Below are 67,621 nucleotides of genomic sequence, written 5' to 3'. Positions count from 1 at the left end.
ATATATATATATATATATATATATATATATATATAAACTATTAAATTAATTAGTTACTGCTTACCCACACATATTTACTTCTCGAGCTGCCCATTATAATCCCATAAAAATACATATACATATATATTATTAAATTAATTATACTTGTTTCTTTCAGTACCCTCAAATAATTCTGACGAAACATTCAAATATGTTTTTCTTTTTGGAAAATTTATATTTAACAATTTTTGTTGACAATCTTTTTATAATCTCTTATGATAATTAATGATTGATCCGTTTTAAATATAAGAATGAATAAAATAGTGACTCAGTAAAAAAAAAAATTGTTAAAATATTATGATTCTTTCTTTTTTTTAATATTTTTCTTTTTCCTTTTAACAAGATTCTTCTTCTTTAACGAATTTCGTTTTTCATCTTCCTTTTCGTTTAAGCTTACAATTATGTATTTATTTTCTTTTTCTTTACTTATATTATTTTTTTTATCTTAAACGTTCGTAATTATTTATAACTTTGTGAAATCCGATTTGAAGAATGAAAAATAGTAAATATCAGATTTTGAAATCTAATATACGAGTGTCCCAGATTCCGAATATAGGCGTATGAGTGTCTCGAATTTAGAAATTCAGCTTAGGAATTTTTAAAATTTTTAAATTTGGTTTAGTAGTGTCTTAATTTTGGAATTTGATTTAAAAGTTTATCAGATTTTGAAATCTAATTTAGGAGTGAACTGAATTACAATATTCAATTATATTAACATGGTCTTTCCACGACATGGATTACCTGATTAATATAGCTTATCAGAAATGTCGTATAGAACAATATTCTCATGTTCTTGTTCAACAATATCCTTGTGTTGCTCATCCATCTTAGGATCAACTAAATCTTCAACTTTTCCATGAGAACCTCTCCTACAAGAAGATATCGTAGGAGAGCTCTCAATGTGAAGCATTTCGTGTTCTTGTATTTTTGTAACAAATAAATTACAACAATTATTATAAACAACACACAACCAACCAGTATTAGGTTTTCTTTATTTCCATGTACACAATACAATAAAAATATTAATTAATAATATTAAAACACAAAATCATAAATAATTAAATTAAATTATGTGAATTTGTGAGCCAACCTGACTCACCAGAAGTTCAACCGAGTGAACCAGATTTTAAGTAAGTCAAATTAAAAATTGATTCGTATAAAAAAAAAATTATTTTTTTCGAACCTAATTCCTAATCCCATCAGAAACCGTATCAAGCCAAGTTGACCCACAAATTGTAATCGATTTTGACGGCACTAAAATATATCATACCATTGTCCATATTTTAACTACGAGTTCCACAGGAAGAAGCTTAAGGAGAGAATGATTGAGCAAAAGGAAAAATGAATTTTGGAAAAGATGTATGAAATTATTCAGCATTGCTTTATTGAGTGGATGAGTAGAGATGACGAAAATATATATAGTTAGCGAATGAATAATGGTTGGTTAGCACTCTTTAAGCACACGGTACATTTCATTCGCAGTGCAGAATGAAAATCTTTTGGGACGTGCATGCGTGGTAAGGTAAGACATAGAGGACAGGGGGTTGGTTGTTACATTAAAAAAACAAGACACTCAAATGTAAAAGGCAAATCCATTATTGTATATTCTCATTCAAAAAACACCAAAATTAATAACAAATTCAATATTTTTCCATATCTTCAAAATCAAACTTTCCTGCTGCTTCCAATAGCCTTTATTAGTATCCTCTTCCATGTCAAACACTCAATAAACACTCTTTGCTATATTTATATATATAGAATAATATTATCTTCACTCGTTTTTTCGCAATCTTTTTCCAATCAACAATCGAAAGCGAGGTTGGAAAAAAAAAATGAAAAGAAGAAAAGCAATCTCTGAATAAGTTTGAGGCTGGTTAGAAGGGGCATGAGAAAAAGAGCAGTGGGGACAGTCATAAAGATGAAGGAAAAGGTGAAAGTGTATTGGTTCCAATATTTGACGTGTTTGGTGCTAGTTCTTCCCCCCCAAGCTGTCTTTCAACGCTGTCCCAGAAAAGAAAACTGGGACAGTGTTGTTGATTCTCCACCCACTCATTCAACTCTTGTCTCCGCAAACACTCCAGTGCCATTTCTCCTTCCTCCTCTATACTACAACCCTGCACTTCCATGTTTGGCACCATGTTTTCCACATTCTCTATCAATGGTGGCAGATAATTCGTAGTATCAATCACTGTAGCCGCTGTAAAAGTTGCTGCTGCCGGTGCTGCTTGAGGAGGAATACCATGATGGACTTGGTGCTGGCTCAAGTTCCACGTTTCACTGCTCAAACCCAATGAATCTTGGAACAGTTTGGTGGTGTCTACTGTTGTTGTCCCATGGTCTAATGAACTAGTGTCAAACATAAATAGGGGGCACGTCGAGGAAAATATGGTTTCTTGCACCGCTGCTTTTGTTGTTACATTGTCTTGGTTGCCAAAGTGATCTAGTTGGTTGGAATTATAATTGAACTGAGGGTGATGATCCACACTTTGTGTAGTGGTGATTGATGAATTCACCGAAGGCTTTCTAATTTTCTTTTTGATCCAAGAATTCCAATAGTTCTTTATTTCATTGTCAGTTCTACCTGGTAAGTGGCTTGCAATGTGCGCCCATCTGCATTTCCCAAGCAAAAGAAAAAGAACATGTATAATTAATTAGTCGATTTTGTATAATGTTTTTACATTATTAAAAACAGTATCTTCTCAGTTAAGATGTCTCGCGGAGAATCGTAATTTGGAAGCAAATGTGTTGAGAAAAACGTGGTAAGAAATGGATAATAAAATAACAATTTAGTTGCTTCAAGAAATATAGTATTAGAAGAATGAATGTCGACACGAGAGGCTGTGAGTGCACACACACTGAAAACAGACAACTAAATTTCAACTGACAAAATTGCCTGCTTAACTTCTCCAAATCTGTAGCTCCGGGGATGATCCTTCAGATTTAATTAGGACTAATTCCTATTTCTAATTGCTCGTTCTATGGAAAATTAACTGCATCATAATACTATCTGTGATTGATCGTGTTCCAATTAATTTGAACCATTACCATAGTAATATCGTCATACTAATCAATATGAAAATTTTAGGGTTGGTGTTTGATAGAAAGAAGAAAGAAATGGCAAGAGCAAACTGGAAAATACAGTGATCATGATTAAAAATGGTTGATAGAGAGTTAGCCAGTGTCTACAATGGAGTGTGGTTCAAACCTGTTGCCAACAACCCCGTGAAGACTTATAATTAACTTCTCCTCTTCAGGTGTAAACCTTCCTCTTCTAATATCAGGCCTCAAATAATTAATCCATCTCAGGCGACAACTCTTGCCACACCTTTGAAGCCCTGAAAGCCAAGCCAAAGAATTGAATGAACATCAATCATAAATAAATAAAAGAAAAGGGTTGATTAGGGCAAATCCATACAGGAGGAAGGAAAGAAGAGATATTTTTGATAATAAAAATAGATAAATAGATAAAAAGAGAGAGACCAGCTTTCTCTGGAACTTCACTCCAGCAACCATAGCCGTGAGTGGTAATGTATCTGATGAGCTTCTCATCTTCCTCGGGAGACCAAAGGCCTCTCTTAACCTTCTGTTGGTTACAGCAAGAATGGTGACCCATCTTAATTTCTTAACTTCTTTTGTAGCTAACTATGTAGTCTTCTTCTATTCCTGTCTTTTAGTCTTAATTGTTTCCTCAGTGCCCTTTTATTGCCTCGATCAAATGCGGGGATTAATTTCTATGCAATCTCTTTCTCTCTCTCTCTCTCTCTCTCTCTCTGCACTCCTTTAAAAGAGAGAGGAGAAGCAGACAATGCAAGAGCCGACATTTACAACCTGATGGGGTCCACGAGTGGGACCCACATCTCCATCTAACCCTAAAACGACGTTTCATCAACCTTGTGCTTGTAATAGTGTCACCATTTCTACGTACATGTGTGTAGTATTACGTACCCAAACTTTCTTCACACACTTAACTCTTTCCCACTTCCATAAAACTCCCAAAATTAATAACAACCCAAAGGAGAAGAAGCTATGTACCTTGTTGCTAGCGGAAGATGAAAACGAGAGAAAGAATATTGCCGGTTGTTTCATGCGCTTCCCTGTCTCAAACTATTCAGCAACGTCATTTCATCAATAGCAACAATCACTCACTGAGAGTGATCGTTCTTCATAATACATTATTTTAAACTAAAAAACCTAATAAGATCAGTAATTATTTACATCAAATAAATCATATCAAACACTTACTAATAATTCATTTTTACTAATGATAGGCTAAAACTGATGATCATTCAATGCTTGCTTAAAATAACAAAATCATTTTTAAGCTTTATTACATCAAGATTGTCTTTATTCAACGAAGATGATGATTTACATTTTTAATGGAATAATATAGGCCAATTTCAGAATACATATATATAGTTAATTAACTACCCTACAATTTGAACAAAGTTGTTTTAGTTTTTAAGCAATGTTTATTCTAATGCCACAGTCATGCAAAATTGATTTTGTTTTGAAGTCTGCATTATTCTGATGTATTTATAGAGATCATAATCTCTTGCTCTATATAGTTTTTAAAATAGATATCATATTCTTATTCCTGAGACACTGAAAGAAACAGTAACCATGTTCCTATCATAACCTCATGGAGGAAAGTTGGTTCTACAGTGGTGGCATTGAGTTCTACAACTGTCATCACAGGGTAACGGGCTCAAAAATATGTCAACATTATTATGGTATGCTATGGGAAACAAATAATTTTGTCTTTTAATAATATTTGATGAGTTCAGTTTCAAATCTGTCGTGTATATATATAGTTTATAACCTCAATATGATAGGCTATAAGGTTCACTTTCATTACCTATACGAACATCGGGATGAGAAATTGAATAATTTTTTTAGACGATGAAGAATCTCGTAGTAAAAATAATGTTAAATAAATATAAAAGATTTGTGTGTATCAAAGTAACATTTATTCAAAAAAGAAACATTAAAATTTTCTTTTGTGGGCATGCGATGTTAATTATATATTTATATTTTAACATGTAAATTATGTCTTGATTTAATTTTGATTGAATAGTATTATCATAGTATTTACTAAATGGATTGGTGACAGTGGGAGGTGGGATAGCGTAAATTTCATATATTCGGAAAGAAATTGACATTTAAAAAATATTTGTTTCTTCCAACAGAATCTTCAAAAGCAATATAATGTATAGAACAAGTGTGAGAGAGACTGAAAAATGAGTTGTTGTTTTATGATTTAAGCAAGCCCAGGCTACTAATTATTTTGACTTGATTGTCTTTTCATTTAATTAAGAAGGAATAATAATTTCATTAGTGGTGTTGGAAAAACGTGTATAAGTGACATGATTGACATCAATTAAAGTTAATAGCCTAAATGGGACTTCTAAATCTCAGGTTTTAGATTTCACCAGCTCCAACTTTTACAACATAAAACCTATAATCATTGCTCATCATCCATACCATACCACCACATAAGCCTCAAACCGGAATTATCAACTACATTAAGATTTATTATTTCCATATAATAATAATAATAATAATAACAGTATGAGATTTTTTCTCTCTATCGTTTTGAATGAAACAAAAAATATGTATATGAAAAAAAGATGTTTTAGAGAGAGAAAAAAAGAACATAAGAAGATATGGAAAGATAAGAGGATGATCTGGGAAGTGGGAAGAGGTGACCCACAGCAGTAGTACATTGAGGAAAGATAGAGTGTCGGCTTAGCCTAAAGTTGGCTATTATCGTGTTTCAATGATACCTCCATCGAAAAGCCCCATTAGTTATGCAGCTGAGATCATGTTCCTATTACACAATGACATTGCCTCTTAAAGTAACCATGCACTCAACTTCACTAATCTCCTCAATCTTCATTTCGTCATCAAGATTTTCCAACACATTCCAATATCATTTCTCTCTCTTCATAATCACTCCATTAAGACTCCCTCTTCCAGCTTCTATGCCCAATCACTTCCATTTTTCTTAAACACTTCCTACAATTATATTGTTTTCCACCCTTTTCAAGACACCAATGTATAAATTCATGACTTGGTATTTTTAAAAATTTAGTAATCATAGTGCATGTAGAATGCAATGGTGAGATGAAGAAAATGAGTTTGTTTGTTTCTTTGAACAGGAATGAAATTCCTTATTGTGTAGATGGAAAGATGGAAAAATATGTTTGTAAAAGATTTTCTGACGCTTAAGTCAATAAGAATGTTTGAATCTTTTATGAATATAGTATTGAGTATGAGTAATTATTAACTGAATATTCTTTAGAAAATATTAGTTGTATTTATAGGATCAATATGGATGGTAGATTTATGTTATCATTGAAATATATAATAACAGAGTAGTTAATAATAACATAATGACATTTCATCATAAATAATACTTATAATATCAAACAGTTAAAATTAGTTATGATATGTGGGTATGGTTCTAATAGACGTAGGTTTGGACTCTTCCAGAATAAATAAACTTAATAGATTTTATTGAATGATGTTTTTAGTATGTGTATTGGATTGGATAGTGTACGTAGAATGAAATGGTGAGATGTTGAGATGAAGAAAATGAGTATGTTTTGGGTGTTGATTAGTTAGAGGAAAAAAAAGGTATTAATATGGCATTTAAAAGGTTTGTATGAATACGTATATGGAAAATAGATAGTTAGCGAAAGGGAAGGGAGGGAAGGGTTGATTGATGCGAATGAACCACCAAGTTGATGCGGAAGGGAGAGGAAAGTGATATTTGCTTGTATGAATCGCAAGCTAAAGCTTTGAAAGTAATATACAAATGATTTTAAAAATAGACCTTTGGGAGGAAATGAAAATGAAAAGGAAAATCATTGTACTTAGCTTTAAGGAGGAGCAATAATATTGGAGGGATTCATGTGGGTCAGCCCCAGTTGGATTTTTAAGCAGTGATTAGTGAGGAAAAACACACACACATACTATTAAGAACATTGCCTTTATAAGCATGGTTGGTTAAGTTATTAAGTCATGGATGAAATGTCTCCACCATTGCCTCTTTCTTTACATCTTCATCAATCAAACTACATTATCCATACAAATTATCTACTGCTGCTACTACTACAGTACTGTATGGTGGTGGAGGCATTCATATGGACCCCTCCTTCTTCTCCTGTTTCTAATCGAACCCTCAAAAGTCACAAAAGCTAAAACAGCAATCATAATTATGCATGAATAATGGGCTGCCATATCACATTAAATCAATCAATATATTAAGAAGTTTAAGTAAAAAAATAAATTTTAAATTTAATTCAATCTCAAAAAATTAACTTAAAATTGGGATTTTGACTACTCTTCTTCTTGATTGCTGATGGAAGATTGTATCAGAATCTTTCTTGCAGTCTTTGAAGATTAAAGAGGTTATATTAGAAAGTTTCATATATCAAATAGAGATAAGGTTAATTCATAAGTTGAATTAGATTTAAAATACATTTCTAACAGAAAATGAGAAGAAAGATTAGAGTTTAATAAGTACTATTTTTATAGTTCACGCAAACATAATAAAAATAGATTATTTTAACTATATACAACATAAGTTATCAATAACAAACAAAATGGGAGTTTTAATCTAAAATGGTAAAATAAAATGTGTAAGTAAATATAGTGTCTATAAATATATAATACATTTTTTTCATACATACTTACAAATATGTCTACAAATGTTCAAGCTATCGTAAGGTAGATTGTTAAATGTTTAAATTAACTTGGGCTAGACCAATTGCAGGATGTAAACCGAACGAGTGGGTTAGCCCATTAATACGCGTGAATTGGTACATAAATAATACATTTCAATTTATATGCGTGAATTTAAAAGTAAGAATGGACAGAGATCATTCTTAGTAGAGGAGATTAGTACATAAATAATACATTTCATTAAATACTTTTATTTAATCTTAAATTTTTATCTATTTAATATATTTTTTATAATAAAGTAAAATATTCATTATTGACAATAAAAACTTCTCTTTTACGTTTCATACTTTTTAATTTAAAACACGTAACTAAATTAATAATAACTTGTTATTATTACTAGAAAAAAAAAATTCGAAATCATCTAATAACTCAATTTTTTATATGTTTGATATATTTTGTTTGTGTTTGGATGTTTCTGATGGTTTGGTTTTTGTCTAAGTTTATAATATGGGTAGAAAGAAAAACAAAAAAAAAATTAAAAAATGTGATAGATGAGTTATGGCAAAAGCAAAGCATATGTAATAAAGAATAAGCTTTAGTTTTTTAAGAAACCGAAGTATATAGTCAAATAATTTCCTGTTGTTTTCATAATCGAAATCTTTTCTTCACTTGAAGATTTATTTTTTTATTTTCAATCTTTTTTAATTGTTTTTAGCTTCTCGAAACCTATTATAAATATATAAACTTCAATTAACAACCGAAACTAAAAATCTCATTTCTTTCATCACTTAGATATGCTTTAATTAAAAAACCGAAATATAATATAAAGAAAATCGATGTCAAAAATTTTCACTGTATTATATATCTTTATTTTTATTTTTTAAAATTTTACTTAAACATAGGTAACTTGCTAATTTCCTTATATGCTTTGCATTTCATCAATTAATTTATTAGATTTATAAAAGTAAATAAACATAATTTTTTATTTGTATTTTATCGTTTATCATCCCATAAAAATATGAACCAATTTTAGTTAACATTACGAACTAGCTATATGTTACCATCTAATTATCATCTCAAGGGAAATTACATTACGAGGAAAAATAAAAATAAAGACATTTATTAATACTTGACATTACAATCTGCATAACATAACAGATACATAAATCTTCCAAACCAAAGTAAAGTAAAAGTAAAAACCATACAAATTTAACCTGTATGATATAAAAAACTAGTTTCAGCATCAATTCCATTTCTTGCAAGTTAAGAGAGACGAAGACCATGGAGTTATTATATATATATCCATGAAACAGTGCGTAATGTCATTGGTTAGAGCAAGAATCAATCTTAGGATCATCAAGTGGAGGCTTTAACTAGAGGTGACTGAGGAAAAGGTGAGTGAGGTGACACCAAAAAATCATCCAACCTTCTGGATGAGAAGCTTAGACTCAACTTTCTGTAGCTGCAAGATTTCTTCTTTGTTTCTGTGTTCTGACGAACAAAGGTGCGCATTCTCGCCAGAGAAACCTCCACGGCTCTATCATCCATGTTGGCATAGCAGACCCTGAACCAACCTGGCTCAGAGCAGTGAAAGGAAGAGCCAGGGGAAATATTTATCTTAACTTGCTGAATGATCACTCTCCACAGTTCCATTTCCGCCTCAAACGTCGCCTTCTTCAAAAGACCACGCAAATCCATCCACACAAATAGTCCGCCATTGCTCGCCAAGCACTTTATGCCAACCTGCTCAAGACCCCTACAAAGAACCCCATACCTTTGCGCAAGCCTCTTTGCACTCTCTTCCACAAACCCTTTCACGAACTCATCATCAGAAAGCATTGATGCTATAAGATACTGCGTCTGCGTGGACACCAACCCAAAGCTAGACATTTTCCGAGCGCAACTGACCACTGCGTCGTTGTAAGAGTATATGATGCCAACCCTGAAACCGGGGAACCCCATATCCTTGGAAAGACTATAAACAATGTGGATAAGGTCACGGTCACATTCGATGTCTTTGTCTTCCTCTACTACCTCCGCGATGCTCGTGAATCCAGGGTAGCAAAAAACCGTACCCGCGTATATTTCGTCGCTTACTAGGTGGATCTGTTTTTCGTTGATAAAACCCAGCACTGTTCTTAGAGTTTCTCGGTTCATCACAGTTCCCAGTGGGTTTGATGGGTTGGTAATCAGTAACCCCTTTATTCTGATGTTGTCCTCTTTGGCTTTCTCGTACGCCTCGTCCAATGCTTTCCTCGTCAACTTGAAATCGTTAGAGCTTTTGCAGATAACTGGAACAAGCTGAACCCCCGTTCTCCACCTTAAATCCCTGTCGAAACTGCAATAGGAAAACCAATTCAATTATTATTACAGCTTATTTAGAATCTGATGAGTCAACCGAATTCTGTCGTGTTATAGAGATGAATAGCACACAACCAAAAAAAAAAAAATACAACATGCAGAAGTTGTCAATTCTCATGGCATGAAATATCATACTGCTCAAATAATATTTAAAATCTCACTTTAGTACGAAGTTTTTTGAATAAAAAGTGACAATTTAATATGACATTTATCCAAGTTAAGCATTATGCATGAAGAAATGGTTTAGAACAGAAGGTGATTTTCAATAGAATCTTAATATAGTTTTGTGAAAAAACACGATCTTTCGTGTGAATTTGGAGTCATGTTTAGTCTTTGGTCGTGAGGGGTGACAACAAAGATCAGAAAGAGACAGTGGATAATTAAATCACGGTGTATTATTATTGACCCAGGAGGGTTGATTGATGAACAACAACTGCTTGCTGCTCAACTAATTGTGATTTAGTTCAGCTTTTGACCGGGTCTTGGTCATCACTTAGTTAAATGGACCACATTTAACTTAGCATCTAATCTCGAAACATTACGTGTTCCTCCTACGCTGGAATGTTAAAAAAACGCAAATTGATAACAAAGATGATATGAATGTTAGTATTACCCTGCATAATAAGGTGTGGGGACCAAAAATGCGTCACCGGGATCTGCCAAACAAAACGCAGTCACCTCGTGTGCTCCTGTTGCTCCACTGCTCATAACAATTCGCTCAGGGTCGAACGTTACTCTATTTCCTCTCGTTCTTCCCATGAATTTAGCCACTGCCTGTGGAATTAATTTGAACCCAAAGTTAATTATATTATATAGCATGCTTAATTTGAATAATTAAGGTTTTTCAATATATCCTAGTACGTCGCTCACATTTCTGAACTCCGGTAGACCATGATAATCCTGAAAGTTGGCAATGGCTTTGAAATCACGCACTCCTTCTCGTGTGCAAATGGAAGCCCCCGGATTATTGACTAACCAATGCTGAACCAACTCCGAAGCAAGCTGCAAAAAATGAAAAACAAAAAATTAGATTTTTGGCTTGTTCTGTGAGCTTGTTCAAACTCTCGTTGGGTTGTGTAGCTGAGAATTAAAAGAAGGTTGATTTGATTATATATACCTGATTTTCTGCAAGACCCATTTGGATAACCCCGTTAGGATTCTTGGTGGGATGGAAGGGATCATCTTCATAGGCCTTCCAGCCATCGAAGTAAGGGGAGTCCTCACCATGGCCATTGCCGGTGGCAATCTTAGAGAGTAATTGAGGTTGGTTCTCGTTCATCATTATTGGGTCTCTCTATGTGTATTTTCTGCTATACCAAGTTACGTTGTTTGACGATGTTGAATGTGATTGTGAGAGAAGAAAAAGCAAGGGCTGTTCTTGAGTGGTAGGAAGAATTTGGCTCAAACCCTAACTTGTGTTTGTGTGTGTTGATGTTACAACGCGAGTCTGTGAAGGTATTTATAGCGATGAGTTCCACCAGATTAACGTTGATTTTCAAAGGTTAGAATTCTGGTGGACTGAATATAAAAAGAAATTTTGTGCGAACAGGAAACCGCCATAAGTGGTCCTTTTTAAATCCTTCTATACGTAAGTACATCAAACAAAATACCATGACAGTGACCGATCTTCAATTTACCTTAAAAAAGAAAAGATTCTTGCTGTCTTAATATTTTCAAACTATACTATACGATGTATACATGTTTACGGGTTACATTTCCTTTTACCTTTCTCAACTAAGTTATTTGGAGATAACATGAGGAAAGTAAATTCTACACTAATAGCTTAAAATAAAATAAAGTACAGTAATATTTTAACAACTTTTTTAACCATTTTTTATAATAAATTATATGTACTATTTCATTAATTCATATATTTAAAACAAACCAATCACATTTGTGTCACATAAATCATTATAAAAAGATTGTAAAAAAAAAATTGTTCAAGATACATTTTCTTAAAATAAAATGACTTGATAATTGGTAATAAATTATGTGGAGAAGATAGTCTGCAACAGAGATGAGTCACACTATTAGATAGTCTAATTGAAAAAAAAGAATCTAATATTGTTAAAATTAAACATAGCTTCTAGAATGTTGATAATACTTACACATTATAATGTTAAGTCTCTCTTTAATTTGGATGTTTTTAATTGAATTTTTATTATTATTTTGTTTTGTTGTTTATTTTTTTACGGTTATGATATATTACTATAAAGTAAAATTAAAAAATAAGTTATATATTATTTTACTTTAGTGATAGATATCTTCAAAATTCTAAGTAACTTTTTATCGTTAAGGAATTTAAAATATATTTATTTTTACTGTTTTTAGAAAGTTTAATGAAAGATAGAATGAGAAACAGGTGTGATGGCATTGAAATGGGTGAAAACGACGTAGTTTGAAGTTCAGTATTGGAAAAAAGTGGTTTATGAGATTGGAATATTGGATCTGGAAGGAGTGGGGGCGAATAAGTATAAGAGTTAGAGAAAGCAAACATGTTTTTGACTTGCAATGAGTCAAGAATTCAGCATTGAGTCATTAGGCATATGCAAAAACATCCATATATGACCGAAATTTAAGTAATTTCAGATAAGTATCAACACACCCTGCAATATATTAAATAAATAATTATCATTAGATATATATCACTGAACATCACTCCCTGTGTATACCTTTTTATTAATAAAAATAATCAAATTATTATATTATCATGAAATTAAATATAATTAAAAAATAATTAAGTTGAAAAAAACGACTAAATTTATAAAAATAGTAAAATTAATAATAGTTATTTTAATCTTTTAAAAAGAATTAAAAGATAGATATAAATTTTAAAAAAGTATATATTTAAAAAATAAATCTAGAAAATAAACGTGAACATAAAAAAGGATATATAATCTCTTTTTCTTTGTATATAGGTTTAAATGAATAATAGATATTAAAATTTTATGGATATCTGATTTAATTCTAAATTATCTTTAATATTTATAAACGTAAATATGTTTTAAATTTTATTTTTGGCATGATGGTTTTTGTTCAAATATAATAATAAATTATATAATTGATGAAGTAATAATCACAGTTAAAATCACACATGTTAATTTTTTTTATGTTAAAAATTCATTAAATTTGATTCATTCATTCACTAATAAAAAAAAAGGCTAGCTTAATATAAACCGCAATCCGAATAACCTATCTAAATTAATCCGTTGTTATAACAAAATGTGTTCAACTAATCTAATAAATTAAACTGTTAAATATAAATTTTGAAATGTTAAATTTGAATTATACCTAGATTTAAATATGTGCTCAGACCTATCAGCAATGTTAATTACCCTCTTCATCTTATTATTTAATTTTGTTTTCTTTTACTTATTTCTTTATTATTTTTGTTGGGGTTCAGTTATATTGTAGCATTATTAGTGAAGAGAACACCTTATGTGAATTAAAAAAATGAGATGTTATATTTAGTTCAGTGTTGGAATCTTTTAATGGAGAAAAATTCTTTTTTTTTTTCAATTATGCAACTGAAGACAATTTTGTAATTGATTATATTTCATAAGTAGATTATTTTTTCTTATTATTATATGAATTATCTTTAATACAAATTTTTCATTCATTTTCACTCTCTTTTTTTTTATCAAACCAAACAGTTTTATTTTATATATATTTTTCACTCCTTCCCTTTTCCGCACCCAGCTAATTCAAACAAAATATTAATTTTATGTGTAAAAATAATGTTTTTATAATTTTAATAAAAATAATTATTATGAATATAGAGTTTAGACTGACTCTAACATTAACAAACAAAGTTTTAAGTAAATAAAAATAAAAATAAAAAGTTAGTATCTAAATTAGGTTTTTTATGATTAATTATTTTAAATTAAAGACTATTTTACACATTAATTATTTAATAAAAATTAATTTAAATTCTATTTCACAAAGTTCACAAATTGGTAGAGAACAGTTACTTTTTTTATTTACCTCACTTTTTAAATAAATAATATAAAAATATAGAATGTCTAGTTAATTTTAATGATTAATTTTTAATTTATTATAGTCTTTTTTATCAATAAATTATTGCTTTGAGTTTTAGTTGCATTTTTTAAATATATGGAGTTCAAAATTTTCCTTTTTTTTTTCGAAAATAATTGTAGTGACAAGTTAGTTAATTTAATATCTGGTTTAATGATTTACTTTTTCATGTTTGGATTTTTTTATAGTAAATATAATTTACTATATTTCATAAAGTGTAATTTTTATCATAAATTTATTATGATATTTCAAATATATTTGTTTAGTTTTAATATTTTTTTATGTGATAACAAATTATTAAGATCTTTAAAGTGTTATAACAATTGAAATGTTAAAGTTGAAATGATACATTACGTTATTTGATTTATAATGAAAAAGTAAAAATTAGGAAAACAAATAATTATTTAATAAAATCTAAAATAAAAATTTGAAAAAATATAAATTTAGCTTTTTAAAAATGTGGACACAATTGCCTTACATGATGTTTGTACTACTAAATTAATAAACGTGATATATTTTTAAAATATTTTTACAAGCTTGTTATGATATATTTTTATTGTAATAATAAATTTTTGTTACCATTACTCTTAAATACTCATAGTATACAATTTCTTTTCAGACGCACTTTTAATATGTATTAAAATATACTGAATTATAAAATTTAAAAACATCATTATAGGAAAAATGAAACTCATCTAAATTTATAATTAAAAATAATTTCACTTAATAATAAAAACATGTTAACATTTCCCATTTCTTTCATGTTATCTTATACTAACGAAGAAAATAAATAATTGTTTATTATAGTTTATAAAAACGTCAATGTTTTTTCTTTATAACATGAATGAAAAATATTTTTTAACATACTTAAATCTTTTACACTTAAATATTATTCTTCTTTATTTTTTACTTTCTTTTCAAAAAAAATATAAAAAATTTATATTTTTATAATCGTTTTATTTTTATACTTTATGTCAATTTGTCAAATGAATGTAAAAATTAATCATCTCACCGTTAATCTAACAAACATGATGAATAATTCACCCTGTGTTCTCATTGTTATCAGTATTAAGTGTCAATTGCTTTTTAATAGAAGGACAATGATATTTTAATATTATTTTTTGACACTATTTTGACACTGTACACGTGTCAAGATGTGATTGGACGATTTCAAATTAAAATAGTCGAGGCAGGGGTATATTTGGAAGAGAAAAACTAAAGTTTGCTTTTTAATTTGAAATCGTCCAACCATATTTTGACACGTGTGCAGTGTCAAAATAGTGTAAAAAAATGGTGTTAAAATTTTATTTTCCTTGATGGAATCATTTAACCCATCCATTTTCGTATTAAAATTCTTCAACTTTCCAAGACAGTAGAAATAATGTTACATTCGTTTAACCTTAACATTTACTGCTATTAATGCTACTTTAATTGATTGCAGCATTTATTCAGGTTCATTGTTTCTAGACCAAACAACTTCTTCTGCTCTCTTAAATTAGTGTGCTTTCGGTGATGACAAAAGAACAACACCAATATTGTCGGAAATGAAAAGTGATGTCACTGTCAACTGTCTGCGTGTGATCAATCGTCGAATTTGAGATTTTCCAGAAAGGAAGATCACACGAAAACGTATTATGGTTTTTCCCCACGTGGGAGGCTCATCTCACTCTTGGCTTCCTATTATACATTTCAAACACTACATAGTTTAGAAATCACAAGTAGATTACAGATAATATAATTTTATAATTATAATTAAATAGTTCAGACGACCGCTGTTTTTTTAGCATCTAAAATATAGATGTTTGAAAAGAATATAGAGTTAAATATGTTTTTGTTCCTATACTTTATGATTTTGGTTTTAGTCCATTTTTAAATTAACGTACAATTTAGTCTTTCAATTTTAGAAAACTGTGGTTTTAGTCTTTTTACCAAATTTTTTAATTTTATTTGTTGTTTCAAGCACGTTTCTCAGTCAACATTGAAGCAAAAATATGTCAAACAGTGTAAACAATCCAAATGCTATAATGAAACGTGCTTGAAACAACAAATAAAGTTAAAAAAATTGGTAAAAAAGACTAAAACCAGAGTTTTATAAGGTTAAAGAACTAAATTATACCTTACTTTGAAAATAGACTAAAATCAAAATCATCCTAAAGTATAGGGACTAAAAACATATTTAACCCTAAAATATATGCTAAAGCCTCTTTTAAAAATAATTAAAAAAAAAAAATATACTACACATAGGTTCTATACAGGAAAAAAATGATATGAAATTATGAAGGAGGTTTTATAGTCAAAGGTTCGTAATTATGTGCAGATTTGGTTTTATAGTTTTACTCGCTCAACCTTTGCCATATGTTTCTCGAAGTAGACCGTCTTGATTTGGTGATATTCCACTATAGACTTTATTTTTCGGTCAAAATGTATTTAATCTGATTTTATATGTTCACGTGATAAATGTAGAATCTTACATTTGACTCCAAAATAAAAAGAGAAACATAAAGCAGAATATTATTCAAGTAAAATTAAATTATGCTAACTAAGAACAGGTACGAATAAACTTAATGTTTTCTGCTTTCTGATACGACATTCAAAGTCGGCGCAAAATTTAGATTGTAGAAAATATTGGTATTTAGTATTTCTTGTATAATCAACTGTTCATACAAGACTTCAACAAGTTTCATAAATATATTCAATACTTTCTATATATGCTTCTATTTACAATGCAACTAGCATGCAACCTAACAAAATATGAATTGTCAATACAAAATAACTTGTTATTCTTTAATACATAATCTTTACTTAATTAAATTTTGAATTGTCAATACAATTTAGTTTGCTAACAAAAAATATAAACACATATTATCAGTGCACTTATATCATACAAGCTTCTTGTTAGAAGTGGACTTTAAGCCTAACTCAACCCCACTTGTAGGGTAAGGTTTGCATCCACTTATATACACTTAAATGGCCTCATCGCCGAGGATGGGCTCCAGTCATGGTTCTGATACCATGTTAGAAGTGGACTTTAAGCCTAACTCAACCCTACAAAACCGGCTTGTAGGGTGAGGTTTGCACCCACTTATATACACTTAAATGACCTCATCTCTAGTCGATGTGGGACTTCCAACATAACCTTTTATAATTCAATTTTCATTTAACAAGCTAATTTTCATAATATTTTGTTGGATTAAATATATAATTGATTCTTAAATTTGATGGGAGATTAGAATTTATATTTTGATTTTTAAATTTTAAATGATTAAATATATTTTTTTAACTTAATAATTTTAGTTTTTTTATGGATAATGTTTAAATGTAATATTTGAGTTGAAACATAGTAAATGATTTATATAATTCAAAAACAAGTGTGAAAAGTTATTTGACATATTAAAAAAAATTAAACATAATTAGATTAGGAAAAATATATTTATTTATTTCTAAAATATTAAAATCAAACTATATTAAAGTTTATAATATAGATAAATTTTAGTTTTATATTAAAATTTAGGAACTAAAAGTATATTCAATTTTATTTTTCTTATCAAATGTTAATATTTGAAAACATGAATTTCACATATAACTTAAGTTGATAAAATTAATTTATAATTTATAAATGAGAGTAATTATAACTTTATATATTGATTGTATGAGTTTAAATTAGAGTTAAATTTGTTTTTAATAATAATAAAATATAAGAATAATTATTTTTTAATATATAGAGAGGGAGAGAGAGAGATAATGATTGTTTTTCTATTTTTTATGAACTTCTTGTTTGAAATAATGAATGTTTCCCTTTTTTTTTTTGGTAAGTCTCTTTCCAAAAGTACTTATTTTCACCCACATATTTATTTTCTTTATCTTTTGGCTGGTCTTCCATAATTTCGTTTAGTAGATCTAATTTCTAAGTGGTTTTTCTTATGTAGTATTTAAAAAAAAATATTCTTCTGATGACATTTTAGTTCTAGAGTATTCATTTTTTTTTTCTTAATGGATTTATTTTGTTGAAGAAATTCTTTTTCAAATTTTTCGTTTAAAGATTATAACATATACTTTTGTTTATGCATAAATCTCAAAATAATTAAAATTAATCCGCCAATACTTTAATGTTAAACCTATTTTTCTATATGTTGTATTGTACAGAATATCAGCAGAGCCTCAATGTTGGAGATTTTTAGTTAAGTGATAAAAAAGAAGTCATTAAAGAAATAAAATAAAATAAAAAATTGAAAATGATAAAATAGATGAAGAGTTACCCAGTGCAGTTCTAAAGAAAAGATGTTATATACTGTAGTGGAAAAATACATTATTAGAAAATGACTGTAATCATAGAAATACAAACACTATGAAAAAAATTATTATCATTTGATAGACAATTTATTTTTAAATATGTGGATAAATTAAAATTATTGATAATCAACTAAATGATTAAAATTCGTTTAAAAAATAAAAAATCTATTATGAAAAAATCTTTAAATAATAATGAATTTTAGATATTAAAACTTCTTTGTGATCTGTTGAGAGTTAACACTTGGTTTTCTTCTTTTTCTGTTTTTAGATTAGTTTGTACCTTTTCCTTGTCCAGACAAGTGTGTATGTAGCTTAAATTGTGTAATAAAATTTTCGATAAAAGCAAAGTAGGAGCATAGAATAACACTATTATAAAAGCAAAATACCATGACATAAATTATTTTCGATAATAAATGTCGCAGAAAAGTTCATTTATTATTTAGGTTTAAACCCTAAGTTAAGTTCTGATGTTTAGTTTAGTTTCCGTTTTTAAAAATGTCAACATTTAGTCCCTATAATATGAAAAATGTATCAAATCAGTCTTATTCGTTAACAAATCACAAGTTTTTCATTAGTGTTGTCACAAAATCAAAGTAGGAGCATAGAATAACACCTTCCGTTAACAAATCACAAAATATTTGATAACTAGATATGAAATCTTGTGATTTATTGTTCATTAAGTGTTGTCATGAAGACTGATTGGATACATTTTTCATATTATAGAGACTAAATATTGACATTTTTAAAAGCGGAGACTAAATTAAACATAACTTAACTTAAGAACCAAGAAAGGGTTAAACCTATTATTTAACATAGGTTTAAAAGTAATGTGGTTTCTGTCAGCACAAGGAAAAAACAAATCAACAAATGACAACACAAGCAGATGTAAGGTTCATTAAATAAACGTGAAAAATACGAGGTGGAACAAACTCTCATAAAAGAAATTGGGAAGAAAGTAGCACATTTTTTCCCACTAAATTCTGCATGATCGAAACGAAGTGTATATGTTCAATGACTCAAGCCTCAACGAAGATGGAAAGAGTCAAAGAATTTTAGAAAAATGCAGTCTGATGAGGACAATGAGAAGCACATGGATTTTACCATAAATAAGTATAACAATCAATCTTTAAAACCAATCCTTCATGGTACTATCTCTAAGCCTCGTTATTATAACATATATATAACTGCATACTTCTTTTTTTCTAATCATATATTTCAGTTTTAATTCATAAAACATTTATGGCTTCTTCTAAATTTTCATTTGTTTTTTTCTATACATACTTTTCTAACATTAAACGTAATACGATTTATTATTAAAAAGTTAAACAACTTTTATTGTTTTTTTTTCATTTAAATTCTCGTTTTTATTTTACTTTATGGAAACGAAGGATTTTAATTTTTTAAAAAGACCAATTTATAAAAATAACATATTTAAAGGATTAATTAAATCATGTTAAAAATATCTATTTATCAAATTTGTAAATTTTAACGACCAATTCAAACCAAATTAAACTTATGGAGTCCATTTATATAAATAAAATCAAATTTAATGATTTACAAAACAACAATTGTGTTTAAAGAGATGGAATAATTTTTTTCCTTTTTTTTTTCAAAATATTTTATGGACACACATATGAAGTGTTTCTTCTTACACCATTCTATATTTCTTTTTCTACCCCCACATTTTTTTAAATTCCAAAACTATCATCTACGTTTCAAATAATTCTACACCTTTCTTCTTTTTTAAGGGATTTCGAAATTATTTGAAGAAAAAAATCTTTTAACAAATTTTGAAATTTGTTAAAGTTTTAAAAAAATCTTTTTATAAACTTCAAAATTTGTTGAAGATTTTTTCTTAACTGAATTTCAAAATCTATTGAATTTTTTTTTTCATAAAATTTTGAAATTTGTTAAAATTTACTAATTTTAGAATCTGTTTATAAATGGAAATTGGAGATGCAAATGTGAGATGATACAGGAAGAAACACTCCACATATATAAGTGCTTAAATTTCAAATCTGTCTTCTTCTTTTTTTTTAATTTAAACCCAATCCATCTCAGTGCACAAAAACATGATACAGTAAACTCTCTTAAGAAAAAGAAATGGCATAACATCCTATCAATTTTAACTCTCAAAATTCAGAATTTATTTACCTGTAATTCAACATTATTTCTATAATAATAATAATTATTATTATTATTATAATATAATAGTGAAAAGGATTTGGCCAGATAAGGTAGGTACTGAAAAATAATAAAAAACAACTGTTTCATCACGTTTACAACAATTGAAAAAGATGGTGAATAACTTCATAATATACTGTGGTAGGTACCAACATGTCCTTCATTCATTGTAATGACCTTACAAACACTAAGCTCCTTCAAGCTAACATTAATAGCAAATGGAACACCACCAAACAATATTAACTAAGCATTAATATTTAGAAGGCTGTGTTTGAATTATTATTTATTATTATTATTGGCACACCCTTCAATGCACCTTATCATCACTGATTCACATTCAAAAGTTAGATGATAATAAAGGCAATTTCTAAAAGCTTCCGATTCAAAATGAAATTTGAATAAATTTTCTTATTATAATCATCAAAATTTAAATTTCTTTTAATAAAAAACATCCTCCGCAATTCTTTTTTGCATATAGACTTACAAATCCCTATCCAAACATTCTCGTTCAACCACAACTATCCACAGTCAATTTTTCAAAGGACAATGATATTTTGACAACTCTTTTTGACAACAGAACACGTGTCATTATTTTATTGGTCTATTTGAATTTATATTTAAAAAATATTTAAAATGGACCAATCACAAGTTGCCACGTTGTCAAAAAAGTTGTTAAAAAAGTGTTGTTAAAAGAAGTTTTTCCATTTTCAAATAATCACTTTTATTAGCTTAGTAAATTTGACCGACCAAAATGGGTGTGAAATTTTCCACAAAGCGGACGAAGGAAAGAAAGGTCAATGATCAAAAGTCATCTCCGTGAACCATCACATTTGACCATAAATATGTTTTGAAATGAACATATACGTAACCACTAAAAAATATTCTATGGACCCTGCTCAATTATTTTCCATCAACATATACAAATAATGACTAAATATTTTTGTCTCCGCATTGCCTTATAAACCTACGCAGGATCACCCTTATTTCCAAAATGACGAAAAAAAAAACATAAAGACAACTACCAAGTTCTTCGAAAAATGCAGGGCAAGCGCTACACCAGTAAAAAAAATTGCTAGCAGGGGTGAACTATAAGATATGATAAACAATAAACAGTACACTGCAAGCTAAAAACACGAACTTATGAGGATTTTACGGATTAAAGTTCCATGATGTTCCAACATATTTCTAGATTGTTTCTCATTTCTTCATTAAAAGAACCACTGTGTGAGCCGCTATACTTCTATTCTCCCCAAGGCTGTCCACCTTTTCATGAGTTTTTGCTTTGATATTTACTACAGAAGAGTCCACTCCAAGCAGTGCAGATAAGTTGGCTTTGATAGTGTCCTTGTGCGGGCTTAGTTTTGGCCGCTGAAGTATCAATGTAGCATCTAAATTTCCAATTTCATAACCGGCTTCATGCATAAGTCTAACCTGTAAAATACCACAATACAGATTAGAAGTTGCAGATAAAATCATATTGTAGCAGATACAAATCTTCAATCATATTCCTAATCAAAATATTTATAATAATAAAAAACGATTTCATTACACAGTCAATCGGCCATCATGTAGCAGATAAAAATCAAACCAAATGGCATGAAGTAATCAAATTGTGAATCATATATCAAATTAAATCATAATCTATATTGACAAAAAAGATTCTTAGATACAAGTATCACAACAAAGGTAAGCTACAACTGAATTGTAAAGTTTCTATTTAGAAGAATAAGACGGACAAATAGATTGTGTGCAAGACTGATTTAGCATCAGATCAAGTCAAATGTGGATTTACTTTTTACATCCAAGCCAAAACAACTCAGAATAAGTTGTATTTTTTCAATTCTAAAGTGTGAATTGGGATTCTAAATGCCAAACCAAACTTGCACGCATATCATAACAAAGTGTCAAACTTTGGAAAGAAAAAGTTGACTAAGAATAAGCTGTGATCAAAAGTTCTCCCTCATTTCCTCATCCATTCATCACTGTATTGAGTGATTCAAAGTCCTATGTGATTAATGCAGAGTTGAATCGTCCGAATCAGATTCTAAAAGCTATGCATGTAAAAACTAATAAAAACAGGTAAATGCAGAGTGGGAAATCAAGTAGCTCATCATAAATTCAAAACAGGAAACCGTTTTTGAGGGCAATATCAGTACTTGTGTGATAGAATTGAACAGAATACACGAGGTTTCATTGCATGTCGTTTAAAAAAAAATTAAACAAGAAGAAATAGTGTTATCCCATTATGCTTCCTTTCATTCCCTTACACCATACTTAAATCTAAGATACCACTTAAGTTCTAACTCCGCATAATAACTTAAATTAAAAGGCCATTTAATTCATTCCCAGGAAAAAAATTGAATTCAAATCAACATTAATTCAACGGAAAACAAATGCCCAAACCAAGAATCAGTTAGTTGTAGATAAAATAAAAGTAGAAAAAAGAAGACATGTTTGACGTATAATACTGACAGATTCTTTGATGAAGACTGAAGAGTCACAACCCTTCCACTTAGGATCAGAATCAGGAAATATTTGGCCTATATCAGGAAGACCTAACGCCCCCAAAATAGCATCAACGACGCAGTGAAGCAGAACGTCCCCATCGGAGTGAGCCTCGCAACCTCTTTCGTGGGGTATGTTAATGCCGCCGATGATTAACGGGTAACCGGGTTCCAAGCGATGGAGGTCGAAACCATGACCGACACGAAAGGGGAGAACTTTGGAAGGTGCGGCGGAGGGTGGAGAGTTGTCAACTTGAACGGAAGGGGTTGGGATTGAAGCAGCTGAGGCTGAGGCTGAGATGTGTCTGAGACGGAGGCTGGGAAGGAGGGTATTGTTTTTGCAAGGGAAAGAGGCAAATAGGTTAGGGGATTTAGGGTTTGTTGTGAATGGAAGGAGGATGGAAGATGCTGCCAACGAAGAAGCTGCCATAGCGTTTGAAGCTTAGAAGTGTAAGATTTGGTCTAGATTGAAATGGGAACCAACAAACAAATTCAGACGCGACACAAGTTTGTGTGAGTGGCTCACAACAACACTGTCCCATATATTATGTTACTCTGTGGCATGTCTGAGAGTTACTAGCAGCCTGTAGGGGCGGCTCAGTTCCACAAGTTAGACTTTGTGTTTAAAAAATAAACAAAGGGATCCATCCGAGATATTATCTGAGTTAAATATTTAATTTTAATTTGACTCTTATATTCTACTTCTCCATATTTAGCTTGGTCTTTCTTTGATTATTTCTTAGATTAATTTGACTCTTAGTTAATTTATGATGTTTTGATTTTGGTCCTTTCGAATATGTTTTTTCATTTTTGGTTCTTCCTATATATATATTTTATCTCCATTGTTAGCACGGTTTCAAAAATAATTACACGGCAATTAAGCTCTATGTTATAATTGAGTTAGATATCAGAATGATCTACGAACTAATATCTTATCACTTGTAATTTTTTATCAGATGGTGAAATAATTTAAGAATAGAGTTTACGTTTTTTATGATCATGTTATAGGAAGTGAACTATCTGAATTTATCCTGATCAACCTAATAATCTTTAAGTATTATTAAAATGTAAAATTTAAAAACCATAATATATATATATATATATATATATATATATATATATATATATTATATTCATTCTCATTTTCGTATCTATTCCTATTTTAAATTATTAAAATATTTTTATTTTATTAAATAATCTGGGAAGATTGTATTAAGTTCTATCTAATCTTTGATTTCTAAAGCACATTTCTTCATATTTATTCTTTTATATAATTTTTTTAAATTTTATCATATATATATATATATATATTATTTAACATTTAAATAGTTATAATTTCTTTCTTAAAATATAATATTGGGAAAAAATTCTTTCATTTTGAAGTTAAATATTGATAACATTATGTTTGTAAATTTTATTTAATTAATATTTGATATAAAAATTTCATAACAATTTAATATAAGAATAAGGACAAAGATGAAATTTTATTTTAAAAATAAAGATAAAATAGCTAAAACAGCATTCACCATCCGTTGTCGTATAATAAATAACTATAATATTTCTCATTAAACAAATTATAGAATAGTTTATTATTTCTCTAAACAAAATTTGGGCCTGCCAAACATTTTATTTTTGGTAAGCGAGAATCTTTATACATTTGAGTTAAGCAGAAAAACCTCCGTTTTTTATTTAGCTTTGTATTTTACAGTTTTAGACATATATTGAGTATAATCATACGTAATCGGACTGCACAATTTTTTTAGCAATATACTTCCCCAAATAGTCATATCCATGAAAGTATAGAGCCTCGATTTCAGCTCTGCTTCCTCTTTGAATCATTACGGCCACTTCATCCTTGTAATTATCCTGTCAAACAACATTTTGTTAAAGTAAAACACGCTTTGGTCGAGGATAATATTCTTATGTTAGCCTCAAGGATCTTGATGGACATCAACTTTAACATAGTACTTGTATAGATCGGTTCTTGTAACGGCCAATATGCATATACAATTAGAATAATTGGAATCATTTGGAATCGATTAGAAGGTACGAATCACAATAACAACGTATGTCAAAATGTTTTGTACAAGAAATGAATTTAATCAATTGAAATAAAAGATGTAATAAACATAAATCGCTAAACAAAACTCGAGGAGGCAAATAATACAGTAGAGGCAAAATTTAGAGGGGTTTCTGGATAACTTACCTGTAATATTCCTGAGGACATCAAGCTTCGAGCAATTTGCAGATCCTTTGGCTTCAATGGAACGAAAGATTGATCAGGCACCAAAGGTAGATCATTACTCCGCAGTCCTAACCACTTGACGTTGCAAGCTAGATAACGCATATGAAAACCTTTCTTAAGTTTCTTTTCAACACATCAGAGCTTCTATACTTTTGTTATAACGGGATTATACAACTACCGTATCTGTAAGCCTCTAGGCCCATTCCTACACTTCCAAATTTGAAGGTGCATAGAATGGCTAATCCAGCTGGGTTCCTTTGTAAGTTTAAACACGGATAGAACAAAATGTTACATTTTTAAACAAGAACAGAACGTCTTTCTGAAACATTACAGCGGGAAGTTATTATCTGTACAAAGACCAGGAATTATACCAATCCACCAAAGCTAAAATTGGCAAGTCTGGAAAAGCTCGATTGATCCGATAAAGAAGAAATCTGCATTTGAACTTTGGTGTTTCAGTTATTAAAAGCATCATATCAATGGATTAACACCACCATATATTACATGATAGTGTCTAGCATGAATTGAGAACTTTTATGAAATCCTGTAAGAGCTCAAAGAAATTGAATTATCTATCTTGTAAACTGGTGTGCATAGTACCTTGTTGCCATGTCTGGATAGCCTTTAGCAGTGATAAGAATGCTCGGAATTTGATGAAAGAACCGATCCTCAGTAAGCCGCTGAAATATTGCGTGCTAAAAGAGAACCAAATATTATTATATAAAAAATTATTATTCTTCCTTTGGAAAGTATGGAACGTTTCAATTTTCAAAATAGCATGGTGCAATAGTTCAGCGAAATTAGGAATTTGAATAAACCAAACAACCTCACCTTTTCCACAATTATAATGTACCGAGCATCTGCATGTAGAACCAATCTCTGTAACAAATTCAAATCACCAGAAATTGCAAATCCAGAAGAACCACACAAAGAGCAATCAACAACCTCTTTGCCCGGTTCCTGTACAAAAAACATCATTTGCAACATTTCATCAAACAATTCGTACAAGAATATCCTAACCATAAAATACCGAAATTGTAATATCCTCGAATGAAGTATTCATGAGATACCTGCAAAGTCAGACGGCCAGCTATGAGTCCTCGACTGGAAGCCATGATTCCAAGACTGTATCGGCTGCACCGAAGCAATGCTACTAGATCTGTTTGACTTAGATTGATTTTCCAGTTAAAACTTCAAAATTATAAGAAAAAAACAGAAAGATAAAAGAAATAATACTTACTAATTAGCTAGAAGTAACATAAGCATAAATTAAACTTAGATTTTAGATAAACTAAATGAGAAATCTATAAATTAATTTATCTTTTGACGAAAAACTAGTTTCATTTTATTTTTTCTTATAAATGATTATCCAAAAGGAAATGACACATTAGTAATAACCTTGGATTGTCCTGTTAACATGCGTTTGAGAGGGAAACAGGTGTGGCGAATTACAGAGCAACTTGTAGAAGAGCTCCCTCTGCGTGACCCGCTTTTCCTGAAGCAATATCTGATAGCACATCTCCATCACCTTCCACACTGCAAGTCAAAGATTAAATTTAAATCTCAAACACACAAAAAAAAAATGGAAAAAAAGAACAAGAAAAATGAAAAACTACATTCGTAATCCGTACCCCTAACGAAGGCCTTTGCTGCGTTAGGTCTCATCAGAGATCTTGTCGATATGGAATTGGTGAGAAAAACACGTGAAAGTTCTGTCAAAAGGCCATGATTCACTCGACTATTGCTATATTTCCTCTGAATCTGTTTGTTTCTCAGGATTATTAAGATAAAATTTGAAATAATTCATATCTGTTTTCTGATAGCAAATAACTAAGAATAAGATAACACAGTAACAAGGGCAAGGCAAACTAGTGTTTAAAAATTTATTCAAGTGAAACAGGGAGATTGTTGCTTATGATTAATCGAAATTGTACCAAAGGCAAATCTGAGATGGCAGGGCTTGATGCATTTAATATTTTGAGAAAATTGAGGACAGAAACTTCAATTCTCGCTCTAACCTGCACGCGTCAAAACGGAACTGGCACGATCAAGATTAAGAGCAACAGTAAAACGAAATCGGATGGATTGTGAAAGAGCATTATTACCTGAGCAGGAGGGACGATATCGGCATTACAGAGCTCTTGATCGGAGAAGAACTTTAGAGCCGAATTTTGAAGATCTTCCATCGGAGCATGAAATTTTCAGAATTCCATAACTGTATAATTGGCGCGCAATGCCTAGTTTTGTGTCAAACACAACAATTTTATGTCGTTTAACTACACATATAACAGACATTTTAAAGAAAATAATATAATTTATTTTACTAATTGCTAGTAAATTTCCTTAACAATCTATGTTTATTTTTTTTATATATTTTTGTTAAAATATCTGAGAATTAGCACGTGGTGTTTTAAGTTCTAATATGTATGGTTTTAACTCCATTTTTTACATTGTTTTGACAATTTAATTCCTAGTATCACTGGTTTATTTCTCATTTAAGCTTATTTTCAGATAGTGTGACCTTGGTTGATGGTAATTAACGTAAATATAATCTTTTTCATTGTGAAAATATTGGGATTTTTTTCATAGGGATAATTGAGGAGATTTATTATATTTAGATGTAAGTATGATATCACATTAATGAGATTTTTGTACTCAGAAAACATTTTGGAAATTTTAACCATCTTCAATAATAAAAAAAACTTTAAAATTTGATGTTTGTGACTTTTTTTTATATGTCACTCAATTTTTTTCTCGATAAACAATAATAAAATAAAAGTTACAAAATTTTATTTGATCAAAAAAAGTTTGCAAACGCAACTCTATAATATACAACATATATATCAAAAACATTATTTTTACTCTAAAAACCTTAAAATATTATATTTATGATTATTTATTAATAGGTGAGGTCAAGGACAATAATATATTAACACAAATTTTTTTATAATACTTTAATACAATACATATATTATTGTTTTATTGGATTTAAAACATGTTAACATAATAATAAATAAATAATGAATCATTAAAAGAATGACACATATAATATGTAAAAATGTTGTCAAAGGTTAAAATATTTTTTTCTTTAATGAGATTTATTATATTCGTGCTTAAATTTCTTAATAGGAATGTAAGAAATTTTTATATATATTTATAGTAATCGTGGGTGAAATGAAGTTTGAATTTAAAATTGATGTTATCTAAACAATCTAAGATTCTTTTGGAAATAATTTAACGAAGAAAATATAAATACTTAATGATTTTTATTTAACAGTCAACAAAAATGACAGAATAATTATTTTAGTTTAAAAAATCACTAAAAGGTAGAATTGAAATTATACAAGAAGGAAGACTATTATTTAAAGAAACAGAAAGATTAAAAAAGTATGGATTTAATATGAGTGATGATATACAAAAATTATGCTTTTCACTCTACACCTATTACACAAAAAATATAAATTTTTATTATTTTTTAAAAAAATATAAAAAGTAAATATAATTAGTATAAAAAATGAATGAAAAAAAATTGTGTCTTAAAGTATTATAGATATATCTATATATAATTTCTTCTTCGGTTCTTGTTCAGTTAGATTACAAAAGTCAAATCTTGGTAAAACGCGTATGGTTCTCTTATAACAGCGCATAAAGTGTAATTTCCATTTATTTTGTTAATAAATGACAATAGTACAATAACAGGGTGATTTGAATCTAAAACACCTTTGCAATTATTTAAATGTATAAATTTCTTAACATGAATCTTGAATTTGGAGTTTAGGTTTTGGCAAGCAAAGCAGAGACTGAAGCGACGAAAGCAGCATTCATGTATGTGGTAGGCTCGGTGTGGGAATAGTCAGATCTTGCATCATTGAAATGGTCATTTGAATCAGGGCCTCCAACAATTGCACCCACATGAGTATTGGGATTTGGATTAGGAGAATTGTAATAATCTGATAGACCACCATTGCAACCCACCTTCGCTGGGTGAACTTTGATTGAAGGTATGGACGAAGCTCTGTGATGTAATTGCTTTGGATATTTGCTGCCAAAACCCACCATATACGACATCTTCATCGGATTATTTCCTAATATGTAGTCCACCTGCAATTCCCACACACATTAATTAAACCCTTTTCTCTATCAATTCAGGTAATATTTATATATGAATTTGAGTTGTTTGAAAAAAACCAAAAAAAAAAAAAAAACACTTTCCGATGAGAGTTTCGTGTTCTTGTATATATATACCTGTGTTTTGGCAAAGGCTCTAATTTGAGACGGTGTGAAATGCGCGGAGCCACAATTGATTCCGTTGATGTGATTTCTGTTTAGGATTCTAGAAAAAATGAACAGCACCATGGTCGAGCTCGTGGTATATTGCAAATTGCTACTATCTCTAGTAAACAAAAGACCACCTGAGTAAACAATGAACCTCATTCCATTAATCACATCACATCGTTGAATGAAACATGTAAAACCATTTGCCGAATCTGTAAATACAGTATATCTTTTCCACTAATAATAACACCAATCAGCAAATACAACAATTCAATGTAGTATTATATTTCGAGGAAACTGAATGAAATTAAATTATAATATAAAATATTGAAATTAATAACATTAAGCATCTCATTTTTAAATTTTGTAAATTATATTTAATAGTAATTCAAATTTTAAAAATATATATGTAAAAAAACTCAATTTAATCTTTTGTATGAAAATAAGTAATTCCATTTGTTTCAACACCTTCAGGTATACATATATGTTTATACCAGGAGTTGTTTTAATCTGTCGAGAGCTACTTCCTGGCATCACAGAGCATATAAATGACTCAGCGTCACTCTTAATCTTGGTCAGTTCTTTCTTTCCACCGTAGAATTCCTGGAGAAAGAAATTATAAATGAATAGAATTATCATGTCTTAATAAAACTTGTCCCGTTAGTATAATAGGTATCTGGTAATTTATTAAATATGTAAGACCTCGGTTAGCAATGTCTGAGCCCCAACAAATTTGTTGTCCCAGCTGAATTCAGACACAGCCTGGCTCGATCCTTGGTTACCTATGATGTAGGTCAGATACTTGCTTTCTCCACTTGCCTTGTACAACCAAGCAGCCGCCCATAGCAGTTCATCCTTTTTTGTACACATTATGAAAATCCCAATGAGTTAACGATTAATCAATATTTTGTTCTAGTTTTCAACTTTCGAGGACCAGCATCTTGTACCTGGTAACCGGAGTACGAGCAATAGAATGGGCAAGAACCGGAATAAGAACCTCTATTCTTGTCTGCAAAATCAAACAGCTGCATGCAAAACATCATTAGCATATATAAACATGTTATGAGTAAATTGTGTATCAACAATCTAAAAATCCTTCAACTGTGCTAGCTGGAAACACGTCAACATTTCTACGTCATAATAATTATATATTGCTCAACTCAGCATAATTCATAAATGAAAAAAAAAATCATATATATATATATATTGATGCATTTTGCTTACTGATTTTGAATGGCTTAATAGCGTGGAGGAATACTTGGCATCTATTTTCCTGAATACAATTGAAGCGGCAGAAAGAGCAGCAGCAGACTCAGCTGCGGCTTCAGTTCCTGGAGAATTCGCATCTATCTTATACACTGTCCTTGGTGTATCCATGTCTTCTGGTCGCTCCCAACAGTTGTGATCAGCGTTCCCGTCTCCAACCTATCACCATATATAGGTAGACCATTTAAATGTGAAGGAGTCAACTATATAATTCATATTATTGCTGCACCTTTTTTTCTTCTGAACTACTTCTTACGTGTTTAGGTTTTGATATGTACACAAGTTTTGATCTTAGAAAATGGTTGAATGTAGTTTTTATAGCATGTGATTATGATAACAATATTCTTGCTAAATATAGAAACAGGCCTGTGTATAGAGGGTGGTTGGGGAAGCATGGGCCCTGAGTATGAAGTCTGCACCCCAACGAATAGCACTTTGGAGATAACCAAGCTGGTTCACCGAAGATATCTCACTCTCGTACTCTACAGCAGCCCAACTCAATAAGCTCGTAGCAAATGCCATCGGCCATCCAAACTTCACGTTATCACCAGCATCGTAATACCCTCCAATCAAATTCACCTGCCAGAGATAATATATAAATGATTAATCAAGATATAAGAAACACTGTTCATACACGTTCTGAGCTCTATATTAGTTTACTAGAATGTAGGGTTAGTCAGTCATACGTTTTGAAGTTTGCCATCAGAGAGAGCGGAGTCTTCCCTCCACTTCACTCTTTGGTTTGACGGCAACTTCCCTGAGCGTTGTCCTTCAAAAAACAAAATGGCTTTGCCAAGAGCATCTGCATAATCATAATTAGGTGAGCCTGAGGAGCTCGTCAACTTCCCGTCCTCCATCATGGCTAATCCATTGTGAATAACCATTGAACTCCACAAGAACACAACAATGAACACCAAATTGTACCCCATCATGTATGAGTATCAGCTAATTCTATCGCATAGTTGGGCTAAACCGGCAGGCTATATATAGAGGGAAAATGCCTGCGGCAATACCTAACTGCTACATAACTTGATGAAGTGGAGGTGGAATGGGAGATAGAGTGACGTGCAGTAATCAAAGTCAGACGTAAGGAGTCACGGAGATAGGGTGCCTGATTATAAGCGTTGATGGACAAGAGAGATATACTCCACACCCCATTCCCTCTAAATTTCCGTGTTTGTCATGCATTATTCTTCATAAGAGACTTCAATACGTGATTACCAACATCTCTTTTTCGGGACTTACCTAAGATTATCAATTTCTTACAGCAAGTGGCGCCATTGATTTGGTATCTAATTAATAGTATTTTAGATAAGAAAAAGTTAGGCAGCATGAGTGGATCTGTTTCTTAATTTACTAATCCCACGTTTCCCTTTCTTATTGCTCCATTTCATACAGACACACTGATGTTGCGTTCGTTTTGGCATCTTTTTACATTATTCGATAACAGATTTTTTTATGAAATTCGTATTTTTATTATGAGCACAAATATTCCATATATCACCGTTCAAGGAAAAAAAAATTATTTATAGATATAGACAAGTCTTATAGCCTTCACACAAAGTGTACGGATGCACCTTTTTGTCCTGCCCCAATAAAAAATGTGAATTCATACATCATAATACATTTTTTATCTTGATAATAGATTATACAATGCTGAAATCGATTAGGAAGTGCACAACTTTTGTACAGTGCATGAAATTGGAATTGTAAACCTCTGTGATTGATTACTAGAGAGAAAAAAAAAATGGAAAAATTAAGATATAATTGATTATAATTTAAGTTTTAATTACAATTAATTGTAATTAAGATATAATTGATTAAGATTATAAGGTATTTATCTATTTTTTCTCATTATAATTAAGATATAAATGGTTATGAATATAATGATTATGGTTGATAAAATATCTTAATTATAATATAAGATATAATTAATTATGGTTGATAATATCTTAATTTATTATATATTAATAATTTATAATTTCAGGATAAAGTTAAATTATTTTTATAAGTATATTTTTTTTATGATGAGAATATAATAAAAAATATTTATGATACAATATTTATCAGTGTTTTCTTTTCTATGCTTTGATTATATCTATAATTTTAAAAATTGATAAATCTTAAAAAATATTTCTAGAAAATTAAACCCTTTTTTATCCATTTTCATCTAGATTAATTTATCAAAAAAGTTCTGTGAAGTATAACAAAATGTCAAATGTATTTTCTATTGGAAGTTTTTTTTTTTTATTTCTGAACTTATTTTTCAAACCTTTACTTATTGAGAAGAGAGGTTGGCTTTTTATTGACATTATTACAGTCATTGATTGATCAATATAGATTTGAACTATTTTCTCTAACATTTTTTAAATTTTGTGTAGTTGGTTTTTTATGGATATTATTAGAATAATTGGTCTATATAGAATTGAACTATTTTTTATAACATTTTTCAGATTTTTTGTGGTAATGAAAATATTTTTTTTAATAACTATTTCTCATCAATGTGTACAGAATTATTTTTATTAATGTTTTTTGTGACAAGTTTTGCATTTAATATTTTTATATTTGGTAATGATTAAAATATTATTTCAAAACAAAAAAAAATTATTAATCAATTTGAATTGCCTTCCTTAAATAAAATTTTTGGGTACATATTTACCGTTGTATTATTTATTTGTTATAAAACGTAATAAATTATTATATAATCAACTATAATCAATTATGTTTTAATTGTAATTTATGGTGAATAAAACTTAAATCATAATCATTTATACCTTAATTATAATTAGGAAAAATGATATATACCTTACAATCTTAATCAATTATATCTTAATTATAATTAATTACAATTAAAATGTAAATTATAATATAATTACATTTTAATTTTTCCATTTTTCTCATGTAATATATTACATAGGTCTATAATTCAAATTTCATCTACTGCACAAAAGTTGTATATTCTAAACACGATTTTAACATTCTGTAATCAATTATAAATGTTTGTAATTAGATTACCACAGATAAAAATGTGTGAATAATGCATTATTTTATCTTTTTCATTGTAACTGCGTAGAAGTAATGTATTTTCTACACAAATTTTTCATTTAAAGATGTGTAAAAATTGCACGACTTATCCATAACTAAAAAAAATACCTAAAACGATAATATTCAAAATGTTTTTGTCGAGAAACATAAAAAAAACCATATATATATATATATATATATATATATATATATATATGATGGAATAAATATTTATTTATTAAACAAGGACAGATGAAAATATTCCATCTTTTCCAATCATTCAATTCATTGGAAAGATATAAGCCTTATGCATGTTAATCAATGAGAAACCATGAAATGTGAAAGTACTTTGACATTATAGCAGTTGAATTTCATGTTTCAACCACGATGACCTAATTTTTGAAGAAAACGTGTATATTAAGTTAATTATGATTCCGTGTTCTGATATGAAATTACCGGCAAACACCAGAAACATCGAAACTCTAATCCGGTGGGACCAACATATTCCGAGAGGTTTAAGTTCTCGATTGAGAACAGGACAGTGTTCGGTGATTACTATTTCTGTCCAAACTGATCCTGTTTCCGAATGATTCATGTTCGTCATATCACATGCATACATGCCATCCTCGGAGAAATTTTGGTGCAATCTTTTAACGAACGATATAGGCATCATAATTCATTGTACTTTACCATACATTTCGGCGATACATGTACATAGATTTTCGTTTCCAACTATGGTGGGACAGATCACTTGCTTTACGGGTTAACACATTCAAAGTAAATTAATCAACTGTGAAATGGGAAGAACAAGAATATCACAGCCACATGCAAATTATATTGGAATAACTAACTAACTATTCCCTGTCATGTCGCAACTTTGTATACACTCAAAAACTTATGCTGGACCGTTGATTAAGAAATAATTATATATATAAAAATACAGAAACACATTTTTATATTAATTTAATATACAATATAAGAATAAAATATCATAAAAATATATTTTTTTATATTTTTTTAAAAAATATAAAATGAATACAAAAATTTTATGTATCAAAACATTATTTTCAAGTCAAAATAATAACTCTGTTTAATTCTGCATAAAGTCAAAATTTTCAAATTATTAGCTTTTTGTTCTATATATGCACAATTTCAAATAATTGACTTTAATTACTTTCCCAGATGAAAAGAATAAGAGAAATAATATTTTGAAAAACATAAATTTTTTATATTCATCTTATATTATTTTTTTACTTTTTTTTTAAATATAAAAATTTATCATTTTATGATTATTTCATCTTTTATTGTATAAAAATAAATGTAAAAATGTGTCATATTATTATTATTATTCAAAAAAAAGTAATACTTCACAGACAATGTTCATTTACTTTGAAGCATATTAAATTTCACGAGGTAATATTGTTAGTGATGATGGCAAATTCTTTAATATGATTTGGAAAATAAATACAATTCTTAATGTCAGTTTGTTGATTTTAATTGTGTTGAATTAAGATAATCTTCAACGTAGGGATATACTAATATATTCTAAGATGTATGTGTTGTTTACAGAATGCAAAATAATCAATTCAATACTTGTTTTTTTTTAATATAACAGTATCACACAACTAAAGTCATGTAACATTTTTATAATTTTAACATGCCAAAATAAAATAATAGAGGAAATGAAAGCTTACACATTAATGAGAAGTATATGGGATTTTTTTGTTTAGAAATACAGAGGTTGACAGCTGAAATATTTGGAAATACAAAGTATGGGTTTGGATTAGAAACTAAACCTTTTAAATCGGTGTGTCCCAAAACCTGCATTATTATAAGTATTTAAAAAATAATTATACATTTGTGTATTTGTGTAGATGACTCTCAAGTTCAAGTTTTTGGAGGGAGAAAAATCAAAGGAGAAACGATTTAGGATGTAAAAATGATGCAATTAACACTACAATAATTTCTCTAATTATTGACAAAAAATTATTAATAAAATTAAATTTATTAGTAAAACGAAAAATTTATTAATATAGCGACAAATTTTATGAAAATAAATATGTCAATATACATCAATAAATTAATATTTAAATTATCAGAAAATATTGATTTTTTAAATTTATAAATAGTGTTGATTTTATCTAAAATTTTATAAATTTAAAAATATATTATTTCTTCTTATCTTTAAATCTCTTTTAATATAATATATATTTACTATGAAAGAATATAAAACAAAACATCTACCCATCCCATCCATGTATATTAAGTAATGTACAAATAGTTGTCCCCAAACATCATTAATAATCAGCAAATTTTCAAGCAAACCAATTAATTTTAGTTCTGTCAAATAAATTGATATTTTAAAATTAGGATGTTTTGTAATCATTCTTTTACTCTTTGTCATCATTTATTAAAGGTAATTTAACACTAAAAAAAACTTGATTCGGGTAAAAGTGAAAACATAATTTAAATTAAAATATTATATTATTTTTAGATATGTAATTCAATTAAACAATATATTCATTATATAAATAAGAAAATTACATACATAATTTTACTGTTATTAATTTAATTTCAATATTGTATTTCTATTAAAAAATAATTAGGACTGGCTTAAATAATTGTAATTTATTCTCTATCTTCTATTTTTTTATATTATAATTTTTGCATAGTTATGATATAATTTATTTTTAGTTTTTACAGACAAGAGTTTTATTTCTAAAGTTAAAAAATGATACAATGTATTTTTATCTTCACAATTAATGATTATAATATATAACAATTATGTGTTATATAAAAAGTAATAATTATTCTTTGATTTTTTAAAAACCTTATGCAATTCAAAACTAATGATGTAAAATAATTTTTTATAACATATAAACATTTTTTTTATTAATGACATTTAACATATATAAAATTAGATAGATAGTACATTGCAAAACAAATATTATACAATTAATTCCTTCATATACTATTTGTAATGAAAAATTAATAGTTATGCTATTGGGAAATTGTAATATTTTTTATTAATAAATAATTCCTCTGTCGATGTTATCTGGATATATTTTTTTAAGGACTTGTAAAAGAATTGGGTGCTTAATAAAGCTTTTCTAACAAGTCAATTCGATTTTACATGAGTCAAACCGAAGCATTTTTTTAATTCAATTTAATTTTTTAATAAGTAAAGGAATTAAACAGGTTTAATAATATTCAAATTCAAATTAAATGTTGTTTACCTGATCTCTTTTAGGATTTAGGGCTAGCTTCATTAATTCAATTGACTAAAATTCTATAAACTCTAAAAAATTCAGTAAACTCTTTTACATCTGAGGGCAAAAACATTAGAATGGTGCTGTTTAATTAATTTATTTTATTTATTGATATGAGTTAATTTTTTTTAAAAAATTATATAAATTGGTAAGTTAGATTTAGAACCACAATTTAAACAATAAGTTATACTTTGTAACACAATTTTGCTTAATTTAGTTTCTATTTATTTACTTACGACGAAATTAAGCTTATAAACATAACTGAAAACGCATATGTATATTTAATTTTTTCTATAATGAGAAGAATTAAAAAATTATAATTATAAAACAAATATAAGTAACTTTTCCAATTTTATTATAGGTATTTATTTATTATATATAGCTTAAAAATGATTAAATTAAAAAATTATATTTAAATTAGCAAGGTACTTATTTCAATGTAAAAAATATTTATTTATTAAAGGATAAAATTGAAACACAAATGTATATACATGATTTTCTTTTTATATAATAGTGTAAATAGTATAAACGATTTTAACGTAAATTACACTAAAATAGTATATATAAAATGATTTTAACAATTTTTTGGAAATGTAATTGAGAACCCACCTTAAGTGGTATTTGTGGTGTTACTTTTAGAGAAAGCCTTCTCACATTTACAGATATATTTTAACATAGATAACAAAAAGTATGTCCTTCGTTTCCAAAATATATAACATAATTAAAATTCTGAATATAAATAAATTCCAAAATAACATTATAATTTAGAAAATAAAAATATATTTAACCCTTTATTATAAATTATTAATAGTTATTGTAAACAAAGCTATAAAAATAATATAAATGTGAAATGACGATTTTGTTTTGATTCAATTCAGACGTTATATTAAATTAAGATCGAACTTAATAAGTGGGTTTAATTTTTATGTTTGGTTGTGAAATAAATTTTAATATAAAATAAACCACCTAATATTTATAATAGTATATGAAGAGATCAGTTATTTGATGTTGGAGAATGATATTTTAACAACTCTTTTTTAATAACTTTTTGATAATAGAATATGTGTCACCATTTTATTAGTCTGTTTGAATTTATTCTAAAATAATATTTTAAACGGACCAATCACAAACTTTCATGTATGCGTTATAAAAAAGTTGTAAAATAATAAAAGAGTTTTTCTATATTTAAAATAAAAAATATTATTTTAATGTTAAAAGTAAGTGTAAATAAAATTCAACGAAACAGAAGAAATCTTTTTTATTATTTTACCTATAATATTGTTTTTATTGAAAAAAAGGGAATTTGTAAAGGTTGTTTTTGGTTTGGGTGGAAGTAAAGTAAATAAATACCATAGAGAGAGGGAGAAGTAAAGCAAGGAATGAATGAAGAGAAGGGTCTAGAAGAACAATCCCTGCTTAGAAATAAATATTACAGTGGAAAGGACGTCAACGAGCTCACTCCAAATCGAAATGGCGAAAGAACTTGAGAGGAAAGCGAAGGAAGCATTCTTCGACGACGACTTCGCTCTCGCCGTCGATTTCTACTCCGAAGCCATAAAACTAGATCCAAAGGACGCTAATCTCTTCGCTGACAGAGCACAAGCCCATATTAAGCTCAACGCTTTCACTGGTTTCTACCCTCACTTTCCCTCTCTCTATTCTCTTCGTTAATTTCACTCTCTCACTCTCTTTCTTACTCAAACGTATTTGTTTCCACCGCCAGAAGCAGTTTCCGATGCCAACAACGCCATCATGTTAAACCCTTCCTTGTCCAAGGCCTATCTTCGCAAAGGGTTTGCTCTTTTTCTCTTTCAGTAATTTAGATACAAATTCAAACGTTCTCGTAATTTTCACATCGAATCAGCGTATCTGTGTTTCTACGCCTCTTAGTTGCTGTTGCTATTTATTTTTACAGGACCGCTTGTATAAAGCTAGAAGAATATCACACTGCCAAGTTAGCACTTCAAGACGGCGCCGCTTTTGCGCCGGACGATTTGAGATTCTCCAAGTTGATTCAACAATGTGACCGCTTTATCTCAGGTGATCATACATTACACTTAACCTTTTTTTAGGTTTGAACTGTGTGTGCCGATATACAGTGACTGATTGTTGACATTGGATGAATCAGTTTAACTTCAGTAGTAATTAGCCTTTTTATCGTATCCAATGAGTGTGATCTTTTTATTAGATTTATAGATAGTAGATAGGGAAGTGCGAAATTCACATTTGTATTGTATGGTATAATGGTATAATGAGTGAGTGGTACTAATTTAACATTTTTTTGTGATTGAGAAATTGTGCTTCTCTTCATTTGATGTATTATATCTCTTCATTTATCAGAGGAATCAAATGATTTTGTTAGCACCATATCGTCAAGTGGTCCCCACTTGAACAATACAAATGACGGGGTGACTAAAGAAGCTGAGGAAGACAGTTTGGTATCCCAAATCAAGGAAGTCACAATAAACAGACCAAAATACAGGTTCTCGCTTTTATATTTTTCTTTCCTCCTTGCTGTTATTTTTTACATTATTAAGTTCTGTACAAAAACTATAACCACCATCATGAGTCACTATTCCCATAAAATCCGCTATTAATTCTACCAGATATAAGAATCAAGAACATTTTATATGGTGTTTTATGGTTTTTTTACTTATTATTACTAGGTTCATATTTTAATTAAGCTTATTATGTATATCATAAAAAAATATTTAATCAAAAGCCTCCTGGGATGGTGTTTCTTTAATTATTATGTCGTCTAAAAAAGTGCTTATCAAGCGTGTAATAGGGTCTAGGAGTATGGGGAATGTTAATACGTCATGCTGCAATTCTATAAACTTCCAATAATTTGTTCTTTTGGCATTGTGTCTCTCGTGTTGTATCTATGGATATTTCATTTTATGCTGAAATTTGTTTCTCAACTAACTGATAACCTGTTGATTATGCTTAACCAGACATGAATACTACCAAAAGCCAGAAGAAGTGGTTGTGACAATATTTGCAAAGGGAATATCTGCAAAAGATCTGGTTGTTGACTTCGGTGAACAGATTGTAGGTTTATATAATGGGTGCTTAGTATTTCTCCTGTACCGCTGCTTTATTTCTTCATGTGTTTCATATATAACTCTTCAGATAACTTGAAGTACTTGAACATTACAGCTTAGTGTAACTATTGATGTTCCTGGCCAAGATGCCTATCGTTTCCAACCTCGATTGTTTGGGAAGGTAACTGATTTATATTAATAGTTTACTTGTCTATACTTGATGATTTTCTATCCTTTTGGATATCACATAAAATAGATTCCATTTTCTGATAGTGCCATAACAAAAAGATCCTGCTTAATCTACCTTGAGTTATGTTCTTATTTCACCATTAAATAGACTCAGGATGACTGTCTGCATTAGTAAAGCATTTTTTTTTTGTTTGGTGGGATCTGAGGGGTCTCTGATAATATTCCTCTTGTTTTTATCTAGATTTGTTTTGGAATACTTCAATTATAGAATTTAAATGGATTCATTTGGAATGAATTGGTGTAGAAGTCCTTAACCTTTTTAAAATTAATTAATCTCTTAAATTAATATTATTCTAAATAAACTTGGTACATTAATGTATTTACTGATGAAATTATGAATTCTTTTATTTTGAACATTCCAAACACACAATATGGCTAAATAATCATTATAGCAGTCACCATACAGCTATAGTGTGGCTTCTTTGACCCTTGGGCTTCCACCATAGGCAATTTATGTACAGCGGCCCATTATGGTGGTGCCGTATGCCACAATGACATGTTTATTTGGTTGAATTTTGGCCATCTGCCATTTATAGCCTTGCAAATACTCAATTATGTAACTTGGTTCAATAATGATTTTATTCCATATATTTATCTATTTTTTACTAGCAAGGCGTTCTATTTCTCTCTTTTGTTGAATTATTTTATGTATATTTGAATATTACTTTATACTTCAGGATGAAAGTCTTGGGGATGTGGGCTGGTGCTAGTTTAATTTCTGTGTTTGTTTATCAGGGGACAGCTACTTGATTTTATTTTTCTAATTTTAAAATAAGCTATCTATTGCTTGGGCAAATAATAGGAAATAAATATTCAAATTCACTATTCATTCGGTACCTTTTCCTTTTGCTTGAGCAAATCAGATAGTTCCCAACAACTGCAAAGTTGCGGTATTGTCAACCAAAATTGAAATTCGTCTTGCAAAAGCTGAAGCTATTAATTGGACATCTCTGGAATATAGCAAGGATACACTACCCACTAAAATAAACATGCCTATAGGTGAGATGACTGTTTATTTATTTTATCCTTTTGTGATATCTTTGTGTCCTTCTAATTGTTCATTGAATAATTGAGAATGTATCTTGAGGCAATTACTTTCCTGATGGTGAGCTTACTCCCACTTTTAATCCATGCAGTTCAATCTCAAAGGCCTTCATACCCATCATCAAAAGCAAAGACAAAAGATTGGGATAAGTTGGAAGCTCTAGTGAAAAAAGAGGTTCGGAAGCTATCCCTTTCTCCCTTCGGGATAATTTAGGCTTAATTTTTAGCGGCTCCATATAATTTCAATTTCAATTTTTACCAGTTGCTCATGACTTAGGATAAGCAAATAGCTTTCTTTGTGTGATTGTTTGGCTGTACATCGACAAAAAATAGTTTTATGTTTGACAGAATGACTAATTGCGGCACCATCTTAGTTGATGTGATGATAGTTTTACTGATGTGGATTTCCTTGAAGACATTGAAATTGTGTGTTTCAATTCCTTACCAGCAATGAGAATCCAAATCATCGACATGCTGATGGATGAGTGTAGAGTTTAATGTGAAAACTTCAGATTTTAAATTGTACATGACCAAATTCAGATTTTTTGTTTAGCTGGAAGACCTGAATTAAACCTACTTTGTATTTGAATAATGAAAAATTAGAAGCCTGCAAATCTAGATCAAACAGAATCTGTACCTCGTCTTATAAGATAAGAGACTGTTGCAACGATATTGACAAAATTGTGGCCTACCTTTCAGGAGAAAGAAGAAAAGCTTGATGGTGATGCAGGTTTGAATAAATTGTTCCGTGATATTTACCAAAATGCAGATGAGGACATGAGGAGAGCAATGAGCAAGTCTTTCGTAAGATATCCATTCTGTGCATGCTTTGATATTGACGTGTTTTATTTCCCCCGATTGCCGCTAGTTTTATCTTAAATCATTAACATTTACTCCCTTTTTTTGAACTGCTTTATTTTTGTAGGTGGAGTCAAATGGAACAGTGCTATCAACTGATTGGAAAGAAGTGGGATCAAAGAAGGTGGAAGGCAGTCCTCCAGATGGCTTGGAGCTGAAAAAATGGGAGTATTAATTGGGTACTAAAATATCCATATTTCAAGCTGATGCTTGTCGGAATGTAATCATTTGTGTAAGGGACATTAATTTTCTGTGTGAACAACTTGATTTGCTTTTTGCTGTAGGAGTGGATTTTATTTTCTCGGTATGTGTTCATATAATGTCGGATTTCAAGTTTTTATTTTTTTTATGAATTAAATATTGGAAAATAAGTTTGAAGGTTGAGCTTTAGCAAAGATGCTCCCTATAAGTTCAAAATTTGAATGTGGAGATGATTGATTATGAGCAGTAGTAATCTTGACGCAGTCATCCTTGGTTCAGAGAAGTAGGAGGCAAGACGTGGTCTTTAGTTTTTGTATACAACCTGTGCCATGTGGGAACTGAGTCTCTCTTCTCAGTTATCCTTATCAATAACACAACCATAAAGATAAAGGTAAGTTTTTTGCTAGTCAAATCCGTAAAAAAGGAAGATTGCATTAGGTTCCCTCAAATCATACTTCTAGTGTGTTTAATGTTAGGTTTGGTGAAATATGATGTCAAACTGAACATTGAATCAAAATAATCGTATATGAATGAAACACAACCTTAGAATTTGGGCAGTTATTGCATTAGGTGTATGGATCAAGAAATTTAATTGAATTTGTTCATAGATATGAGTAACGCTGATAATGTACTGCATGAGTTGGATGAATCAAGAAACTACCTGTTTGACAATACCTTTTTATTTTATAAATTTGAAATAATACAGAATACAAAAGTCATCAATTTGTTGAAACGAGAAAAAGTTAGATATAAAGCAAAATAGTTATATCTGGTTCTCCCTTTCAAGTAATTTGGTTAATGTACTAATATATATTATTTATAAATTTATTCAAATTAGTCAATTTGAAACTATTTTAGATATGAATATATGAAACGATATTATTGTATTTTTTTATCAATAGAGAAAACACACGCTCTTGACATCATAATTATGAAAATAAATTTAAATAATTTATATAATTTTTATTAATTTTACAAATAGATTTTATTTATTTAATTTTAAAATGATTAAATTCAAAGAGAAACGGTTAAATTTAAAAACACTTAAAAGATAAAATTAAAAAAAAAATGTTGACACCGGGAAGACATCCTTTTTTACATAATAGTGTAGATTATACATTCAGGAAGGAATAATCAATCCAAGATATGAATCATTCTCAAATTTTACGTGCATCTTAATTCGTTTCTTCAGTGGCATGATATAAAATTCTTTTGTGACCGATTTCAAGAAATACAATTAAGTATCAGCAGTTTGCCTAAACCCAATTGGGTAGACGATGATCTCCACATTTTTTTTATTCAGTCATAACACTTACGAAACGATATTCTTAAATAAGAACAAAACATACTGAATTAAAAATCTCTTACGCATATATTTAGTAATTTTACTACAGTTTTAATATTTACTGAATAAAAATCAATCAATCCCCACTTTCGATGGGTACGAAATAACAAAAAAAGTACGAGAATAAGTTGTGAGAATATATTCCATATTAACAGAAAATAAAACCTTGAACATGGATGTCTGAGAATAAGTTGTGAATGTAATTATCTGTATCTGTTATACTAGATAAGTTTGTATATAGATAAGTTTATATACAGACAGACAGTGCTAAGATGAAGGGTGTGAGAAAGTGGAGAGTTGCAGAAGTGTCATCAAGTGGAAGGACGATTGTGAGTATTTGCATTTCTGTTAGCAATGAGCACATCCTGTTGGGTCGACCCAGTGGCTCGTCGGAGAGGTTGTGGAGGTGGTGGTCTTGAACCTTGAGTTTGTGTTGGAGTAATTATTCGCTGTGCAATAGACTCGTCGAAAGGCTGACTTAAATCTAGACTTCCACGCATTCGTCCAGTGGGAGCCCAATTCTGTTCTGGTGGCGTACTGAATAATTCATCAGGCCTAGAGACTGAATGTGCTGTGTTTCCTCTTCCCTGGAAACTGTCAGTTGCAAAAGGTGTGCCTGCAGCACCGCTTTGATTTTGAACCGGAACTAGTGGTGGTGTCCATCTAGGAGGCTGATTAGCGGCCAAACCCCTAGATTGTTGGCTATGAGCAGTGGTAGCAGCTGGCGGAACATTCCTAGCGTTGGAAATACCTTGTCTGGCAGCCGGTGGAGCAGCCATGCCTGCCGCCTTTAAATTCCCAGATTGTGGAACACCTTGCTGGATGTGAGACCATGGGGTAGTAGATGGTCGGAAATTTGAATGCTGTCGAGATGGCAGAAGATTCAGAGATTGCTGCAGGTGTGGATTGCTAAAATCAGATATTGAACTTGGTCTGTATGGGTTCTGCAATTGAGTTGATGTTGGCGGGTTCTGTAATGGTACCCGATTCTGATTTCAATGAGAAGTTAAAGATAAGTACAAAAGCCATGGACAGCTTCTTCTAATGAATGAATTTCAACTTCATGGTTAAAGAAACTAAATTCAGGCATCAATGATTTTTACAGTACAAGAAATGAAGAATGACAACTCAATATGAAGTATAATAGGACATTCACATATCCTAAGGCTGCCCTGACGTCTATATAATTTCTTTAAGATAAATAAATATCATTCTTTCCTGAAACCAATTTTCTTATTTCCCACTGATCTTTTTCTTGGATAAGAAATTTAACAGGCTATTCCTGAGGTTTGTTTAGAAAAGTTTTTCTACAAACATGTCTGAGGAAAAGAAAAATGAAAAAAAAATGGAACACTAAAATTCGTTTAAGTAAAAATTAAAAATTAAAAAAATTAAAAACTATACAAAAGAAAATCTACAAATTAGCTTGTACATAAGTTCATTTTAATTTTAACTTATGAAAAATTCACTTCTTTTTTATTTTCTCTTTCCTAAAAGTACTACAAACTTGTCCAAACAGGCCCCAAGATGGAGAAGAGCTTCTAGTAACTTTTAAGAATAGAATCTCAAAGTCACAAATTGATTTTCCGTGTAGTTGGTACAGGGGAGACTTGTTATTTAACGTAGAGTTAACAAGCACGCTAATATGCAACAATTATATATGAGGAGATATTGGTTTGACACTTATCAAGGAAAAAGAAGACAGAAAATAGATTAAGATGGTTTGGATTGAATGTTACTAGAAGGCACTGATGATCGAATGATTTTTAACCCTGTGACCCATGTTCCTGACCTTACCTATCCGGAATTGACTACCATACCCAAAAAAAAAAATTATACAATTTAAGATCAGCACATTGTTATTATGACCTAGTGTTTAAGTTGTCAAGTTTTCCTTTCAAGGCACCACATCATATTAACTCTGAACAATAAGGAACATAAACACCGGACAGCAGGTTTCATTGTATCCTCAAAAGCAGCCCCTAAAAACGTATAATAATTTAGTACAAAATAGTAAACATGCAGTCAACAAACCAACCTGTGTTGCATTGTGATGCCGAAATGCAGGTGAATTCACACCTGAGACCTGAGGCAGATTTATTGGGGTTCGAGAAAAACGTTGCTGTCTTTCAGTATCACTAAGTATGGCTTTCAAAGTATCTCCCGATGCCTGAGATTGGACTGGGAGGGCCTGAACAGCTACTGGAATTCTATTAATATGTCTTGGCACCGAAGACGACCTACCATACTCGTTAACTGAGTTCATTTGATTCATCTGCATCGGCAAATTATTTGGTGCTGAAATTTGATTACGCATGGCAGAGTTAACAGCAGAGTTATTGTCACGACCTGCAGATTCCTGATTAAATGTTGGAGAAATAGTATCGGGCAGAACAGGTAGCTCCAAGGTACCAACCATTGGGGTATCAGACCTACTACGGGCAATATAAACCCCAGACAAAAAGTCATCCATTTGACCAGCAACATTTCTATTGACACCAGGAGTGTTCATACCAAAGGAAGTTGAATTTGGAGCGACAAAGTGACTTTGAAGAGATGCCTGGAGAGGTTTTCTATCTACAATTTCAGAAGTGTCCATTGCCTCCACATGATCATCATCTTCTGTGAGGTCAACAGTTGCAGGAGAGCAAGTATGTTCTTGTGGTTCAGTTTGTTCCTTTTCATGGTTGGGGGCCTTCTTTTGCATCTTATCCACGTCATGATCCTTTTCCAAGACTGCCTTCCAAGATCCATCAGCAAGGACAATCACTTCCGTAATGCTCTCACCAACATTTTTCAGGATCTTTATTTAAAAAGAAAAAAAAAATTAGAGGTTTATTTTTCACATCTTTACAACCTTTCATTAACCCTAGGGTCAATTTGGTGTACCCTTAAAATTTGAAAGTGTGCAGTGGAGGTTGCAGATTAAAAACAAAATAAACTAAACTAAAACTTTCACTCCCAATCTTAAGGTGCCGCCAATAAACAATAGATTACTAAATTGATGGGTTGAAGTAAATCAACTTACCTCAACCATGTTTCGGTCAAGTCGAATATCAGCATAACAGACATACTGATTGCAATGAGGGCAGCGCCAGGATGGCCTTTTAGAATTGATACTAAGGAAGTTGTTAAAGTCAAAACACTACAGTAACAACAGAACAAAAACATATTAGGAAGAAGGGAAGACACAAAGGGGAATATATAAATACATACATAAACCCACAGTACGCAAAAAGACTTGTAACAATTAACCACATCATAAATTTTTCATTTTAGAGGAATGTCGGTGACACTTTCACTCTATAATTTATTGAAATTTATTTGGAATCACTAATTTTAGTAGGCTTCACTTTCAAATCGAAACAGTCACTAAATTAGAAATGGGATCCACCATATCGGTTATTTTCAATAAATTTTAGTCAGTGGTACACTCGTAGTGTGTTAAAAAAGAAAAGTATTGTTAGCACTCCTCTTCTAATTTATCATGACAAGTTATTAGTCTACATAGATTTAAGCAAATTTTAGTACTATTTGTTTTGGTGTCCTACACGATGAGTTGCCTTTGAAATGGCTTCTACAGGTCCTCTCTTTTCTTTTCCTGGTCCCTTCGTTCTCCTTTTTTATGTGCTTGAAGTGCTTGGGTATGTTTGGTCACATGCCTCTTATGTTTGGGTATGATTTTGGTCTCCAGTATAAAGTGTTTTGTCTCTGAAATGGCTTTCACATGTCCTTTCTTATCTTTTTCTAGTACTCTTACTATTGCAACGACAAAACTGCAAGAATTATCTGTCTTAGTCTGCTTCAGTGCAGTTGTGGTTCCTTTTTATAGTACTCTTATTGCCATTTAAGATGCCAAAAGCCTGACTTCCAGCTATGTGTTGTTTTGTGGCAATCACTTAAACCTGATGTCTTTGAGATACTCAGATACTTCAAGACATTTTTTCTTTTTGAAGAAGTTCCATGATATTTTGGCTGATGGTATTTATTATCTCTTTGATGCAACTAAGGGTAGTCTCCCAAAAACAAACCAACAACGATATGGTCTCACATGTAGCAAAATTTCAGACTATAGTCAAATAACTGAAGATTTCTTGTGGTAGACTCAATGGAGGATATTAACAAAAAAAAAAAAAAAAACTTGATGATTATATGTAGCTCTCAATGTACACACAAGAGAATATGCAAAACCAAGAAAGTTTCTTTTCCTTGCATGGTTTCCCTAACAAGGTAGCCCATATGCCTAAAAGTGGAAAAATTAGATTCTAAGTTTTCTAATGAGTACCAAGAATATTAAAGGTTTAAGAATATTTCTTATGTAATTACAAGACCGAATATTTCTCATGTAATTGGAGTTGTTGGTCAATTCATTTAGAATTCTCACACTAACCACTGGAATGTGATTTGCATTCTCAGCTATATCAAAAAGGCTCCAAGACAGGGATAGTTACATAAGGACAAGGGAAATTGATAGGTTTCTGATAAAGAAACCTAATCCACACCGAGAACTAACACACACAAACTTATTCAATAGCTTTGTATAACCTCTGCTGGTATTATTCACCAAGAAAGAATACAAGAATTGAGGGTAATGTGGGAGCCTAACCTCCCCCAACAGGAATAACCTGTTTAGAATACACCAAGAGTCAAAAAAGTCCCTTCTATTACTAACACTCAACTATTTATACAGATGCAATTCCCACCCTTCCTAACTATCTAAACAGTTAGGCCAACTAACGTTTCACTAACGCTTCTTCCTCCTTACATACACTCTCAACATCCTATCAGAAATGCTCAAATCTTAGGATTAAAGATGTTGATTGGGTTGGTTGCCCCATTGACCAGAGATCTCCACAGGATTGCCTATTCATTGGATGGAATATAATCTCTTAGAACAACAAGAAACAAAGTGTTGTTGCTTAGTCCAGTGCACAAGTTCAATAAGACTCTATCTACTTGTGAACTTGAATGGATTAAGCAACTCCTTCAAAAGTTGAAATTTTTGAAGTTGGGGTTATGAAATTGTATTGTAATAATCAGAGAGCTCTTCACGTTGCCCCCAACTCAATGTTTTATGAAATAACTAAACACAGATTAACTGTCATTTTGTCAAGCAGAAACTGTTCTCCAAAGAACTTAGTACCAGATTTATCAGCTTTAAGACCAGCTTGTAGATATTCTAACTACATCTCTGAGTGGGCCTAGAATTCAGATTACATTTTTCAAGATTGGTGTATACACTTGATATGCTCCACCTTGAGAATGAGTGCTAAAAGAGTTCTTTATTATTTTGTTGTAAAGATTTTATATATACAAAATGCATCAGCTGAGAAGCTCAGTGATTTTTGGTCATCCTCTAAATTCAAGCAGTGACAATTAGCTTTATCGCGTGATAGTACAGTTCTAAAGCCAGTTTTAGTATTTGTCATAAGAAACATGATAGGACCCACCCTAAGTTTTTTCTACATTAAGTGATTGATGGAAAATCCCCTAGTCATGGTCAAACACTTTTAAGAGAGTGGAAGTCATCCATGAAAGTGGTTGAATCCAAGGAAGCACCATTCATCCAAGGAAACACCCCTCCATCATAGGGACCATCTCCTTGCTTCCTCCTAAGCTTTGACCCAACCTAACTCAAGGAGGTTGCTAGTAAAGGAAGACTCACCTGGAAATGTTTGCATGATCGCCCTTTGACAGGAGTCTTAATACGTGTAAAGCTGTTTGTACACATTGAAACACAACACGTCAACTTCTATAAAAAAAAAAAAATAATACCATGAAAAGAGAAGGATTACCATAAAATAGTGAAAAACCCAATGTACTTCAAATATAATAGAGCAAATAATCATAAGCAAAATTTCTGACCGGTAAAGCATTCTAGTAAAAGGCATTGAGCCTAAGAATAAATATAACAGAAGAGTGATAGAGAAATCATACTTGCAAATAGAAAACTTCAAAAATTATAGCTAATGACAACACCAAGAAACAATGTTAAATCATGAGAACTTTGTTAAACTGTAGTGAACAAAACTTATACGTCCAATTAGATTGTCATTCACAAAAGGCATATATGGATGAACGTATGTAATCTAACAACAATTGCTAAGCAGGGAGAATTACATCAGGAAGAACCAATTATCCAGCATTCAATAATATTGTAGTGTACAAGTTAAAAAAAAAACAATATCAGAATTAGAAAGTGATACAATAAAGTTTTGGAACAAGAAACAGACTGCCGGGTTCTGGTTGAATAAATAGAAATATAAAACTCATTATGATGGTTATTTAATAGAAAAAATCATTACAAAAATTGAAATCAAGATAAAAAGATAATTTTCACACGAAAATATTTTTAATAATTTACATTTATTAATGTTGTAGATGTTCGATTAAGTGCTTTGGGACATCCACATAATCATTGTTCATTTATATCTAACTGCAGCTCAACAGGAAAAGGCAGAAAAAAGGCGAAAATCCACCAAAAGTGAAAACAGGGCATGAGTTCCACTAAAGTGAAATTGCAAAAATAGCACTGCCGGAATAAACAATACAAATAACAATTTAATAGTGGAAAACCTCCAATTAAAGAGGACCTCTTACCTCTGACTTTCCACAGTCAATTCATAAAATAGTTTTAACTAAAATTCAAACACAAAATATAGCAAACGAAAACCAGATTTAATGAAAACAGTATTGGATCATCTACATATTAATTCTGAACACACAATAGATAAGAGTACAAATAACTAACTCCATAATTCTTCAAATTCAAGGTCTGTAAAGGGCCATATTTCTAATGCAATAAATCAATAGACAATTAGAGATTAAAATGGATCTTCAATAAAAAATGCCATCAATTATACTATATTAAAGATGGAAAATCTAGCAACGGACAAAGCAAAGGTATAAAAAGTTATCACTGATAAGTAGCTTGAACACATACCTTATTGGACAATTTAGCGAAATCTGTGAAGCCCCCTCAACAATATCTGAATCTTGTTACACGTGAAAGAATAACAATGAATTGTCAATGGTGGATTAATACAAATAAGAATAAGATTTAGGGTTTTTTCTTGGAGTACAGTCATTATAAATATCCAAATCATACCAGAATCAGTAGAGGTAACAGCAGGCTGGAGATAATCTTGAAGAACTGGATCTTCATGCAAGGGTGTAAAACTCATATAGGCAACGAGTACAATGTAACGACCTTGACAATGATGATGCTTACATTTCAGAAAGATGCTGATATTGAAAACTACAAGGATGACAGGGAAGAATAGTAGTTTTAAACGATTACCATTGAACTGGCCCACAGTTTGAAGAAGATTTGTCCCAAATTTAAGCATAGCAGTCACGTCAGTTGGCATTTGTGGTCCAGGATCCTGATCAACAAAATGACAGATAAAAGTTTATGCCAAACTGTACAAAAAAGTCTATAATAAATTTTAAAAATGTGAGCTAATATGCAACAGACCATTTCAACATAAGTCCTATTGGCTACTCCTTTTCCATTGAGGAGAAAACTACACAACATGCAATAAAAAGGTCAGTCAGAATCAGCGTAAAATCCATCCACACGTTTAATATGTTTAAAAGCAACCATACTTCGCTTGCGGAGGACTTATAAGGCATGCTGATATCTCAATGTTATCTATCTGTGCCACCAATAAAAACTGCAAGTTGAAATGAGTAATATAACTTAGAACATAAACCAAAAAATAATAATAATATTGGGTGCATTCAAATTACAAATAAAAAACAACAATGATATCTATTATTGTTACTGAAAGGAAAATAGATAGTGATTGAAGATAGAAAAGAATCTAAAATATGTTAAACATTACATAAAAAATGAAGCAAGCAACATCTTCGATATGAGGAGAGGGAAAGAAATTTTCATATTACTATATGATTCCCAAAATCCTAATGTGAATATATAGGTTAATTCTGATAACCAAAAATTAGAAAATATAGACAATGTGCAATGCAGTATGATAATATATAATACTACATAGCCCATGTTTAACAAGACAAGTCAACTCGAGCAATTCTTACAAGTTTCTCTTTAACAAATTCACTCTTGGTAATATGAAAACCAACCAGAGAAGCTCCATATCCAGGCTGCATTGCGGATAAAATAATATTAAATATGTTCTCAACACAAAATAAGAACTGAATTGACAACTCACGAGGAACAACCTGGATCTCAATTGATGCAAGTATTGAACCCAATTTAACATGGGGATAGAACCTGCTTGAAAATCCACATAAACAAAAATATTACTATTTCACATCAAATAAAGTGATAAAATCAGATGCATTATTTCTTATAGGTCCTTTCATTTTTTTTTTCCTGGCTAAAATTCTTGTCTACGGTGATAACTGTAACTTGTTAGATACAAAAAATACACAAAAGTAAAATATTCTTGTCTATTTGAAAAATAAAAGAAAGGGTGTAAGTGAAGATATGTAGAAATAGCTTGTAGGACCCTACTTCTCCATTATAGTTGATATTTCAGAACTGCATTGTCTAGGTGTAGCATTTATACTCCCCATACTGCTGAAGACTTTTCCGATCTATACTACAAAAAGATGATGATAAAAAACATGAAAATTATAATCCACTAGATAACAAAAGACGAAAACAGAACATATAAGCAAACCTCATCCAAAATAGTAAGAAGTTCTTGTGATTCTTTCGTTTGGAACCATCCAATTTCACAGGCACCCTACAATGGTGGAAAGTGTCAGTAGGAAATACAAAACTGCATAAATGTCATGGTGCATAACTTCAAGATGCTTTTGAGAAACATACTATGGGTAAGCACAGAAATAACTGGTATAAATACAATGTCCCTTCATGCATATTTTTCAACTTAAGATATAAAACTTCCAAAATTCTTCAAAAACTAGAAAACCATTCAGACTCAGATATCAGTATAAACTTCCTGATTTGATAGTTTCAACACAATTATTGTGTCAAAATGCAAGAACATCATGTAGTTGGCAACAATTCCTGAAAACCTTCACTTAGTTATCCTGTAGTCAACACCAATTATGCACCTCAAGATCAATTAATTGGTCTTCTTCTCGATTATCCAAACCAAGGTTTTCATTGGTCGTAGAAAATGCAAATTCAACAAGTTATTGATGGAATGAGCAACAAAATGGAAAAATGAACTTACCTTTACAGATATCATCAATACCATCATAGCAGCTTGCGAAAGTTCGTCATTCTTTAGTTGACAAATCTACATGGAAAGGGAAAAAGTAAAAGCTTCCAACACACATGCACACCATAATTAAAAATACTGATGAAACTTCTTCCTGGTTCCATCATTGAAAAAAAAAAAAAGTTCACAAGAGGCACCCACAAAATGTCATGAAAATCACCTTCTTCACCAGCAAAGGCAGCTCGTGAGCATTGGTTGGAATTTCCCCATTGGCCAGTGCATAATCAATGCCTCTGTAAAATGTAAAAAATAAACCAAGTAAAAAGCCAGCGCATTTAAAACAATAAGTTAACACGACATGGTCATTCCATTCAAACCCAACATTTTTTTCAGCTGTTTATTTATTTAGTCATTCAGATAATAAATATCCATTGTCTCCTTGAGGCTACAAGCTAAATCTCCAAATTCAAAGGTGATGGCTAAGAAGCTAAGGATAACGAATTTCATTGCTGCCCATAATAACAATGAGCACCACAAGAACATTAATGATTTCCAGTATAAATCTTCACTACCCACTCGTAAAACGCAATACTTCGAAAAATACAGTTTAAGACCTATCACTACCAGAATTTGATCCAACTAAGGTGCTTCAACTAAAACGCAAGCAGATACATTTAGAATATGTCACTAGAAGTAAGCTGATACATTTCCGACGAAGGGAAAAAGAAATAATTAGAAGGTAGAAGGAGATAGAACTACCGAGAGAGGGAGAGGCAGTGGTTATAAAATTCTTTAGGATCGCCTCGGTTGCCAGGTTGAGCAAGCCAACCCAAACGCTCCGTAACTTTTTGTATTCTGTACATATTGATCACTGATGGCGACGAATTTGCCGGCAATGGCAACCCCACCGCCCCGTTCATTTACGCCTTGAAGTTTTTGGTGCTGCAAATGACCACGGAATCTGCTCTGGCGTAGTTTCCTTCAACCGCAGAGGGTTTCAATTTTGCCTCCCAAAAAATTGGGTCCTAAAGCTTTACACGTATGAGGTCCGACTCAGCTCGGAGGAACAATTCGGGTCGGGTTGATTTTACCCAAGCCAATCAAACTTGATTAACAACGAGATAAAATGATTTATTAGTTATTTGATTTAGTTAAAAGAAATTATGATAAGAGGTAAAATGGTTTATCTAAAATAATTTTTAAAAAGTTAAATTTGGTGAACATTATTTCAATTAATAAGATATTATATAGATTTTTTTATGAGATAAAATGGTTATAACATATGTATAAACTGAAATAGATATCATAAAAGTAGAATAATATCTAAAGTGTATTTTTAGTTAATATTTTTTTAGATTGTAATTTAACTTTTGGATCGAGAATTTTAGAGTAAATAAATGGGTTGGATAAGATAATCAAATTCAAAGGTCTTTCAATAGATGAAATAGTGAAAAAAAATAAAAAAATAAAAAACTTTAATAATTTTAGAACAATTTTTAAGAAAAACGTTACAAAAGAGATTGAGATCAAAGTTGTTTTTGACATTTATTTGGGTGTGATTTGAGTTCATGTTGTTTTAAAAGATATAAAATGTGTTTGTTCTTATGTTTGAGAGAGAAGTTAACTAGATTAAGATTTCTTGAATTATGATGACAAAAAATGGTGTTCTTGGTGATGTAGGTGTCGAAAGTCTTAATTTTTAAATTATTATTTTAAAGTTGAAATTTAACTTATTAAAAAGTAATTGTAAAATAAGCTACCATTTATTTTGTTTTGCTGTTTAGATGAGGTTAAAAATGTGTTTTTTTTTTTTCTTTGATTTTGAGATGGTCTTCAGATGAAATACGAAGTTCTCAATAACCAAACTATTAGTTCCTGGTGAGAAAATCAGAAAAATTTAACTGCGAAAGATTTTTATTGTAGAATAAAACTATATTTAAAGGATTTATAAACCATAAATAAAAATATTTATTAAATGAATTTAGATAACTAAAACCAATTAAGTATCATATCATTAAAAATATTAAATAATAAATTATTATAATAACTTATTAGTATATTTGGTTACATCTTTAATATATTAGTTTTTATATAATGAAATTTAATTAGTATTCTTTCTATAAGATAAGGTTTGTTTTATTTATTTATTTTAAATGTTTAATTCATCGATTAATTTTTGTATTCATTTAAAAATATCAATTAGATATTTTGCTTAGTGTGAATTCTTGTCTTTTTAAATGTAATGCAGTTTTTTTTTTGTCATTTCTATTAGTAAATGTTTATACAGATAAATGAATGTAAATGCTTAGTATTTTGTTTCGACAATATAATGTTGGACAATGATATTTAGACAACATTTTTTTTTATAATATTTGAACATTGATTACGTGTCATTCAGTGATTGGTTCTAAATTACTCCATAATCAATAATAATAATAATCATAAACACTATTATGGAATAATTTATGATCAATCACATATTGGCACGTAATCAATGTTCAAATATTGTCAAAAAAATGTTGTCTAAATATCATTATTCTATGACCGTTTGAAAAAAACTGACATAAATTCCTGCAATAGGTAGAAATTGATTGTAGGAATGGAAAAATGTTGTGTTTCTTTTATATAATTTGAAAACACTAGTATGTTTGGCAAGTTTGTGTTTATTATAATTTTTTAATTATATAATTTGTATGGATTAATTATAATTTACAGTTTATTAAATTTTATATATATGAAATAATCTTGACTAAAATGGTACTTTGGTTTTTATTAACCTTGACTTAAATTGGTAATTTGGGTTTTATATTTAGATTTTTTATTACTTTGCATTCTTACATGTGTTTTTTTATTCAATTGAATTATAATATATGTTAAATATAATGTTTTTTTAATTGATATTTAAAAGTGATCACATATGAGTTTGATAAAATACTTAATTAACAATTTGATATATATGTTTAGACTTATATAGTTTATTTTTGCTTTCATATATTTTTTATTCAACTGAGTAATTATATTATTTAAATAAAGATAACATGGTTCTTTATAAAAAAGAAAATTATTAATTTTCTGTAACTCCAAACCTTTTTATTCATTTTTAATCATTTTTCTTTAGAAACATAATTTTAATCAGATCATTTTATTCAGATTTAAAATAATTTTGTCTATTATATAGTTGAAAATAAACACATAAAAATATTTGCTATGTTTCATTTACACATTTCTAAAAATTTCAAATTTAACCTTAACTAATATTTTTCTTAATTTTTCTTTTATCGGTAAAGTCGTCTAGTTTTTATTTTTCCTATTAAAATCAACCTGCACTTTTCTAATAAATTTGAGATTTTGAAATTTATACCAATTTTAAAATTGAAATATCAAAATATTTGTGACTTTTAAGTACATTTTAAAATTTTTTGGATAATGACAAAAAAAATACTTGTCTTCGTATAAAAAAATATATAAAAGCACAATTGACTCATAAGAAAAAGGGTTAAATATGTTTTTAGTCCCTATATTTTGGGACGATTTTGGATTTAGTCCCTCTTTCAAACTATACTACAATTTAGTCCTTCAACTTTAGAAAACTCTGATTTTAGTCTTTTTTACCAAATTTTTTAAACTTTATTTGCTGTTTCAAGCACGTTACATTATAGCATTTGGATTGTTTACATTGTTTGACACATTTTTGCTTCAATGTTAACTGAGAAACGCGTTTGAAACAGCAAATAAAGTTAAAAAAATTTGGTAAAAAGGACTAAAACCAGAGTTTTCTAAAGTTGAATGACTAAATTGTACTATAGTTTGAAAGAGGGACTAAAACCAAAATCGTCCCAAAGTATAGGAACTAAAAACATATTTAACCCTAAGAAAAAATATAAAAAATAAATTATTAATTAATTATTTTTTTCATTAAAAGCTACTCTCTGAACCATGCTAACAAGAGAGAATACATGAGCGCTATATTTAACCAATTATGTGGCTCAATTAAGTTAAAATCATATATAGGACCAAAACATATTAAAAACCTAAATATATAACCAAATAATTTATGTTTCAATGTAAAGTATTTATCATATTAAAATAAATAATTAGCATAAGCGAAAAATAATAATTTTCCTTAATAAAATGGTGATGAGATATTAACATATAACTACGAAATATAATTTTAAAAGTTTAACAAATAATTCTTAGAATTATACGGGATTCGTTGGATATGATTTTTTAGTTTATTTGGGATCTTTATTATGGGAAAATTCACATTCAACAAGAAAAATTATCACATAATTAAATGTTAAAAGTCTCATGCTAAATAAAAGTACTGACATTTCTTACCATTTTGAAGAAAGATGAAGATAAACATTTTGTATTATATCTTGAAAAAAATGCTAACAAAAGTACTGACAATTTTGTATGCGAAAAGGAATCATGAAAACAAAGTGACACAAACCATTGCTTGAGGAGTGGAAAAAGAAAGAAAAAAAAGAAGACCGTGTGTGCGGCGGTGTTCTTGGCCGGAATATTCCCTGCTGACGAATAGAACTTGCCATATTTGTAATATACACCTTCATTTTCCGTTCATGCATAACTGTATAACCAACACACACGCACAACCATTGTGTAAATTTCGAAATTGCTCAGCAATTCCATTGACAACTGATGGGATCAGAAGGGTTTCTCACAGTTTCACGAGAACATGGTAAGTGACTCACTCGTTATCCATTTTTGAATTATTTTTATTCTATACTTGTTTGGCATTCTTCAGATTATCATGCCATTCATTGTTAACATGACTTGTCTGCATCGCTCCATGCTTTCGAGAGAAAAAGAAAAAGAACATTTAATGGATTGGAGTAGCTAGGTATAGGTTTAGGTATGCCATACATACACGTTGGAGGTTCTCGCTCTTTGAGTAGTTCCATGGTACCTAATGGGGTTTCATTCTATCACATAGGCACTACTTTTGTTTTAAATAGCCATTACTCCCTGTGTTGCCTGTTAACTGTTTAGTAGGGGCTCAATACTTCAGCCATAGATACGTATATATATGAGAATTGAGGTGGTTGCCATCTCTAACTACCCATTTTATGCATGCCACATCGGTTGAGTTGTTGTCTTTTAGGTAAAGTACATTAATTTCAGCCTCAACTCTTAAAACTTTGTCATTGTGTTTGGTGTTTTGCTTTTATAGACGTTAATCGTTGTGGGATTTTTATCAAGTGAACTTTGTTGTGCCACATGTTGCAAATATGAAATATGATGTTGAACTTTCCTCTGGAAATGAATTTCTAGAGACTCAACTGTGTAAGAATTCTAGTCAGCTTCTCAGTCTTGAGGGTAAGGAGTTGTCTGAAAATGTGCCTAGTGGAAACGACAAAAGTTGTCCTGAAGTCGAAGAAGCTATGTCATTACAACAAATAACAACAAAAGTTAGCCGGAATGGTAGTTCGTGTTCAAAGAGACCAAGGATGTCTGAATCAGAAAAATTCTCAAGCCTGAATAAACCAGAGGAGTCAAGAGATGCTTCTGAAAGGCTTGGATCAGACCACATAAAGAGTATTTCTCCTCGTATTTTCTGTCCCCGAAAGCAGACATTATTTTCTTCATATCTATATTTTCACAACCTTTTCCCTTGATTTTGTTTTGGTACAGAGAAAAGTCAATTTCCAAAGCAAAAGAGCCATTCTACCAAGTGTGGAGAGAAAAGGAACATCAAGGTGGCTTCTTCTACGGCTAAGTGCGGTTCTTCTTTGAAATCGGGTGCCACAGTCTTTGTTTCTGCTTGTGGAGGGAACAACTTCTTTGGTATGTAACTATAAGTCTATTGTTCTCTTCATACTATTTGCATAAAATTACTTTTTGATGTGATTATTTGCAGTCTTGGGTTCACTGTGGTTGTGCGTGAGTGTATCGTTATTCGTGTTACCTAAGGTCATGACTCTTTAACCTGTTAGCAATCTGGTTAGGTGTTTCTAACGTAAGTTATGTCGGAACTCTATTCACCCATCTCTAGCTTCCTAGTTAACTACTGTGCTATATGTTGATTTACTAAAATATTCTCTTTAAGACCTAAGTACATAATATATCTAAGTCTTTAGTCTTAATGTTGTGATGGTGATGCTATGGAAGCCAGAAACTGATTTCATAACCACGTATGTTTAGTCTCAGTTAAATGATTGTAAGATAAATGTAGGAACTTGATTATGTTTCTTGTAACATGTTTGTTTGAACAAAAAAATGCTATATTATATTATCATTCTTGAAATGAATTTCATTATAGTTATAGTTATATTACTTTGATGCCATTTTATCAATATTCAGTTCTTTGTACTTCTAGAAATTTAATGTGTTATTATTCTATTTTATTTAAATTATGGCTCTCTTTTTTAGGTCAACCAAATTTACTGTATGAGCATTTCAAAATAATAGCCCCCCTAAGAAATATGATTTTGGATCAGTTACCAGTAATATTTGCCCATCTATTAGTATCCAGCCCACATGCTGTTATACATGAACAAAGTACTATATTATTGATATCAGTTCTGATCAAACATCCTATAAGTTTTGGCCATATACTCTTGGTTCCGTTGATATAAATATCTAGTCCAAGTTTCTTTACCAATAAGAAAGGTTCCACTGGAAGATGGTCAGATTAAGAGAAAGGTAGGAGAAGACCAAAGAGAACTCTCAGAGAAACCATTATAACACAATAACAATTATCTATTTAGTGAGCACCATCTAATTGGATAAGGTTTTGTTGTTATTTCTGTAAGCTTCTCTTCCAGAATGCTTTCTGGTTTTTATGATATACAGCTGCCGTTACTGAGTTAAGATTACATATTTCTAAACTGGAAATTTTGAAAATTCTTGTCAGGGTTATATGGTCTGAAGCATGATATTCATGATGTGACAAAACTTATGGATGTGCCATCGTTGGATGGACTGCTTAGGGGAACTTTTGACTGCCTTAGTTTGAGTGAAGATGTAAGGAAGAAGACATCAAATACAAGTGGAAGTATTTTTGATTCAGTTAGAAAGGCTTGCTCACTCCTTCAGTTACCAAAGTCTGTCCAATCCAAAAATATGGATCACATTGATAGTTCCTTCTACAAGATGTCTGATAGCCAAATGAGTTTATTTAGTGCTGTAGAAAGTAATGGTATCAAGGATAAAGAGCAGTCTTGCCCATCAGACATGTCTGCATGCCACAAGGTTAGTACTTAACAGTTATTATTCAGTAGATTCATGTTTATTTCAAGTTGTCGCTTATAGGAGTGGTATGAATTATAATGGACTACCTCATGCGCAATATAAAAGCTGTATCTATAACTTTTTTGGTTGGTCTTGTTCTTTAGTTCTCAAGCAAATTTACCTTCAGTGATAGCAAATGTAAAACTATATAATGGTAATGTTATTTATACTCTGTAGTACTTGACATCCAGGATCTTTGTACTGAAAACAAAAACTCCTCCAGTCTACTTGACTTTCCATTATATCAACCGAAGGATGTCATGGAACGGATTGCAGTCCCTCGATCCCAGGACTTGGATTCTTTGCTCCTTGATGAGTCCAAGCCTGTTGTTCCAAAAAAGAATAGTAATAATCTACGTTCTGGCAAGCAGGTGTCCGATCAACCAAGCTTGCCAACTTTCCCATGGTCACATGCTTTTGGAAGCCATTCTAGAACTAATTCAGACATAGGTAAGTTATCAACAAGTAGAAGCACGTGTCAAGGTAAATGGGCACGGATAGGTTCAATTGCTAGCTCTACTGATATCGGTCGTGGTTGTTTTACAAACCTTGATTCATTCAGTTATGATCAGAGCCTTGTTCCTTCAACCAGTAGTTCAAGCCATAAAGATTGCCCATCTTTATTTGCTATTCTTCCTTTCTGTCAGTGGAATTCCTCATCTTCTGTAACACGTCCTAAAGGTTTCGAGGCTACTACAGGTACAATTTTTTCGTCGGCTACCTGAATTTTTTATTTTACCTTGTGTATTGTATCTAATATATTTCCCCCCTTCGTCACTGTGATGTTATTGAATAAAACACATAATTTGTATATCTGCACACTTGTCTGGCTATTGCTTTACCCTACTTTTCCTTCTTTTGCGTGCTCTTTTCTTTGGTTGAATTTCAGAAATAATTCAGAACCTCCATTTATGTTATTTCCCTCATGAAATTTCATTTTAAATCTTATAATCTAGCCAGCATGAACAGCAAGCCTGAAATACGTTTCATGTCTTGTAAATCTTAAATCATTTGCTGAAAGTTACAAGTGCTTTTAAGTGTCTCCATCTTCTCCCCTGCTTAATATTTTGGTGTCTTGCAGATGGGCACTGTCCAAGATTATTAGAAGCTGCGGAAATTCTGTGTGAAATGGCAACGAACTCTCGAGGACAGAACCCATATGGAATCATGAGATCACAAAAGAAAACTTTACATAAGAACATGAAAGGTAAAAACTTGAAGCCAACTGCAAACCATGAAGAAATGTCTTCAGCACCAACTTCAGTTGTTGGATCCAACCTCATGTCCAGATATGTTGACCCAATAATTCCTGCAAAAAAGCCACGGGTTTCCACAGTCGAGTACAGGAATGGTGTTCGTTCACATTATAATAACAAGGGACCCTATTCTTCAAAATCAAGTATGCCATTACCCAGTAAACCGGTTAGGGACTTGATTAAAGAAAACAAGCACTCGACAGCTACCATACTGAAGGAGCTTACTATGATGCACCCAACTAATCGGATTTTGGATAAGAGTAAGGCTTATGTTAGTCAATTCAAGGTTCAAAAATTAGGATTAGTGGATTGGAAACGGGGAAAGGACAAGTGAGATTGATCAAGCCTTATCTCATGTAGAAACATCTATTGCTGTGACAGCTGTTGTGATTACCGAAAGTTAGATATAGTCATTAGCTGCTTTGTATATTATCCTTATGGCTGCAATCAGATTGTTGCAGAGGTATTTTCAAGGGAAATCTCGTTTCAAATGTTGTAATTAACTGTAGGTGTACAGAAAACATCATTCTTTGTTAAATGTAATGCAGAGCATTTGAGGCAACAGTAGCAAGCAGATTCTCTGTTTTTGCGCGTGCTTATGTAGGATGACTTTATGTAACAGACATGCCATAGCATGCCACTTCTGTATTATTTCTCATCATAAGTAATTGCTCAGTGCGGGAGTGACTCGCGGTACTGTGGGTAGTCAGTCGGTGCTTACTTACTGATTAGAGACGTGATACATGAATGTGAACTTAACTTTTAGCTTTGGGCGTTATCTAAAAACCAGTAACATTTTTCTCCTGTAGTTTGCCGGAGTCTCATAATTTCAACTGTTTGTTTATTCATCTTATTAAAGCACAAACACACAATAATTTGTTTTCTTTTAATAGAAGGATGAATGAAAAGTGGAAATTAATTACTAGAAACGAGTTGAATTTCTATCAATTTTATAAAAAAGAAAGATAAGAGGAATTGAGAAGCTGAATCTGGTTTTCCTTTCATCCTTTATTTATGATCTCTCTCGTGAGCAGCATATCAAAACTTGAGAAATATACTACATCTCAAAATATAAACAAAAGGCGAGGCAGAAAAAGCGTATGTAGAATGAAAAAGTGTCACGAAAACATTTGATCGAGGAGTAAGACGAGTGCCATGGCAAAGGCTGGATCAATGCCAGAATGCACAACCAACTGAAAAATCTCTATCCCAAAAGAGACGTTTTTGGTGTTAGCTTCCTTCCTCTTGATTTCAGCCACCACCCTTCTACACTCATCCAACACCTTACACGTACGATTTGCGTAGGAACCCTCTACAGTGAACGCCACACACCGTTTATCTGAATGTGAGACTCCACGGAAGACGTAGGCCAGAACATTGGAGTTTCCATGTAAAATATTGACATGCCTCCTTACACAACAAATTGGACTCTTTGATGGCTTAGACAATTTACTTCTCCTTCTAATGTTCCCCACTTCCCCTTCATACACAAACCATTCTTCCAACAATCCAAGCCTCTGCACATGCATAAACTATTTAATAAACCATCTTCATCAAACAGTGACTTCTCGTTACATAAAAGAAATAAAAAAGAAAGAAGAAAAAGTATCTGATATATAAAGAACAGTAATTTAAACATACCCTGCGGCGGAACATGGTCAGAATAGATTTTCCCGAGGCATCCATGAGAGTGACTTCGTTGGGTCGACCAATATAATTGTCGACCCGATACACCAAATTCCCACAACTATCGATGACAGTGAATCCTTTGCAACTCATCACCAAGGATTTTCTCCAAACTGTCAGGGACGTGCTCAACTGTTCTACGTTGTTTTTCTCCTCCTCGTCATGCTCTTGTTCTTGTTCCTGATGAACTGCTCTCGACAGGGATCTGAGTCTAGGAAACACCCTCATCTCGTTCTCTCTTCTTTCTCTCTGTCTCCGTCCTTTGATCTTTATCAAATTCACTCTCTCTTACTTTCAACCTTGCTAGATAGATTCTCTGCGTCAAGTTTAAAAGGGGCCAAAGGAACACATTTATATCGTTACTGTCATAACATTCATGCAGAAAAGTAACACGGTCAAAAAAGATAATAAAAAAATAATTTTTTTGATTTCCATTCTGCTGTTACCAGTATGGGTGACAACATGACATGTTGACTACCCACCCTAACAAGTTCTCACACTCTTTCATGGCGGAACGCGTATTATTATATAGGGCCAAGACGTTGACATGTCATTTTTAAACCAGTTTCTTATTACTTTCTTCTTCTTTTTTCTGACCCTTTTGCCGACATTTTATAGAAATGATCGACTTATACGGAAACAGTACATGTAATAATATTAAACTAACAGATTTCATCTAGTTTTAAGTTAGTTTTTACTTCTGAAAAAAAAAAACTTATCATCAACAGCTGTTAAGAAAGAAAATTATTAAAGATAAGGATGGTGTTGTTGAAAAAGAAAACAAAAATTAGATGTTTTCTCTAGTTATGAAATATCAAAAAGTTGAACTTTATAAGTAGAGACCAGAAAGTGAAAAACAGTTACATCTATTTGGTAGTGTTACGATTTTCTATTTTATTGCTTCAAAATCTTGTTTGGAACATGTGAGATTTGTATAAGATTTTTAAAGCAGTCCTTTTAGAACATGCTATTGTATTGACGTTGGAATTGTTGAGTTAATAATACTAACACATGTTGGGGAAGGTGACACGTGGCCTCGTTTGGTGTCGAGCCATTCTAGAAGTAATCTATTTATATTCTCTTTCAAGATTTTGGCTTCTTTTCTCAGTTACGTCTATAGATAGACATTAAGAAAGTGAAAGAAAAAAGAAGACAGAAATTAATTGTGGACATTCTTAGATAACACTCATGACTAAAGAGAGTGCTCAAACAAAATTTCTCATTGATTACGCAAAAAAACAATACTTATTATTGCAAATTGAATAAAATATACAGTATAATATTAATTCGTTCTTTTTCAACTAGATATTTCTAAGGTTTTCTAGAAAAGTATTTCACGTGTATACTGATAAAATTCAATAAAAAATTAATAAGTCGAATTTGGGTTATGGGAATGATCGAAAAGAGACGTATTATCATGATAATCGACATGCTTAAAATATATGTGATTAAAATTTTGATTATAATATAAAGTTATATATAAAATAAATACGGTGTAATTAAATTTTAAGTGTTTTAATTAATTTTGTATAAAAATAAATAAAAGAAATAGAAGGAGAGGGTTGAGTAAATAGAAGAGGGACAATAATAATGAAGTGGGTAGAAGATGTGATGAGAAAGTGGAAATGGCCTACCAGCCATTGGTGTAGTCTTTCAATTGGTGAAGCAGCTGAAAATTGCTTTTAGTCACATGGTGTGTGCTACAGTTACCTACATACATATGACAGTAATTGCTTTGACCAAAAAGCCTTAGGGCTTCATGTAAATACATACCTAATTTTCTTTACTTTCATTTTTGCATGCATTGGATTTTGTAAAGTTTAGGTAAATTTAGATTAAATATGTATTAATTTTTAGGTTTAAAGTTTGGGTTGATCGTAATCTCAATTGAGTCCTCATATTTGTAATTTTTTTAATTGTTATTTTTGTAAAATTGAGTCAATTTTACCCTGACTGTTAAACTGTCTCAAACACTATTAACTTGAGTTGAATTGTTTATGGCATAGTATTTTACATTAAATTAAATAAGTGATATGTTTTAGAATCATCAAATTTGTGTGATAACGATACTTCTTCTTTTTTCATTGAAAAACTGATTTTGCTTAAAAGTATGAGAATCTCTTTTTCTTAATTGTTGGGGAGGTTCGACACACACATAAATCTCCACACATAGTAAGATATTGTCCGTTTTGGACTAAGTCTTCACGATTTTACTTTTGACATCACTCCAAAAGACCTGTTACCATTAAAGGTAACTATCTGTATATAAATCTAATTGTGTTTGTAATACTTCTTTTAGAGATTAGTTACTGGGAAGAGTAGTGATAATGTTTTGAAGGACTTGATATAATGGTGTGTGGCAGACATGATTATGAATGTGTGAGTTTCTTCGGTTAATGAGTGGAAAGTTGAAACACGGCTTTGGTGTTAATGTGTGGTTGAAGAGAAGAAGAGAAATAGCTTTCAAACCGACCCGTGCTGCATTTGGTTACCAATTATTTGGAGTTTTCCTTACGCTTTTATGCCTCACCACTCTCTCTCTCTTTCTCATCAAATGCTTTCCAATTTGAACACTTGCTTTTCAACTATCACAATTCAACAAACCCCATATTTTTAGATTCTTTGCTTCTAACGTTAAAGAGAGGAAGAAAAACACTGCTATAAATTAACATGAATATTAATTAATAATTTAACTTACATGGGACATTACCATCCTCTCCACAGGTATTTCAAATGTCACCAGAATGAATTAATTAGATTTAATCCTATTGTAGAGGTTTTCCTTATTAGGAGATTTAGTGCTGATAAATCATGAACAAAATCATATAAAAAAATAATATATTATCTTTAACTCAACAATTTAAACCAGTACGGTAATAGATCATTTTATTTATGTATTATACATCTTATTTGTTTGTAACTAATATAGAATTTCTAACTTATTTAAATTCTTAACCCAATTTGATTAAATTCAATTTTTTTCAGTATTCAAAACCTAATATAATTTTACGCGTGACAATGAAATTACATTTGGGTGGTTTGTTTATTATAAATTAAGCATAATATTTTTTTTCTTAAATTATTGATGTTCAAGATTTCACATATATTAAATATAAGACGAAATTTTAATATACTAATTTTATAGAATTAAAATAAATTTAAAGTCCATTTTCTAAAATTATATAAAAGTTATTTAAAATTTATGCTAATAAGATTTGTTGTAAAATTATTATTGTTTTACTCAAAAATCTATTATGTAACCTATTATCAAATAATTATAAAACACTATATTTATGTCTCGACCGGAAGCGTGATGAAAATATCACATTACCTATAACTAAAACATATTTACAATAATAAAAATCTCATCATAAAACTAATTTTAAAAACATTAAATTAAATTTAAAATTTACTTATAAAATTAATATTATTTCTTTTTTAAAAGACAACAATGTAAGAAATTCAACTCGCTGTCATTGCGTTAAAACCAACATAATCATTTTTCATATACGTTATCAACAAGAATTTTAAACTCGTAAAATAATTCTTTTATTCCTTAATTTATTTAATATTTATTTTTTATTTTAGACATGAAATTTATTATACACCCATTTAAGTTTAAATTATTCTCACAAAATCAATTGATAAAATAAAGTTGAATTGCTTTTCCATAAATTGATTTTGTTTACAGTGAATATGAAATCGTTTAAAATTTATGAAATCCAACTAACTTATTTTTTCTCATAAAAGTGTTAATTTTTCACATTTTGTTATATATATTCTTTTCATCAATCTGTTACCGGCATAAGTTTTATTTTCTCTTTTCTATTCAGATGATTTGATAAAACAGAGATTATTATTTTTTGGATTATGCATGAAGGACACGTGTCCCTATTACCGTCTCAACGATAGTGATCTTAGTGGGTCCCGCATAGATATGCCAATTTTGGAAAAGATTACACCCAATATTCCATTATACTCTTCTAAACGTCAACCACGTGCGTCAGGACTAATTAGCCTTTTCAACTATGTGATGAGCTAATTATTATGTCATTAATTTTTTCAAACATTAATCTGTATATAAGAAAATATAAAATTACGAGTATGATATAAATAATTTCAATTATTAATTTAAAGAGATAATCTGTAAAAGAAAAAATCAATTTCGATTGAAACAATTTATACCATAATTTATATTTTTTTCACGTAATAATATAAGGCTTTTACTTCCCGCACTTCCTCCGTTTCTTCCAGCACCTCGAAAAACTTTCGAAATGACTATTTCACCTTTTGGAAAAAGTGACTTTTGAATGTTTTCCGAAACGGGTTT

The 67,621-nt window shown here is 30.4% G+C and overlaps 9 protein-coding genes across 12 annotated transcripts in view; 2 read left to right on the top strand and 7 right to left on the bottom strand.

Annotated features, from left to right (window-relative positions):
• The window catches only part of LOC106776596, a 6,020-nt gene extending 2,353 nt beyond the window's left edge, over positions 1 to 3,667 (bottom strand). Inside the window, exons 1-3 of the mRNA XM_022775636.1 lie at positions 3,520 to 3,667; positions 3,245 to 3,374; positions 1,954 to 2,649 (exon numbers count right to left, since the gene is read on the bottom strand). Of these exons, the coding sequence (XP_022631357.1) occupies positions 1,954 to 2,649; positions 3,245 to 3,374; positions 3,520 to 3,652 (959 nt within the window). The 5' untranslated portion in view covers positions 3,653 to 3,667. The remainder of the gene's footprint in view (positions 1 to 1,953; positions 2,650 to 3,244; positions 3,375 to 3,519) is intronic.
• A 5,319-nt stretch (positions 3,668 to 8,986) lies between these two features.
• On the bottom strand, positions 8,987 to 11,498 carry LOC106777389 (1-aminocyclopropane-1-carboxylate synthase). Its single transcript, XM_014664972.2, has 4 exons — positions 11,204 to 11,498; positions 10,957 to 11,088; positions 10,700 to 10,860; positions 8,987 to 10,063 (listed from the first exon to the last, which is right to left on the bottom strand). Exons 1-4 carry the CDS (start codon positions 11,366 to 11,368, stop codon positions 9,082 to 9,084), a joined length of 1,440 nt encoding a protein of 479 aa, XP_014520458.1. The 5' UTR covers positions 11,369 to 11,498; the 3' UTR covers positions 8,987 to 9,081.
• Positions 11,499 to 21,655: 10,157 nt separating this feature from the next.
• Positions 21,656 to 23,701, bottom strand: LOC106776456 (2-C-methyl-D-erythritol 2,4-cyclodiphosphate synthase, chloroplastic). Its single transcript, XM_014663917.2, has 2 exons — positions 23,068 to 23,701; positions 21,656 to 22,026 (listed from the first exon to the last, which is right to left on the bottom strand). The coding sequence occupies exons 1-2, from the start codon at positions 23,527 to 23,529 to the stop codon at positions 21,793 to 21,795; spliced, it is 696 nt and encodes a 231-aa protein (XP_014519403.1). The 5' UTR covers positions 23,530 to 23,701; the 3' UTR covers positions 21,656 to 21,792.
• A 1,129-nt stretch (positions 23,702 to 24,830) lies between these two features.
• Positions 24,831 to 27,530, bottom strand: LOC106777507 (meiotic recombination protein SPO11-2). 2 transcript variants are annotated; one of them, XM_014665081.1, is made up of 11 exons: positions 27,450 to 27,530; positions 27,279 to 27,362; positions 26,976 to 27,105; positions 26,743 to 26,880; positions 26,415 to 26,503; positions 26,176 to 26,304; positions 25,945 to 26,039; positions 25,716 to 25,778; positions 25,523 to 25,599; positions 25,267 to 25,433; positions 24,831 to 24,965 (listed from the first exon to the last, which is right to left on the bottom strand). In XM_014665081.1, exons 1-11 carry the CDS (start codon positions 27,528 to 27,530, stop codon positions 24,831 to 24,833), a joined length of 1,188 nt encoding a protein of 395 aa, XP_014520567.1. The 2 variants fall into 2 exon arrangements, with proteins under 2 accessions (XP_014520567.1, XP_022631755.1); XM_022776034.1 differs by having other exon boundaries at positions 25,306 to 25,433.
• A 1,460-nt stretch (positions 27,531 to 28,990) lies between these two features.
• LOC106777409 (endoglucanase) lies at positions 28,991 to 31,830 on the bottom strand. Its single transcript, XM_014664994.2, has 8 exons — positions 31,572 to 31,830; positions 31,252 to 31,464; positions 30,844 to 31,044; positions 30,567 to 30,644; positions 30,322 to 30,474; positions 30,114 to 30,222; positions 29,590 to 29,756; positions 28,991 to 29,445 (listed from the first exon to the last, which is right to left on the bottom strand). The coding sequence occupies exons 1-8, from the start codon at positions 31,815 to 31,817 to the stop codon at positions 29,119 to 29,121; spliced, it is 1,494 nt and encodes a 497-aa protein (XP_014520480.2). The 5' UTR covers positions 31,818 to 31,830; the 3' UTR covers positions 28,991 to 29,118.
• A 6,719-nt stretch (positions 31,831 to 38,549) lies between these two features.
• LOC106776377 (protein SGT1 homolog A) lies at positions 38,550 to 42,763 on the top strand. Its single transcript, XM_014663818.2, has 10 exons — positions 38,550 to 38,808; positions 38,902 to 38,971; positions 39,094 to 39,218; positions 39,519 to 39,660; positions 40,133 to 40,229; positions 40,338 to 40,403; positions 41,335 to 41,470; positions 41,608 to 41,690; positions 42,215 to 42,319; positions 42,441 to 42,763. Exons 1-10 carry the CDS (start codon positions 38,649 to 38,651, stop codon positions 42,546 to 42,548), a joined length of 1,092 nt encoding a protein of 363 aa, XP_014519304.1. The 5' UTR covers positions 38,550 to 38,648; the 3' UTR covers positions 42,549 to 42,763.
• A 1,272-nt stretch (positions 42,764 to 44,035) lies between these two features.
• On the bottom strand, positions 44,036 to 54,121 carry LOC106777875 (E4 SUMO-protein ligase PIAL2). Of its 3 annotated transcripts, none has more exons than XM_014665685.2 (16): positions 53,855 to 54,121; positions 53,316 to 53,388; positions 53,108 to 53,173; positions 52,586 to 52,651; positions 52,417 to 52,499; positions 52,122 to 52,173; positions 51,978 to 52,043; positions 51,528 to 51,595; positions 51,397 to 51,445; positions 51,220 to 51,304; positions 51,028 to 51,129; positions 50,863 to 50,914; positions 49,585 to 49,636; positions 46,948 to 47,064; positions 45,958 to 46,722; positions 44,036 to 44,908 (listed from the first exon to the last, which is right to left on the bottom strand). In XM_014665685.2, exons 1-16 carry the CDS (start codon positions 54,013 to 54,015, stop codon positions 44,231 to 44,233), a joined length of 2,535 nt encoding a protein of 844 aa, XP_014521171.1. In that variant the 5' UTR covers positions 54,016 to 54,121; the 3' UTR covers positions 44,036 to 44,230. The 3 variants fall into 3 exon arrangements, with proteins under 3 accessions (XP_014521171.1, XP_022643149.1, XP_014521172.1); XM_022787428.1 differs by having other exon boundaries at positions 50,863 to 50,908; XM_014665686.2 differs by lacking the exons at positions 53,316 to 53,388; positions 53,855 to 54,121 and having other exon boundaries at positions 52,417 to 52,504; positions 53,108 to 53,175.
• A 4,188-nt stretch (positions 54,122 to 58,309) lies between these two features.
• Positions 58,310 to 62,445, top strand: LOC106776595. Its single transcript, XM_014664077.2, has 5 exons — positions 58,310 to 58,654; positions 58,751 to 58,903; positions 59,973 to 60,310; positions 60,541 to 61,048; positions 61,431 to 62,445. The coding sequence occupies exons 1-5, from the start codon at positions 58,348 to 58,350 to the stop codon at positions 61,937 to 61,939; spliced, it is 1,815 nt and encodes a 604-aa protein (XP_014519563.1). The 5' UTR covers positions 58,310 to 58,347; the 3' UTR covers positions 61,940 to 62,445.
• Positions 62,446 to 62,580: 135 nt separating this feature from the next.
• On the bottom strand, positions 62,581 to 63,791 carry LOC106777017 (protein LURP-one-related 17-like). Its single transcript, XM_014664514.2, has 2 exons — positions 63,247 to 63,791; positions 62,581 to 63,122 (listed from the first exon to the last, which is right to left on the bottom strand). Exons 1-2 carry the CDS (start codon positions 63,517 to 63,519, stop codon positions 62,724 to 62,726), a joined length of 672 nt encoding a protein of 223 aa, XP_014520000.1. The 5' UTR covers positions 63,520 to 63,791; the 3' UTR covers positions 62,581 to 62,723.
• Between the last annotated feature and the right edge of the window lie 3,830 nt (positions 63,792 to 67,621).

The sequence above is a fragment of the Vigna radiata genome, chromosome 11 (assembly GCF_000741045.1).
Source record: "Vigna radiata var. radiata cultivar VC1973A chromosome 11, Vradiata_ver6, whole genome shotgun sequence".
Taxonomy (NCBI): domain Eukaryota; kingdom Viridiplantae; phylum Streptophyta; class Magnoliopsida; order Fabales; family Fabaceae; genus Vigna; species Vigna radiata.
Note: the sequence above shows the minus strand (reverse complement) of the source record. Positions and strands in the feature narration are given on the sequence as shown.

Excerpts from the sequence above, each read along its gene's own strand:
- LOC106777017 (XM_014664514.2), bottom strand. The coding sequence starts at position 63,519 with ATGAGGGTGTTTCCTAGACTCAGATCCCTGTCGAGAGCAGTTCATCAG. Across the intron at positions 63,123-63,246 it reads TGACCATGTTCCGCCGCAGG|AGGCTTGGATTGTTGGAAGA; the intron begins GTATGTTTAAAT and ends ATGCATGTGCAG.
- LOC106776456 (XM_014663917.2), bottom strand. The coding sequence starts at position 23,529 with ATGGCAGCTTCTTCGTTGGCAGCATCTTCCATCCTCCTTCCATTCACA. Across the intron at positions 22,027-23,067 it reads CAGTCTTCATCAAAGAATCT|GTTAGACTTATGCATGAAGC; the intron begins GTCAGTATTATA and ends GGTATTTTACAG.
- LOC106777507 (XM_014665081.1), bottom strand. The coding sequence starts at position 27,530 with ATGGAAGATCTTCAAAATTCGGCTCTAAAGTTCTTCTCCGATCAAGAG. Across the intron at positions 26,881-26,975 it reads AGCAAAGGCCTTCGTTAGGG|TGTGGAAGGTGATGGAGATG; the intron begins GTACGGATTACG and ends TTTGACTTGCAG. Across the intron at positions 26,504-26,742 it reads TGTTAACAGGACAATCCAAG|ATCTAGTAGCATTGCTTCGG; the intron begins GTTATTACTAAT and ends TAAGTCAAACAG.
- LOC106777875 (XM_014665685.2), bottom strand. The coding sequence starts at position 54,015 with ATGAACGGGGCGGTGGGGTTGCCATTGCCGGCAAATTCGTCGCCATCA. Across the intron at positions 52,174-52,416 it reads ATATCAACTATAATGGAGAA|GTTCTATCCCCATGTTAAAT; the intron begins GTAGGGTCCTAC and ends ATTTTCAAGCAG. Across the intron at positions 46,723-46,947 it reads TTGACCGAAACATGGTTGAG|ATCCTGAAAAATGTTGGTGA; the intron begins GTAAGTTGATTT and ends TTTTAAATAAAG.
- LOC106777389 (XM_014664972.2), bottom strand. The coding sequence starts at position 11,368 with ATGATGAACGAGAACCAACCTCAATTACTCTCTAAGATTGCCACCGGC. Across the intron at positions 11,089-11,203 it reads TGGGTCTTGCAGAAAATCAG|CTTGCTTCGGAGTTGGTTCA; the intron begins GTATATATAATC and ends CATTTTTTGCAG. Across the intron at positions 10,861-10,956 it reads GTCTACCGGAGTTCAGAAAT|GCAGTGGCTAAATTCATGGG; the intron begins GTGAGCGACGTA and ends TTAATTCCACAG.
- LOC106776595 (XM_014664077.2), top strand. The coding sequence starts at position 58,348 with ATGAAATATGATGTTGAACTTTCCTCTGGAAATGAATTTCTAGAGACT. Across the intron at positions 58,655-58,750 it reads TGGATCAGACCACATAAAGA|AGAAAAGTCAATTTCCAAAG; the intron begins GTATTTCTCCTC and ends GTTTTGGTACAG. Across the intron at positions 60,311-60,540 it reads ACATGTCTGCATGCCACAAG|GATCTTTGTACTGAAAACAA; the intron begins GTTAGTACTTAA and ends CTTGACATCCAG.
- LOC106776377 (XM_014663818.2), top strand. The coding sequence starts at position 38,649 with ATGGCGAAAGAACTTGAGAGGAAAGCGAAGGAAGCATTCTTCGACGAC. Across the intron at positions 38,972-39,093 it reads AAGGCCTATCTTCGCAAAGG|GACCGCTTGTATAAAGCTAG; the intron begins GTTTGCTCTTTT and ends TTATTTTTACAG. Across the intron at positions 42,320-42,440 it reads GAGCAATGAGCAAGTCTTTC|GTGGAGTCAAATGGAACAGT; the intron begins GTAAGATATCCA and ends TTATTTTTGTAG.
- LOC106777409 (XM_014664994.2), bottom strand. The coding sequence starts at position 31,817 with ATGATGGGGTACAATTTGGTGTTCATTGTTGTGTTCTTGTGGAGTTCA. Across the intron at positions 30,223-30,321 it reads CTCAGACATTGCTAACCGAG|GAATTCTACGGTGGAAAGAA; the intron begins GTCTTACATATT and ends TTCTTTCTCCAG. Across the intron at positions 29,446-29,589 it reads GAGCCTTTGCCAAAACACAG|GTGGACTACATATTAGGAAA; the intron begins GTATATATATAC and ends TGGGAATTGCAG.